Source organism: Camellia sinensis, chromosome 4, assembly GCF_055761805.1.
Source record: "Camellia sinensis isolate YWXY chromosome 4, ASM5576180v1, whole genome shotgun sequence".
NCBI classification, from domain to species: domain Eukaryota; kingdom Viridiplantae; phylum Streptophyta; class Magnoliopsida; order Ericales; family Theaceae; genus Camellia; species Camellia sinensis.
Window position 1 is genome coordinate 108,075,573 of NC_138964.1, and position 72,089 is coordinate 108,147,661.

At 35.5% G+C, this 72,089-nt stretch overlaps 3 protein-coding genes across 3 annotated transcripts in view; 2 read left to right on the forward strand and 1 right to left on the reverse strand.

Annotated features, from left to right (window-relative positions):
• Positions 1 to 8,535, forward strand: part of GL2 (HD-ZIP IV family of homeobox-leucine zipper protein with lipid-binding START domain-containing protein) — an 8,894-nt gene extending 359 nt beyond the window's left edge. The window contains exons 2-11 of the mRNA XM_028199095.2: positions 92 to 396; positions 3,653 to 3,770; positions 3,963 to 4,157; positions 5,736 to 6,119; positions 6,293 to 6,394; positions 6,908 to 7,117; positions 7,246 to 7,420; positions 7,502 to 7,773; positions 7,862 to 7,948; positions 8,057 to 8,535. Coding sequence (XP_028054896.2) covers positions 92 to 396; positions 3,653 to 3,770; positions 3,963 to 4,157; positions 5,736 to 6,119; positions 6,293 to 6,394; positions 6,908 to 7,117; positions 7,246 to 7,420; positions 7,502 to 7,773; positions 7,862 to 7,948; positions 8,057 to 8,437 — 2,229 coding nt within the window. The 3' untranslated portion in view covers positions 8,438 to 8,535. The remainder of the gene's footprint in view (positions 1 to 91; positions 397 to 3,652; positions 3,771 to 3,962; positions 4,158 to 5,735; positions 6,120 to 6,292; positions 6,395 to 6,907; positions 7,118 to 7,245; positions 7,421 to 7,501; positions 7,774 to 7,861; positions 7,949 to 8,056) is intronic.
• Positions 8,536 to 29,336: 20,801 nt separating this feature from the next.
• On the forward strand, positions 29,337 to 43,393 carry LOC114259090 (photosystem I reaction center subunit VI, chloroplastic). Its single transcript, XM_028199093.2, has 3 exons — positions 29,337 to 29,567; positions 29,972 to 30,098; positions 43,033 to 43,393. The coding sequence occupies exons 1-3, from the start codon at positions 29,440 to 29,442 to the stop codon at positions 43,210 to 43,212; spliced, it is 435 nt and encodes a 144-aa protein (XP_028054894.1). The 5' UTR covers positions 29,337 to 29,439; the 3' UTR covers positions 43,213 to 43,393.
• Positions 43,394 to 44,085: 692 nt separating this feature from the next.
• Positions 44,086 to 47,547, reverse strand: LOC114259089 (rop guanine nucleotide exchange factor 12). The gene is made up of 7 exons (XM_028199092.2): positions 47,208 to 47,547; positions 46,907 to 47,023; positions 46,307 to 46,461; positions 46,153 to 46,227; positions 45,784 to 46,053; positions 45,350 to 45,673; positions 44,086 to 45,125 (listed from the first exon to the last, which is right to left on the reverse strand). Exons 1-7 carry the CDS (start codon positions 47,317 to 47,319, stop codon positions 44,691 to 44,693), a joined length of 1,488 nt encoding a protein of 495 aa, XP_028054893.2. The 5' UTR covers positions 47,320 to 47,547; the 3' UTR covers positions 44,086 to 44,690.
• Between the last annotated feature and the right edge of the window lie 24,542 nt (positions 47,548 to 72,089).

Consider the following 72,089-nt stretch of genomic DNA (forward strand, 5'->3'; position numbering starts at 1 on the left):
TCTCTCTCTCTCTCTTTCTCTTCTACTTATTCATTTAACAATTCTGTTTATTTGTTTTTATTTCACAATTTTTTTGTTTTTGGGTGAAAAGGCTGGGATTTTTCGAGATGGGGCGGCGGCGGCAGCGGCGGCGAATATGGAGGTGGACGAGGGAGAAGAGGGAAGTGTAGGAGGCGGCGGCGGAGCAAGAGGGAGGAGAGAGGATACGGTGGAGATTAGCAGTGAGAATTCGGGACATGCAAGGTCACGCTCCGATGAAGATTTCGACGGCGACGGTGACCATGACGACGACGGCGACGGCGGCGACGGCGACGGAGACGGCGGCGATGGGAACAAGAAAAAGAAGAGAAAGAAGTATCATAGGCACACCGCCGAGCAAATCAGAGAAATGGAAGCGTGAGTTCTCTCTTTTTCTTTTTTCTTTTCTTTTCTTTTGATTAATTACATTAAGACCCTTAACTATTAGTAAATATCATCATATTGACCCTCAACTAAAAAAATCTTATACATACACTGCTTTTGAATTGGTACAGAGGGTGAAAATGATATATTTTTACAATTAAATAATCAAAATGTATCAATTCATAAATAATTGTGGGGGTTAGTGTAATTAACTTTTTTTTTTTTACGCATTGGTTAGAAAAATGTTGGTAGTTGGGTACAGTGGGTCGACTCAGAACCACGCCGAGTTGGCTCGTTCCAAATGAGGCGTGAACTCAGTAAACTGGGGTTCTGATTCTGGGTTTTGAGGATTTAGGTCTCTTTGGGTGTGAACTAATCCATGACATTCATCACTAACTCGGAGAATGAACTCAGTTAGACTCATCTGACAGCTAGCCTTAAAAAAAAACAAACCAAACCCTTTATCTTATATGTACGTATAATAAAGCACCGACTGAAAAAGATTTATTGGCTTTTTAGTCAAAAAGTTACTAAATTAGTCAAAAAGTCAATAATTCATATCAAAAAGTCAAAGATTTTCTTTTCTCTTTACTTTTTACACATCTTTCATAAAAAGTCAAAAACTCATCTCAAACATACTAATTTTTTTTAGCTCATATTTTAGCCAAATAATCAAAAAATTACTAAATTAGCCTGTTCTCAAACGAGTCTTAGTGGTAAATGAGTCAGCTTCAGAGTCCAGACACAGAGATTAGAAAGTAAAGCTATATCTTAAAAAGTTGTTTTCTTTTAAAAATGTATTTAGAATATGCTAAGATGGTGATAGAGCAGTAAAATATAGAGAGGAAGCTTTACTCAATTCATACATAAATTATTTGTTCTTCACCTGCTTTGTTTAACATTTCATTTGTCGTCTCATTATGAATTGAAACTTTTTTTGTGGTCCCATTAATTCAAAGGGTGATTTGTTACAACATTTAGGCTTGTTGTTTGGCCGTGTTAACTAAAAAACAATTCGTTTGACAAGCGATTTTTTTAGTCAAAAAGTTACTAAAAAATTAAAAAACCAACAACCTATACTAAAAAGTCAAAAGATTCTCTTTTCTCTATACTTTTTGCATATCTTTTCGTAAAAGCTAAAAAATCATCTCAAATATTCTAATTTTTTTTACATCATATTTTAACCAAAAAGTCAAAAAGTTACTAAAAACGTATGTTCCCAAACGAGGAAAGGCGATTTGGTACAACAATAGGGCTTGTTAGTGGCGGTAGACTCTGCCAATTCAATAAATGAAAATAGCATCTCTAAAAGTGGGAGTTTGGGAGATTTGTCTCTCAACTTGAATTCTATGGTAATGTGTTTGGATTGGATAACGAGTTATCAAAAAATAATTTACTCTTTCATACATAATATGTGTTCTTCACTTGCTTTGTTTGACATTTCACTTGTCGTCTCATTATGAATTGAAACCCTATTAATTAAAAAGGTGATTTGGTACAAAAATAAGGCTTGTCGTTTGCCCATGTTAATTAAAAGGTGATTCTCCATATTAATTGAAAAGGGTTTGGTACACCAATAAGGCTCGTCGGTGGTGGTAGACTCAGCCAATTCAATAAATGAAAATAGTATCTCTAAAAGTGGGAGTAAGGTTTGTTGAGTAGTATGGATTCTGATAAGTATTGAACACTAATCACTCAATTGCAAATCCAATTTCATGGTAAGTTGGCAGGGGTTGCACTGCCCCTCTTGCCCAAGGTGGGGGTTTGGGCGGTTTGCCCCTCGACTAGAATTCTATAGTAATAGTATTTTAATAGTTCCATACTTGTGACTTATAATCCTAATGATGGTTTTAAATAATAGTATAGTAATACGTATCAGTATTGGTGATGCAGTCATATATATCAGCCAGTATCAGACAACATCAATTGATATATCAGTGAATAATGTTGGCAAAAAGCTAAAATCCTGTTATGTAACAACCGATATTTAAAATCCTGGTCTTAATACTATGTATATGTGGCTGGGGCATATGCAATTTTTTTTTTTATTTTTTTATTTTTTTTTTATCATAGTAGAACTGTAGTGACCGTGGATGTAGGTGATTTACTTAAATCTTGCATTTTTGTATATGATGCAATTTACAATTTCTTTGTTATTGTTTTTCTTTGTAATTTACAATTTGTTTGTCATTCAAGTCTCATTGATCTTGGTTAGGTGTTTAGAAAATCCTAAAACATTAGAGAAAGTTTTACCCTTTCATACATGAATTGTGTTTTTCAGCACTTGCTTAACATTTCACTTGTTGTCATTATGAAATGAACCTTTTTCTGGCCATATTAATTATAAAGGATGATTTGGCCCAATTGTAAATCTTGTCATTACTGCATCAAGTTGCGTGATTCAAGTTATAGAAACGGTTATGTAAAAATGAGAGTAAGGTTTGTTGATTAATATGGATCTTAATAAGTATTGAATGCTAATCGCTTGACCATGAATCCAACTTCACGGTAAATTGTACATTTAGTTTGAGTGAAGTTTCACTTTGGTTATCGTAGTTTCAATTTGAACCCTACCCTTTCAAATTTGTTGCAATGTGGTCCCTCCATCATGCGTCAACATTTTGAAAAAAAAAAAAAAAATACATACAAAACTAGAGAGATGAAAGTGAAATTCAACAGAATTTATAAGGATGTTGTCCCTCTAATTTTGTAGATGGTCTTTTTTGGTTTAAAATTCTAACAGTAAGTGATAGAGTGATAACGTTGTAACAAAAAAATAAAATAAAATTGAACATGTAGTGTTTAAATGGAAATTACAAGAACTAAAGTTATACTTTGTTTAAATTACAAGGACTAATAGTGCAATTTACCCTTTGGTATTTTTGCCCTTGTGACTTGTAGTCCTAATATTATCTATATGTAATTGGGATGGCGGCTGTCTAAATCTCGTTTGTTACTTTTTATGATTATGGTGGAAGTATAACCACACTGAGAGCATGGGCATAATCTTTAGCATTGGTTCAAACCTCATAAATCTTGTGTACTTATGTATGCATGTGATTTACAATTCCTGTTTATTGTTTTCTTTGTTTTTTTTTATGTTTCACATATCGTTGTTAGGTGTTCAACAATTCGTAACAAGATAATGTACATCTTTTCCTTCTAGACTCCAATTTAGCGTAAGTTTCATGCCTTGAGTCAAATCTTTTTGAATGTTCTTCTTACATGAATATGGATAAATTTATGGCAGGTTGTTTAAAGAATCACCACACCCTGATGAGAAACAAAGGCAACAACTGAGCAAGCAATTAGGCCTTGCCCCTAGACAAGTCAAATTCTGGTTTCAAAATCGTCGAACACAAATCAAGGTATCATAAAATTCCAAAGTAATTAATTATTAGCTCTAAGTTTTGATAAGTATTCTTCAGATCATTGGATTGTTTTTAGTTTTTGAAGAAACAGTAGTTGTTTTTTTTGGGTAGGTCAACAGTAGTTGTTTGTGTTGAATTTCACATATAATTGCACTTTTAAGTGGCTGGAAATGGGGATGGGTATGGCAGGCTATACAAGAACGCCATGAGAATTCGTTGTTGAAAACAGAAATGGAGAAACTCCGCGATGAAACTAAGAGCTTGAGGGAAACAATTAAGAAGGCTGCTTGTTCTAATTGTGGGTTTGCTACCTCTAGCAAAGATGCATCTGTAGCAACTGAGGAACAACAACTAAGAATTGAAAATGCCAGACTCAAGGCCGAGGTAATTAACTTGAAAAAAACTCACTCTAGAACAATAAACATATATATATATATATATATTTTTGTGGCTTTTGCAAAAGTAAAAACGAATAACATATTTGGTACCCACTTGTTTTCATAATAAATGAAAACAAAAGCAAGAAAACATATTTAGTATGTTGTTGGAGGAGACAATGGTCAAGGTTTGCTAGGTGCAGGGGCAGAACTACAAATTATGTGACTTATGATTTATGAAGAGCAAAATGTAATTTCTAAAATTTTGAACTATTAATGAAATCATTTCGTTGGTTGATAATATCTAGAAAACAAAAAAGTATACATACCTCTTTGATTTTAAAAATAAAAAGATAAAAATACGTGGTATGCACATCTTATATAAATAAATCAATTAGATTCTATTGATATTAATTAGCATGCAAAACAGTTAAAAATCATCTCATTATATATTAGAAAAATTATTTTAAAAAATTTAGGAGGCAATCCCTCGTCCATTACAGGAGGGCGGAGTCAGGGACAGAGCCACTGGCACCCCTCAACTTTCTGATGACCACTATTGATATCTTTGTGTCTCACACAAAAATCCTTTATCTAGTTGTAATCAAGTATAGTTAATTGTGAATTATGAGGGAAAAAAAAGCATACATATTTGAATATTTTTTGATCATTTGATTTTTTTCAAAGAGGTAAATCTCAGGGTTATTTGATTTCATTTGGGGTTCATAAGAAGGAGATGAAGTAGAATATATAGTAGATTTGGTGCGGGTTCATTTTTTCAGTCTGATTTTTTTTGTTGCAATTCTAGAGCGTAGCTTTGTTAGATATTTTGTGAATTGTTTATCGTGTAAAAACCAGTCATCCAACATTTTTGTTCACCAATTGAACACGGTTGGGCTGTTGGCTAAAGATTACACTCTTTTTTCTTTATTAACCGCCACCTTCGTTGACCATTTTATACACATTGCAATTTTTTTTTTTTTTCTTTTTCAAAATTTGAATATGTTTGATGGAATTGAGTTGACATTATTAAATTGTTAATTGTCTGTAGAAATTGATCAATGATCGTTGCTTATTTGTTAAAATTGATCCTTTTGAATATTTTTACTAAGATTGAATTGTAATTGTGGGATTATGTAGCCAAATAGAACTAAAATTAATTTTTTTTGTTGTTGAAAAAATTCATCAAGAATGGTGTTGTAGTATATTATATACTACAGTACTATAGAATCCAGCCCATATGCGAACCATTGAAGGGGATGAAGAGAAAGGAATGCAAGAGGGAATACCAACTTGGCATCCCATTGGATGAAATCCTAGTTTCGCCATTGGGGAAAAGTTTCCAGGAGGGAATGAAATATATTTTCATAAGTGGAAAAAATATATTTTTTTAATGAATTTTGAAAATTTCAATCCCATTTTTTGACAATGAAAACAATTAAACCTAGTTTACAACTGTCAAAAAATTAAAAACAAAAAATAGAAAACATGAAACAAAAACATTATCAGGCAAACTTGAAGGTATTGTTTAAGTTTTGGCTAATATGTTCTCATACCTTGAAACTTTTGGCCTGGTGATATGTAGATTGAAAAACTTCGAGTAGCTGTGGGAAAATGCCCTCCTGGAACATCACCATCGAACTCCTCTTGTTCTGCATCCGGAAATGACCAAGAGAACAGAAGCTCTTTAGACTTTTACTCTGGTATTTTTGGGCTTGAGAAGTCGAGAATTATGGAGATTGTCAATCAAGCCATGGAAGAGCTTAAAAAGATGGCCTCTGCTGGGGACCCGCTTTGGATTCGTAGTGTTGAGACTGGTCGTGAGATACTTAATTATGATGAATACATGAGAGAGTTTTCTGTTGATAATTCTAGCAATGGGCGCCCAAAAAGGTCTATTGAGGCCTCGAGAGAGACTAGTATTGTGTTTGTGGATCTTCCCCGGCTTGTTCAGAGTTTCATGGATGTGGTAAGATAAAAGGAACTACGAATTTTGCCCGTTTATACTGTATTTGAGTGACAGAAGAAGGCAAATTGTATGAATCAACTCCTTTATAACATACAAAAAAAATATTTAATGTTTTTTTTTCCTTTCTTTTTTCTTTTTCTTTTTCTTTTTTTTTTTTTTTTTTTTGGTTGCAGAATCAATGGAAGGAGATGTTTCCATGCATGATATCGAAAGCAGCTACTGTCGATGTTATCTCCAATGGAGAAGGTCCCAACAAGAGTGGCGTTGTTCAATTGGTGAGTAACTTTCACAATCTTTCTTATTGTCTCTAATATGCATTGTCCATCTGTGAGAGAGAGAGAAAGAGAGCCAATAATTGTGTGATTTTCACTTCCGAAAATTATAAATCTTACAAAATATATAATATATATATATATACCCAAAAATGATGAGATAACAACATTTTTTGAAGTTAAAAATCAATCTTGATGGGTGTTTTGTGTTAAAATGAAATGTCCAACTCAGTCATATCATTCTGTATAGTTTTAGTGATAGAATTTTGGTTGGCCATACAGTCAGTATATGTGGTACCATCATGGTCAAATGTATGAGTTTTTAGCAGTATCAAATCACCTTGATGAGCTTAAAAGATCTTAAAATTCTCCCTGGAATGAGGAGTTAAAAAATAACAATAAGAGACGGCAAAAAATGTAGTTTGAAATTTTGAGATGGCTCAAGATTAAAAATAAGAATCCATTTGAGAGGGCTGTGAGTTGTATATTAGGTTCTCACCTTTGTATTGGTTGCAGATGTTTGCAGAGCTGCAAATGCTCACACCAATGGTGCCAACCAGAGAAGTTTATTTTGTCCGATTTTGCAAGCAACTGAGTGCTGATCAGTGGGCAATTGTTGACGTATCTGTTGACAAAGTTGAAGACAACATTGATGCATCCCTTGTAAAATGCAGAAAACGTCCTTCTGGTTGCATCATTGAGGATAAATCAAACGGCCACTGTAAGGTAAACCATATGTTCATAAATTCAATATACAATTAATTTCTCTTTTGAAATTTCTGATGCGATTTTCCTTATGTTCATAAAATTTTTCACACATATGAGCCTGAGCAAACAACGTTAATGGTCCTCAGGTGGTTTGGGTAGAACATTTGGAATGTCAGAGAAGTATTGTTCCAACCATGTACCGTTCGATAGTTAATAGTGGTATAGCCTTTGGTGCAAGGCATTGGATTGCAACATTACAGCAGCAATGTGAGCGGCTTGTGTTTTCCATGGCTACAAATGTTCCAACTAAAGATTCAAATGGTAAGCCCACAAAACGTCTTTGTTCAAAAAAACAATCATATTTAATAACACATGTAATTCATTATCACTACTGAACTTTAGGTGTAGCAACATTGGCGGGGAGGAAAAGCATTTTGAAGTTGGCACAAAGAATGACATGGAGCTTTTGTCGTGCTATTGGAGCCTCAAGCTACCATACATGGACCAAGGTATCGACTAAAACAGGTGACGACATAAGGGTGGCTTCTAGGAAGAACTTAAATGACCCGGGAGAACCCCTTGGGGTGATCATGTGTGCAGTTTCATCCGTATGGTTGCCCGTGTCTCACCATGTTCTGTTCGATTTCATCAGAGACGAAGCCCGTCGAAACGAGGTTTGACTACTTTATCTTCTATAGACACAAAATACCTATTAACGATGGCTAAATATAGTTTTGATGAGTTTGGTTGTGTGTATTTTAGTGGGATATCATGTCAAATGGAGGTCCAGTACAATCCATTGCGAACTTGGCCAAAGGACAGGATCGAGGCAATGCAGTCACTGTCCAAGTGAGTACTCTGTCAATACGACAAATGAAGCATAAACTACCTCATCCATGTATGGTTCTATTGTTCCAAACTAAAATTCTAACTTAAATTGGCTTTTAATTATTTCAGACGATGAAGTCGAAAGAGAACAGTATGTGGATACTACAAGATAGCTGTACCAATGCCTATGAATCTATGGTGGTCTACGCTCCAGTGGACATCACCGGAATGCAGTCGGTGATGACAGGTTGTGATGCCAGCAACATTGCCGTATTGCCTTCGGGTTTCTCAATTCTTCCAGACGGGTTGGAATCAAGGCCTATGGTGATCACTTCTCGACCAGAGGAGAAAAGCACAGAGGGAGGATCATTGCTTACCATAGCATTCCAAATCCTCATCAATACCTCTCCCACAGCCAAAATAACTATGGAGTCTGTGGAGTCTGTCAACACTCTAATATCATGCACTGTGCGAAACATAAAGACAAGCTTGCAGTGTGAAGATGGTTGATTGTCGTTAGTTTTTTTAGAGATTGATAGGGAGACTAACTAATTGTAAAGTTCATAGATTTAAGGTTTTCTTAATTAATTTTTTATTTCCCGAGCAATGTTTTTTTTGGATCTTCTTTTTGTTTTATTTTCAGTTGTTTTGGGAATCATATTTGGAGATTAAAATTTTTAAAAAAGAAAAAGAAAAGATTTTTATTGATAAATCTCATTTAGAAGTGTTCTAACCCATGAAGTCTATGAAAGAATTTTTTAACCTTCTTAGTTCATGTATTTATATTTTTATTCTATAAAGTCTTTTTTCTTAATTTACACTATTTTCTTAAACTCTTATACCCTTATATTTAATATTGATATTTAATGTCGGGGGAGGAGAGAGAAGGGAAAGGACCAAGGCATAGGAAATTTCATACACAAATTAAACAATATCGATGTTATTATTTTATATTATTATATAATGTGAGTATATTTTAATTGACAACAAATTAAAAATAATGTGAACATTCTCTCTCATCTGATGTGAATATATTTTTAATTGACAATACATTAAAAATAATGTGAACATTCTCTCTTATTTGATGTGAATGTTCACAACACCTTTCAAAAAAATTCTCTCTTATTTATTGTAGTGATGTGAACGTTCACAATATGTGAACATTCTCTCTCATCTAATGTAGTGATGTGAATGTTCACATCCGTTGTTTTAGTTTGAATATTCACATCATGTAATTGACAACACAATGACAAAAATTCATTTCAAATTAATATAAATATAGTGATATGAATATTCACATTATGTAATTGACAACACAATGATAAAAAATTATTTCAAATTAATATGAATATAATGACAGTCAACATCCTGATGTATGGAAACTACCAAAACATAATGACAATCAACATTAAATATCAACATTAATAGGGGTCAGGAGAGATTGAGAGTGTTTTGGTATTCTTACCTCAAATAAAATTTAATAGAATAGTTAAAAAGAATATGAGTTTGATGGAATAAAACTCTTAAAAAGATGATTTATCAAAAAAGCTCAAAATAAACTTCTTTACAACAAAACATGTGAAAAACAAGAAGAGTTTCTTATTTTATTCCATTCATCAACAAAGTATATATATACAACTGTATGGTAATAGATTGCATATGGTAAACTTATTCACAGCCAATTACACTATAATTACAGGAAACTAAGGTAGGCAAAACTAGGTCCTAATTACATAATTATCGCAACACTTCCCCTCAAGTTGGTGCATAATATCACATATGCCCAACTTGCCAACAAACTTTGAAAACAACTTATTTGATACCACTTTGGTAAGGACATCCGCCAGTTTATCCTCTGATTGAATCTTCGGCAATTCTATAATCTTTGGTTCCAACTTTTCCTTTATAAAAAATATGTCCACCTTTACATGCTTTGTTCTGTCATGTTAAACTGGATTGTGGGCGATATCGCATGTGGCCTTGTTGTCACAATACAGTTGAATCGCTCATCTCAACGGATATCCTAAATCATGTAAGAGGTATTTTAACCATAATACCTCACAAATCCCAAGTGCCATACCACGATACTTGACTTTTGCGCTTAAGCGCACAACAACATTCTGCTTTTTACTTTTCTAAGTAACAAGATTACTACCCACAAAGGTGAAATAACATGAGGTGGATCGCCTGTCATCTATTGACCCAGCCCAATCAGCATCATTATATGCTTCAACCTTTTGATGATCAATATTCTTGGAAAACAAGATTCCTTTTCTAGGAGCAGACTTCAAATACTTCAAAATTCGCATTACTGCACTCATATGTTGTTCTCTATGATTATGTATGAATTGGCTAACAATGCTTAGGGCATAGATAAGGTTTAGTCTTGTGTGTGCCAGGTACATCAATCTTCCTACAAGTCGCTGGTATCTCCTTTTATCAGCCGATACTTGATTCGAATCAATACACAACTTCAACCCTTTCTCTATTGGAGTATCTATTGGTTGACATGCTGACATCCCAGTTTCCCTCAACAAGTCTAGGATATTGTAACAACCCCGACCATTGAACCAAAAGATTTGTGAAAGATTTTTCAAAACTAGCCATGCCATTGACACAGTTGACACAAAAAAATGTACCATTTGATTGGAATGACCAACGAAAGACAGCCTTCCAAGAACTGAAAATAAGACTTGTAACGGCACCAATCTTGACCTTGCCTAACGGAACCGATGGGTTTCAAATTTACAGTGATGCATCTTATAAGGGTTTAGATTGTGTGCTAATGCAAAATAGGAAGGTGATTGCTTATGCGTCTCGGCAACTTCGTCTTCATGAAAAGAATTACCCGACTCATGATCTTGAACTGGCAGCCGTGGTGTTTGCTTTAAAAATTTGGCGGCATTATCTGTATAGTGTGACTTGCGAGGTGTACACCAATCATAAAAGTTTGAAATATTTCTTTACCCAAAAAGAACAAAACATGAGACAAAGAAGATGGCTGGAATTAATCAAAGATTGTGATCTACGGATTTTATATCATCCAGGAAAAGCTAACACTGTAGCAGATGCCTTAAGCCGAAAATCAATGAGAAATTTGTCATGTTTGCTCACTGGTCAAGAAGAATTGCTATGTGATTTGGAAAAGAATGAGATTGAAGTTGTATTGCGAGAACAAGGTGGAACCTTAGCTGCTATCTCTGCCCAACCTACAATCATTGAAGAAATCAACGAGAAGTAACTTGAAGATGAGTTCCTGAAAAAGATTGTAGATGAAATTGACTTAAAACCAAGGCCCGGGTTTATACTTGAGAGCAATGTACTGAAATTTCAGAATCACCTTTGTGTACCAGATTGTTGTGACTTGAGAAAACGTGTTATGTCTGAAGCTCACAATACTAAGTTTGCTATGCATCCAGGGAACACAAAGATGTATCATGACTTGAAACAAAATTTCTGGTGGCCTGGAATGAAAAGTGTATTGCAGATTTTGTGGCTAGATGTTTACATTGCCAACAAGTTAACCCGAACATCAACGACCCGCTGGTTTATTACAGCCACTTCCAATACCGGAGTGGAAATAGGAGCACATTACCATGGACTTCATCGTGGGATTGCCTCGCTCTTCTCGAGGTATGGATTTTATCTGGGTTATAGTTAATCATTTGACTAAATCTGCCCATTTTCTACCTATTAAAACTATTTATAATGCGGACAAGTTAGCTAACATATATGTGAAGGAAATTGTGATATTACATGGTGTATCAGTATCTATTGTATCTAACAGAGATTCAAAGTTTACATCAAGATTCTAGCAAAGTTTGCAACAGGCTTTGGGAACCGAATTACGATTGAGTAGCGCCTACCATCCATAGATAGACGGTCAATCTGAAAGAACTAATCAGACTTTGGAAGATATGCTACGGATGTGTGTGTTGGACTTCCAAGGGAATTGGGAGACCTACCTTCCTTTAGCCGAGTTTGTGTACAATAATAGCTACCATTCAAGTATTGGGATGGCTCCTTATGAAGCTCTCTATGGAAGAAAATGTCGTTCTCCTATCTGTTGGGCAGAAGTAGGTGACAGGCCATTGTTGGGCCCAGAACTTGTGCAAGAAACGACTGAGAAAGTGAATCTGATTCAACAACGTTTGAAAACTACACAGGGCTGCCAAAAGAGTTATGCCAATGTCCGAAGAAGAGACAGGGAATATGAAGTTGGGGATCATGTGTTTATCAATGTAACTCCGATGAAGAGCCAAACACGGTTTGGAGTGAAAGGCAAGTTAGCACCAAGATATGTTGGACCATATAAAGTGCTACAGAAAATCAATTCAGTAACATATCGGGTAGCCTTGCCCCCAATCATGGAAAATATGCACAATGTTTTTCACGTATCTATGCTTCGAGAGTATTTAAGAGATCCATTCCATGCCGTTGAACCAACACATGTACTTTTGAAAGATGACTACACCTATGAGGAGAGGCCAATACAGATTGTTAATCGTAGAATCAAAAGACTAGGGAACAAAGAAATCCCATTGGTAAAGGTTAATTGGCAGAATCATGGAGGAACTTATGCAACCTGAGAGACGGAAGAAGACATGATGAGAAGATATCCTAGTTGTTCCCTTTGAATCCGATGTTCTTCCAGAATGAAAATAACTAGAGTTTGGAGGACCAAACTCTTTAAGGGGGGAAGACTGTAACAATCCCGACCCATAATTAACGTTAATCCATACTTAATTATGCTTAACAAGAAATTAAGAAGAAATCCTGAGTTAATTACATGTGCATTGCATTATTTTGTGTTTATATCTATTTAACATAGATAGATTTGTTCATGCTTTTATTTCGGTCTGCGAATTAAAGGCCTTATCGGCATCCGATTCAAAAATTGACTTGATTTATGCGTTAACTGAAATTTTAGAATTTTATGGTGAGTTTAATTGAAATTCAATTTGGAGCAATTAAATTAGAGTAATTAGTGCTCAATTAAGACTAATTAATGAATTCCTTGAATCCAAGCCTAAGGCATTAGTGGATTCTTATAAGCACCCATACACTCTTATTTCATTCTTTTTGAGCTACAAACATGAGGAAAATGAGAGAGACCAAAGGTGGGAGTGGGTTCAACAAGGGAGAAGGGGTGACTTGCTAGGAATTGTTGGAAACTTGAGGAGAGTTTAGAATTGAACCTCTACACTTGTGAATCCAAACTATAAGGTAAGAATTCAAGCCTTAGGTCTTGCTTTGAGTTGGTAAGTTCATAAACACAAGAGAATTATGTTGATTAATGTAAGAATTCAAGAGAATTAGAAGTTTAAGCATGAGAATCAAGCTAAAATTTGAGAATTGTAACTCATATCATGCATGCATGCATATTTTTTCATGTTTTGAGTCTAATTTCCAAGAATTCCCTCATGCATGTCTTGAATTCACCTTAATTTTGGGAAATCATCAAGTTTCATGTTGTTTTGTAGCATTTGATCATGTTTTGAGCAGATTGAGTTTAAAGGAATTCATGCATGTCATGTTCATGGAACATTCATAAACTTCAAGTTGAATTTTGCACAATTGGCAAGCTATTGGGCCATGATTTCTTGAAATGATCCTAAATTCATGATGTTTTATGAGTTTCTAAGTGTTTCCTCAAGTTTTGGCCCAGAAAAACCAAGTTTTGAAGCTTTAAGTTTAAGTTTTGAACTTTGGAAGCAAATCTAGAAATTCTAGAATTTTGCCTCTAAGCTCGAGCGTAGGAATCCACGCTCGAGCGACCACTCTGAGTGCGTGCACTTCCGCTCGAGCGACCTAAAATATGCCTGAGCGTGAAATGCAAGCCCCCAGAAGTTCTTATGTTTTGCAGCACGCTCAAGCGACAAAAGTCATGCTCGAGCGAGGGTCTGAGTCTCACGTTCGAGCGGGGATCGAGCATCTGTCAAGCATGAAAAACAAACAACCAGTACTTTTTCAAAGTTTGTAGACCGCTCGAGCGAATGAAGTTACGCTTGAGCGAACCCTCACAATTTGCATGTCTGCTCGAGCAAGGAAAGCCACGCTTGAGCGTGGACCCTATTTTCAACAAGTTTTGAAACATGTTTTCAAGTACATTTTTGCATTTTCATTCCATCTTAGGCATTCCTAAGCCATGATTAAGACACCATAATGAGGTTAATGAAGTAGAAACCCATCAAACAAGAAGGGACTAAGTTATCATTTCCGGGTGTGTGATTCAGTATATGTTCGTTCTGTAACCGTGTAGGTCACGTGCCACAAGGAAGTTGAATTGCCTACTCTGTTTGTCTACTTGCAGCATCTGTTATCCGTGAGTAATAACTTAGTAAAGCTATGTTCAAGTTAAATTATTTTCTGCAAATGAAATAAGATCTATTCTATTAAATGTTATGTTTTGTACTATGAATGATTATCCAACTTTGGCAAATATTTGTAACATTAATGCTATGATTTAAGTATGCTATCTGTACCTGGACCAGAGGTTTCTTATGGAACTGACAAGTTATCTGCACTCGGCTGAAGGTTCTTTTAACAAGTTATCCGTTCCCAGTTCCCAGTTTGGAGGTTTCTTTATGGAACTGGCAAGTTATCCGTACTCGGCCGGAGGTTCCCTTATGGAACTAACAAGTATGATCTATGATGCTCTGTATATGATTTGTCAGCGCTAACGGATGCACCATATAAGATGAAACATGAACTTTGATTTTTATACACATGTTCAGAATGAGAATACGAATGTGAACTTTGGTTTCAGACATGGTTATGGGTCGTCATTCATTTACCCCTTTACTTTGTTATTATTCACTGGGCCTCCGCTCACTAGTTATTTATTATGTATGTAGGTGAGGAGGCTCGTGATCAGGCTTAAGATGATGCCTGAAGCATTTTTGTGTTTGTTAGCCACCCTTTTTGCGCCTCACGAGGAGGTTTCAGATCGAGTCATGTTTTGTGGCTGTGTTAATATGGATGTATAAGACTGTTCCTTTTGCTCCATGGACAAGTTTTTCTTTTATATGTATAGGAAGTGACGTGTAAATACTGTACCTTTTGATGTCACTCGTATGTTAATAAAAGTTTAAGATTGTCAATCTCATGTATGTCTGTACAGCTCGATGGACTATGTATATTTCTTTTATGTAATTACTTCCGCAGCCCCTAATTACAAGTCTAATTGTTAAGAGGCCTTCAGTAATCCAAGGATTACTGGCCCGTTACGACGCTAAACCTATAGAAGCGGGTTTGGGTCGTGACAGATATACTTTCTCTTAGACAGGAAAATTCCTTTAGCAGATTGAGATACTTCCATCCCAAGAAAATATTTCAATGAACCAAGATCTTTCATTTCAAATTCTTTGGATAAGTAACTCTGTAGCGCCTTTCTTTCTTCATGATCATTTCCTATAACCACCATAGCATCTATATATACAATAAGTCCAGCAATCTTACCTTGCTGTTGTTTCAAAAACAAAGTATGATATGCGTTGCTCTGTCTGTATCCAAAGTACCACATAGACTTTGTAAGTCTTCCAAACTAGACTCTCGGAGATTGTTTTAATCCATATAACGACTTCTTCGAATTACACACCTTTCTTTGATGTTTTCCCAATCTTGGTAGAAGGCATTCAAATGGGAAATCTATATAGATTTCTTCTGTCAAGTCACCATGCAGGAAGGCATTATTCACATTAGATATTTGTAATGGCCAATTCAGATTCACAGCTAAAGACAATAGAACTCGAACAGTATTGATTTTAGCCACAGGTGCAAAAGTCTCTATGTAGTCAATCTCATATGTTTGAGTATACCCCTTCGTCACCAGTCGAGCCTTGAATCGTTCGATGGTACCATCTCCTTTGTACTTTACGGTATAGACCCATCGATACCCAACTGGTTTCTTCCCTGATGGAAGATCAACAAGTTCCTAAGTTTTGTTCTTCTGCAAGGACTTCATTTCTTCATTCATCATTGCTTTCCACCTTGGGTTGGCTAAAGCTTCCCGTACATTATTAGGAATAGATACAATAGATGATTGATTCACAAATGACTTATTTGATTCAGACAAGCGATGGTTTGACACATAATGACTCATGGGATACTTAGTCTTGCTAGTAAGATTAGGTTCATACATAGGTTTAGGCATACCTCTATTACTATGAGGAGGATTATGCCTTCTGGGAGAGTTTAGTATTGACTCAGGAGCATCCTCAACGAGCGATTGGTTAGGTGTGTCAGGTTTCAGTGAGAAGGATTCAGACAGTGGTTCTGTTTCAATATCATGCGAATTTTCATCATAACTTGTATCCAACCCATTCTCAGGACTGTGTGAATGTTCATTTGCACTTAAATCCAAGTTGTTCATAATCTGGTCCATAGGTTCATTCTGGTCCACAGGTTCATTCTGGTCCACAGGTTCATTCTGGTCCACAGGTGCAGATATTCCACTATAATCATAGTGCCAAACTTCATAATCATAAGCCTGAGTTTGAACTTCCTCTTGGTGGAACTCCCCCCGAAGTGCAGACTTAGACGAGAAATACATATAATCTTCATGAAAAACAACATCTAGTGTAATATGCATGGCCCTCGTGGGAGGATGACAACAACAGTAACCTTTTGGATGTGATGCATATCCTAAGAAAACACAACGTAATGCTCTAGGCTCCAATTTACTCCATTGATGTTTATGAAGATGTACAAACGCCACACACCCGAAAACACGAGATTATAGATTAGAAACGATGGGAGTGTTGGTAACATCTTGGAGAGCTTGAAATGGTGTTTAAAACTTGACAGTGTTGAAGGGGACACGATTAATGAGGTATGCAGCTAAGGCAAGAGCATTACCCCAATATGATACAAGTATATGAGAGTCAATGAGGAAAGCACAAACAACTTCCAGTAAGTGTCTATTCTTCCTTTCTGTCACCCCATTTTGTTATGGTGTAGTAGGACGCGCGGTTTGATGAACAGTGCCCTGTGTAGTCAAATAGTGTTGAAGTTCAAAATTCATATATTCTCCGCCATTATCACTATGAAGAACCTGAACCTATGCTTTGTATTGAGTCTGAAGCATTGTATGAAATGTGAGAAACAAAGAATTCACTTAACTTTTGAACTTCATTATGTATACCCTGGTCATCCTGGTATAATCATCAATGAATGTGATAAACCAATGTGATCCACCCAAGGTAGTAACCGGAGATGGACCCCAGACATTAGAATGAATAAGTATTAAAGGAATTGAACTTTTATTCAGAGTTGATTTAAAAGAGACGCGATGACTTTTTGCAAGTGCACAAACATCACAATGAAATCCAGAAACATCAACTTTTGAAAATAAATTAGGAAATAATTTATGTAGATAACCAAATGAAGCATGTCCTAGACGGTGATGCCATAGCCAAATTTTAAAATTTTCCATCTCCCCCTCAGAACTATCCACTGTCAAGGCCTTATGTAGCTTGTCGGAACTCTTCGACACCAAATCCACAGCCTTTCTCGCCTAACACCACAACCAATCGTTTGTCTCGTTTGGATGTCCTTAAACATACAAAAATCAGGCCAAAAAATTATAATGCAATGTAAAGCCAAGGTTATTTGAGAGACCGACAATAAATTGTAATCCAAGGATGGGATAATTAGAATATAGTCCAAGTTTATGTCATCTGTAAGAGACACAACACCCTCTCCAATAACCAGAGTTGAGGTACCATTAGTAGTGGACACATTTTTTGGGAGATGGTTTTAAGGATGGGACTTGTCTAGAATCAAATGTCATATGGTCGGTGGCCCCTTAATCAATTATCCATGTATTATTCAAAACAGGTGCAAAAATATTTAAAGCCTTACCACTATTGTTACCTGCTATTTCTACCAATGTAGAGGCTTGTTCGGCAACTTCACCATCTCCATCTGTCGTACCATCAGCAAGAGCAATAGTAGAGTTTCTACCAGAACTCCTCTTCCTTGAATCACGGTTGTGATCCCACCATTCTGGATATCCGATGAGTTCGTAGCAATGATTTTTGGTGTGACTTGTTTGGTCACAATGAGTACATTTGTAGGATGGCTTGCTGGTATTTTGGGATCGATCATGTGAACAAGATTGATCCTGAGATTGCTTATGTGGGTGTTCCTGCTGAGTCTATTGGGAACAGAATCGATCCTGTGGTTTTGAACTTAGGCGATTACGAGCCAACATAACCGAGTTCTCCAATTTTTCTGATTCTCCATTCAAGGTTGCACGACGTATGGCCTCACGTCACACCAACACATAGCATTTTTCCAAATCTGGGACAGGTTCCTTGCAAACAACCTCTCTACGAACCTGTTCAAATTCAGCATCCAATCTGGCGAGGAATATGTGTACCCTTTGCCGTTGAATAGATTTCTTATACGTTGCAATACCCTCAGTGTGCTCCATGACCACTTTATCATGATGGTCCAATTCACGAAAAATTTCTCACAACCCTCCATAATATACAAAGAGAGATTTTCCACCTTGTTTGGCCTTAAAGGCCTTTTGATTCAAGGAAAATACTTGCAGTTTATCGCTACCATCATAGAAGGCCTTTGATAGGGCACTCCAAATTTCACGAGTAGTAGGTATGCATAAATAACGCTTCATGATTTCTGGGGTCATGGATATCAACAACCATCTCATTACCTTTTGATTTTCCACGTACCATTTTTTATACCCAACTTCAGATTTTGCTGGTGGCTTGGTTTTTCCATCAATATAGAAGAGTTTCTCCTTCTCAGCAATATGCATCTCCATCAATTGGGACCTCATAGTTTGATTCGATAAGAAAGATTCCAGTGTTAAAAAGTCCTTTAGATTGAACAAAAACAGGGACTGTTTTTGATATAGAGGATTCAACTTCCTTCTCGCTCATGATGAATAAAAAGAACAACAACTATAGTGGAAAAATTTGTGCAACTTTGATACCATGAAAAACAAGAAGAGTTTCTTATTTTATTCCATTCATCAACAAGGTATATATATACAACCATATGGTGATAGACTAGATATGGTAAATGAGAGGGGAGATTTGCGCCGTTAGTACGGCCGAGCTAAGATAGGGCGGGTCGTGACAGACCTCACGGCGCCGTGCTGTTTCCTCTATCGAGGGGGTCGGTGGGTCTGTTTTGCTCGGTCGAAAAGATCGGCTGATCGGGCGTGAACTAAGCCTGGCCGAGCTGCGACTAGCAAACCTTCGACAGGGCACACAGCCAAGTGGCGAGCCCGGGCTACGGGTAGCTCGGGCTAAACTATAGACAAGTGAGGGATGGCACGTCTCTGACCGGATAGCCGAGATGGGCAGATTCTAGATAACCTCGGATGAAGGTAGAACGGACGGAGGCCAGCATGCCTCGCGACTAGTATGCCACGATAAACCGATCAATATCAGCTCGGCCCATAAGCATCATCCCTCTGCCCATTTGCTAAGGGGCAGTCCGGTGGGGCATAGCGCGGTTGAGTGCCTATAGTGATAGTTCTTCGCGGGAGTTAGGCCGGTCGTGGTACTGCGGTCAGGTGTGCCACCTGGGCCAATGGCATGAGGGAGAGGACATCTGCTCCACGCATGCTTCAATACCGTTAGACAGTTTTGCGTGTACTGATGGGAGGACTAAGCCTGTACACGCGTAAGGTGGTGAAAGGCGAGAACTGCCACCTGTCTTGGGAAGGATAGCAGAGGTAGTGCACGCAGAATCTTGAGGCTGCATGGCCAGTCTTAAAATAGGGAGGAGGACGAACGTTAGAGGTATGTAACTTCTTCCCCAAAGAAAACACTCTCTCTCTCTATCTGTCTTCTCCTTCCTCAAGTGGACTGACTTGATCGTCGAAGGGCCTTTCCGGCACACCACCGTCGGGTAGCTCACCTTTTCTATGTTACCAGGTAGACGCCGCCAAGAAAAGCTTGGAGTACAAGGAGTACGGAAAGCAGAGGATATTTCGCTCCTGTACAGTAAACTCATTCACAGCCAATTACACCCTAATTATAGGAAACTAAATAAGGTAGGCAAAATTAGGTCCTAATTATATAATTATGCAACAACATGCACATTGCTTTGTTCTTCTTCCCTGCTTTTCTTCCATCCAGGATGTAGGCGGGATTACATCAAAACTGTGATTAGATTATCAAGAAATTTTACCAAGATTGTTAGCACCTTCAAACTATTAGGTAGTGTGGCACCTGATTAGTATTGTACATTGAGTCATGGGTTCCCAGATCCAACTTTGGAGCTTTGATATTTTCTCACATTTGTAATTAGTGATTTTAGCTATATATATTGATGTGTTTCCAAATCCAACTTTGATACTATGGTATTTTCTAACTCTTTCAACTTGCGACCCTAGCTATATATATTCATATTCATGTGTTCCCAAATCCAACTTTGGTACTTTTGTTTTCTCTCACAGTTATAACGTGTGACCTTATATATGCTATAACAATTGAACTCTTTTCCTATATTGTAACTCTCATTCTTCTTCATAGTAAACAATCATACCGACTATATCGGACATAGCCTAATTTTGGGTGAATAACATAAATTTTGTCTTTCTACCATCATTGACTTTTTATACCATTATTTTTTGCACTTTTATATCCACCTAAGAAGTATACACATGAAACGATATGAACATGATAAAAGACATGTCGACATATAAATTTGTAAAAAAAAATTGCAAAATACAACACATGAAGGACACAAAACAAATGGTTATGTATATTTATACGTCATATTTAAGAATAAACACGTATTATACATCATGTATACATATAATGCTATTTAATTCTAAAATAATAATGAAATATCATTAAACACTAGTTTCTAAACTCTAAAATAGGTATCATTTGATTTCAAGTTATTGTATTCAAATTTGTTTATAGTTATCATTTGATTTTAAGTTATTGTATTCAAATTTGTAGTGTAATGTACATGCGTTCTCCAAGTGTTAAAGCGTGTTCGAGTCTAGAATTTTTTTAAAAATATTGAAATATATTTGGAGATATGCTTGATAAAGGTTGAGAAGTGTCCAATGAGTATCATGTTATGTCAATATACAACACAGTATCCCACACAACACATTACCTTTAAAAGTGTATGTGTTTCTTAGATATCCACTAAAATATGGCTGCATTTGGGAAGGTAATGTTTTAACCAAAAAATCAAAAGGCCTCTAAAAAGTCAAAAAATTAAAAAATCAAAAAGTCATATAAAAAAAAGGGACAAATTACAAACACCCTCTCGAGGTTTGGTAAAAATACAGATTTCCCCCTGAGGTTTGAGAAATTACATCCCGCCCTCTGAGGTTTATATTTTCATAACCAATTGCCCCCTGAGGTTTTTATTTTCATACAGATTCCCCCCTAATTTTTCCTAATTTGTTATGAAAATTTGACCCTCAGGGGGCAATTTGTAATTTCTCAAATCTCAGGGGGAAATTTGTATTTTTACCAAACCTCGAGGGGAGTGTTTGTAATTTGCCCTAAAAAAAAAAAATCAAAGGTTCCTTTTCTTTTTCTCTACTTTTTATGTGATTTTTCGTAAAAAAAAAAAAACTAAAAGGACATTCCTAAACACTTTGTATACTTTCACCTCATATTTTAATCAAAAAATAAAAAAAAAAACTAAAAAATCACTTTCCAAACTAACCCTATGCGTGAAGGTTTCACAATTACTAGACAAATCAAGATGTCACATTGATCCCGATGAATAGGTTGATATGAGGAACCATTCTAGAAAACTCCTAATGATGCCTAAATTAAGCTCTATGCCTAGGGTAAAATGACCAAATTTACTTAATGATATCTAGCCTAAATTGAGCTCAATGCCTAGGGTAAGACAAGGACTTAGAATAATACTATTTTGGGAAGTAGGAAAAAGACAATTTTTAATTTTTTTTTTGACTTTTTTTTATAAAAAAAAAAAATATGTAAAAAAATAAAGAGGTGATATGATTCACATAAGCCAATAAACTAATTTTTTTTTTCCTAATTATCAAAATAGGCCTAAAATGATCAAATTTATTTAATGCTATGGTACTTTACATCATAACTATATATTGTAAGACAATAACTTAAGGGCCTGTTTGTTTTCAGAGATAAGTTTGGTGAGATTGTTAGTGAGATGATTGTTAGTAAGGGAACTGCTAGTGAGGAAACTAAGAAAAATTGTGTTTATTTGATAATCAGTAGACTAGCAATAGTTCCTGTTTGTTTTGAGAGATAAGAGTAAGATTAACCATATAAAATTCCAAAAATACTCTTGTTACATTACTATCAAATTTGGGCTTATACCAACTAATAAATGCATTACATATTTTAATATTAAAAAATATATTTTATAAATATTAAAATTATATTTCATAACGATAGTTTTTTTGGTATAAATATTATTATACTATTATATTTTTATATTAAAAATTATTTTATAGTAAATTCTTTTTATGGTGGAGTAAAACTTGGTGGAATAATTAAAAAATGATAGGGAAAAGACCATACTAATCAAGTAGAGTAGGTAAATTAGGTAACCATAATAGAGGGAAAAATAGTAAGTCCCACTCTAAACCTAAGGGTTTTTTTTTTCTTTTTTTTTTTTCCTAATACCATCTCCCATGGGAGACTATTAATTCCATCCATGGAGGCCTATCATAGTATCAAGGTATTGTGAATCTTCTTCCTCATTTTGCAAACAAACACAATATTAATAAATCTCACATCCATTCCAATCTAATCCCAACCCCTATAACCTAAAACAAATGGACTGTAAGCTCAATACCAATCATCAAATTTACTTAATGATATCCACTCCTCGTGAATTACATTTTGGATCACACGTTTTGAAACATGGTATTTTTTTTTTTCTAAAACGATAAATTTGATGATCCAATGCAATCCCAAAAGTTTGTTCCAAAATATTTCCTTAAAGTTTCCTTAGGAATAAAAAAATCCAAATATAATGAACTAAAATCTAAGATGAATGAAATTTTAACATGACAAAATATAAAAAATGAGTCATAATATTCATAAAAATGTGTTGCCATATGATTAGTTTGGAGAAAAACCTACATTTTATTGGATATCTAATCGTTAAATTTTTTTTTCTTACCTAAAGTAACTTAAATTCTTATAGTATAAACTATATAAGCCTACCACTATCGTACCATAATTTAGAGAATGTGGCGTATTACATTCCCGTTCCAAATACAAGAACGATCCACATTCTTGGTAACATAGTATCTAATGCTTGAAAGGTGTGAGATTTGTTGCACTAATTAATATTAATTACCCAATTTTTTCTCAAGGGCAAATTCACGAACATTTAGATTGTAGTTTAACAACAAAATTTCCCACAAGCACAATGGGTGTCTAATTCAACCACTACAATCATTGAGAGACTTGTATTTGTAAGTGAGGGTTCGAGAGCATCGCCGGAAATATCGAAGACCGCTGGAAGAGTTGTCGGAATCGTTGAGGGCTCGCCGGGAACTTCAAATGTCCTAGAAATGAGTGGTAAGGTTAAGATTCTTCAATGGCCACAACTATTGGAAGCTCACATAGAGAAGAGATGATGACAAGAAAAGGTTGGGTGAAGAAGAAGGCAAAGTAGCTAAAGAGAGATAATCATGGCATACTCTCATAAATCCCACATTCACTCTTAAGAAAGGAAGATGAGAACTCCAAAGGCTCTTTTTCTCCCTCTAAAAAATCTTCCTCCTTAAAGCTATGAAGGGTGCTCTATTTATAGGCAACTCAAGTGGTAGAGTCCCATGAAGGAATGGTGTGGTGAGGTTGAGAGATTTGAATTGGGAGAGTGGGAATTGCAAGAGAGAAAAGGGAGTTAGGAAATTTTTAATTTTTTTAATTTTAAACTGTAAATTTTATTTATTTTCGATTTAAATTATTTGTCTATTTTTATTAAGCAAAATCAATAGAAAAAATATTATTTTAGTCATTAAACTCAATAAAAAATAATATTTTAGACATTATATATATATTGAGTTTACTGACTAAATTATTCATTTTCTATCGATTTTACTTAATAAATCAAAATATTAGCATTTAAATTGATAAAATTAAAAATTCAAGGTTTAATTTGTTACAAGTCTCAAAACCATAGCAATTTTATTTTATTTTTTAGTAATTGTCCATTTTTTGAGAGGGGGGCAATTGCAACAAAAATGGTATGAACTCAAAATAATTGCAAAGAGATAGAAGTATAAGATTTAGTTGCACAATCTAATTCATAAATTGTGTATGCTTTCATGTCATTGCAATTGTTTTGTGGAAAGATAATTTTTTTGCAACTCTCTCTCTCTCCTTCCCCCTTTTTTTTTTACACTCACTTTATTTTAAGTTTGAAAAAGCTACTATTAGTCTTACATTTTTATATAATTACATTAGTTTTCTTGAATTTTAACTTACATAGTAGTCAAATCATTTTTCTTCAGTAATTTGTTAGTTGTATAATAAAAAATGAGTTAATTACCTAAATGTCCTATTTATAAATGTCATAGTAAGTCAGGTCCTATCTAAGTTTTTTGAGCCAATAAATCTTATTTAGTAAAACTAAGAATGTTATCAGTGTTTTCTAATTTTAAAAAATAGCAATGTTATCAATTTTACATAGTAATATTTCAAATAATTGTTTTACTATGTAACACCCCAAAAACAATTACAATAATCTAACTCCAAAACACCACTACAAAGTGATATAGGTACAATAAGAAGTTTTCATTAATCAGAGTTAATATACAAAATATGACAAATACGATATATATTCATAAATCCTTCATCTTGAATCTACAGCATGTGTTACATGATGTAATAAAGAATGAAAGCTATACAAATATTCATATGCCCTAAAGGCTGACATCTTTCTAAGACCGTGCTTGGTTACAACAAAATGAGTCATAAGCTCAATACAAATAAAGCCCTAGGCTCAAAAGTAAATACAAAATAAACAGAAATTGAGCCTTCAGCTCCACAGTCCTCTCAAGCTAAGTCCTTGGCAGAGGCATATCACCAGCACCTGAAAATGATTTTTTTTTTTTTTCAAGTAGGGTGAGCCAAAACCCAATAGAAACAATCTAACACAATATATGAATCTTAATAAAGATATAAGTGTGATGTACATATACAATGCTTATGGTAAAGTCATTTATATTTTACAAGTTCATAATATGTCAAGTTTTATATCTCAATCTATTTTATCTTAATTCATTTCAAGTCAATTCATTTCACTTCAATCCATGAGTCAAATTCATTGTTATCTAGACAACACAACTGAGGCTACAACTCAATGGTTCTCTAATTAATACAACCATTACACAAACACTTCAATTTGCCATTTTATAGAAATTTTGTCCTCGAAAACTAACATCCATGTGTACGCGTGGTTTTCGAGACTTTCACCCTGGACACACTGGCCAACTTAATTCAATGGAGTTCATCACCTTTCTTCTCCCAAACATGGTGTACATCCTCTTTCTTCTCCTGAATATCATACATATACAATGTATTAAAACACAGTCATATTCAATGACAACAATTAAGAGATTAGTTTCAATTCACCTAATATTCATGCAATTTTTACAACAATTATGGCAATTCTCTACCGATAGCCCAAAACAGATATTTCTAAACAAATATACAATCTCCAAAACAGATAAATTATCCAAATTTCCATAGGTAAGAGATAATACACATCCGACTCTACGATTTATATAAACATTCATCTAATTTCATATTCCCAATACCAATTCATTATTTATACAAAATAATTATTTGAAACATTTTTTTATTTTAGGGTAATGCTTCATTCTCTCCCAAATCCAACCCATGTATCAAAATCAACAAGTTTAACACAACTCAACCTTATATCTATACACAACCATTTTCAATACCTTCATTTGAAAATCCCTTTAAATTTTAAACCAAAACCCTAGGTTTGTCTAAAATTCTCCAAATCCCAACATTATTTACACAATAATAAATAATTAAATTAAAAATCATTGGAGAGTGTAAAAAGTTTCTACCTCAAAGCTAGAAGGCGAGCAAAGCAAAGAGGAAACTTCAAAGATGCTTAAACACAACTCTGCTCGGATAGAAATGTAGCCCTTGAGACGCTCTACCTTTTTATTAAAGGGAGTAGAGTAGAGAAACCACTAAATCTAGGTGCAAATATAGAGAAAATGTGAGTTTTAGAGAGAGAAGCTCAAGATCTAGGGTTTTGAAATATTTTAGAGAGAGAAAGAGATGAAAAAGTTATGTAAAAAGTGCTTGTTACGAACTGATATACACACAGTTCGCTTGAGCGTCAGACATAATAAGTCGTTTTGTTTGTGCACAATAAACGACACTCGAGCTAAGCCCGCTCGAATGCAAGAAAGAACCGCTCGAGCGTAGTTTTGCAAACAACAGACCAACACTCGAGCGCAAGAAAGGTCGCTCGAGCTGAGCCTGCTCAAGTGCAGAAAGAACTGCTCAAGTGTAGTTTTGCAAACAACAGACCAACGCTCGAGCGCAAGAAAGGTCGCTCGAGCTGAGCCTGCTCAAGTGCAGAAAAAACCGCTTGAGTGTAGAATACACTCTCCTAGTAGTTTTGTAGACCTACAAAAATCCTAAGAGTTCTCAAATCCCACTCGAGTGCAAGAAGTGCCGCTCGAGCGGAGGAGAAAAATTCTGGGCAACAAGAGTTTGAAAACTAAGGAACTAACCTATTCCAAAGACAACCACAACAATCCAATGGTCAAATTTAAGGAAGTATAAGGGAAACAAGACATGAACAACAATACGAAACCATGAAATCCAAGTCCGAAATACAATATGGGTTGGGCCTAAACCAGAATCACTATACACTAACTGATGAAAAAAAAAAACAGAGCATGAGATTATACGTTTTTACCCTTCTACTTATTGGTTTGATTCAACATTATCCAATAAAACTAAGAACATTATCAGTTTTTTCATTTTAATATTAATTTTTTTTGTAAGTTTTGCACATTATAGATAAAAAATTTCAGTTTTGCACAAAAAAAAAAAAATCCAATTTTTCATTTTTTTTCCAAAAAAAAAAAAACATTATTTATTTATTTATTTTTTGCACATATATATATATATTTTTAAAGTTTTTGTCAATTTGAAAGTTGATGTTTTAAAGTTTTGAAAATCAAAATAAATGTCAAATCATCTTGTTCCTTTATAGATAATCATAAATGATGAACAATCATTGTTTGAAGGGTAATTTAAACTATTTAAAATTTAATAGGACTTGAAGGTTCAAAAAATCTTAGTTAAAACTTAATGGAGTATAAGTCCATAAATTAGGACTTGTGTGTAAATGCCCCATAAAAAGATGTTATCATCAATTTTCTATTAAAATATATATTTATCTTTATTTCAGCGTCTATGTACTATTTACGTTAGTTTTGATTATTTTAAATTTATTAAATGAGTGATCAATGTAATTATGTCAAAAATATAAAATAGTTATATTTTTGGGTAAAGGGTTTGGTTACTTTCTAGTTCACATTAGTTAACTAGATAGTCGAGTTCAATCCATTAGGCCTGCCACAAGTCCACCGTCAACTATTTATTCTATTTAGTTTTTTGGTTCCTTTGTGTAGATAATTCATGTAAAGACTTAGATTAATCTAATAATTTTATCATTTTTATTTTCAAAATAATGGATGACAAATATAATTTTGAAGAGAGATAATTAATTTATATTTTTTGAATATTAAGATAATAAAATCAAGTGGTGATAGTTCTCGAATCAACGTGATTTTTCACATTGATAATCTATACACGGGGACTCAAAAAATAAACAGGTCAATAGGCTGAACTACAATAGAGTGAAACTAGCTTTGATAAATTATTACATATTTTAAGTTTATAAAATATAAGTTTAGAGTGTATTACTCTGAAATAACCTAAAATATATAGGGTTGTGCAATGGGACAATGCCCTATTTCAATCAATAGTCTTAATAACACATAAATCCAACACAGATATAAAGATATGCAGATGTTGTTGTGAGTTCTTTGGGAGGCTCATTCTGAGTCTTTTTCAATAGTTCAAATCATTCATATTGTAGAATTTATTGAGTAGATCATCCATATAAAAAACCAAATTAATTAGACATCTACAGCCTCATAACAAGAGCATTTTTTTTAAAAAATAAATAAATAAATAAACTATTAACATAACTTTGATAATTTTTTTTAAAATAATGACATGATCTTGGGTCTAGAAATGGTTGACTAAACTTTTTGTATAGATGATATGCTCAATAACCACTATACTATGAACAGTTCATATTATAAGAACAAGTCCGGTGTCAACTCCCATGAAGAATCGCAACTACAATTCCATGTTCATTAAATAATGGGCCCATTTGCTTTTAGAGTTAGGTTTGGTGGAATTGTTTCATAATGAGTCCTACATCTATCTTAATTCAATCACCTCCTTTATCCCCAAAAACAAACGGACCCAATGAATAAGTCTCACATGTGAGTATCATATTATGAGGATCATATTCTTTGTGAGACATCTATATCCCATTCTGAGTTTGGGCTCTATGTATTTAAATTTGTTGCAGCATCAATCAGAATAGCTCCTCTAAGAATAAACATTAGATGTAGCAGTGATATCATGGGGTGATATTACCATATAATGAATATAATTAATTTGCAGTAAGAACCACACAATTGCTGAGTTATTAAGAGATAAGAATTGATCACTTAATATATTTGTAACTTTTAATTGATTATTAACACTATTTTACATGTTGTTACCGTTACACTAAATAATTTCTAATCTTCATAATTCACCAATAATCTTAAGGATCTAGATTGCCTCTAGTACATGTGGATTGACCAAATTGTTTGGGTTTGTGGAGCTTATCACAGGTCCAATTTCGATGATCTAAATCGTCAATATGTAAAATTTGTCGAGTATTTCATCTCTACAAAAAATTATATTGATCGGATATCAATAGCCACTTGATCAGAATAAGTTTTTGTCAATATTTTATTTTTAAAATTATATTTACTATTGACAAAAATATGTTATAATCAAGTAGTTATCGATATCTGATCAACATGATTTTTTACAAAGATGAAATACACGACAGACCCTACATATTAACGGTTTGAATCATCAAAATTAGATCTATGATAGACCCTATGAGCTCAACAGTACATTCTAGCCGGGTTACGAACAGGAGACAACCCTGATCCTAATCTTAAAAGGGATAGGGTTATCCAGCTCTTATTCACGTGGCACCTCATAAGAGGCAGATGTATTGCATATATCTGTCAGGATTACCCAGTTCGCCACGTGGCACGTCAATATCCATGGAAAAGTATCAAAAAAACCCAAACATATCTCCCTCACATCACACACACACACAATCAATTTGCCAACTGAGAAACAAGTAGTAGTCGTAGTGGTAGTTTGGTTGGCAATTTTCAGGAGAAAAAGGCCATGGCATCTCTAGCAACCTTCGCCGCCGTGCAACCCACCGCTGTCAAGAGCGTTTCTGGAAGCTCCATCGCCGGCACTAAGCTCCACCTCAAGCCATCTCGCCAGCCCATGAGATCCACCAGCTACAGGTAACAAAACAAAAAAAAAAAAAAAAAAAAACCCATCAGACATTTATAGAGAAATTTTATAACTTTATCATAAAATCTCATAAAATCAACTACAAAATGCAATAAAATTCATACAGAGATTAAAATGAAACAAAATATCATATTTTAAAAACCACAATGCTAAAAAAGGTTGTCTTTAAGACCGTGTGTTTATTTTGTTGAGGCATCATGTAAAATTACAAAAATATGCCTCTTCCTATTACTGATTTTGAATCGTGCTGAAATCAAGTAGTAAAGTGTAAAAGATCACACATTTTATAGATCAAAGTGAAACAATTAAAAGATTTAGAATTAATGTGTAACACAAATATGCTAATAATCAATCTTTGTGTAAACTTACCACTGTTGTGTTGTGTGATATATAGAGCTGGTGCTGTGGTGGCCAAATATGGGGATAAGAGTGTGTACTTTGATTTGGAGGATCTGGGCAACACAACTGGCCAGTGGGACTTGTATGGGTCAGATGCACCTTCACCATACAACCCCCTTCAGGTAATGTTTGATTGATTAATTGGTTACCTTTTCATTTTGCAAATTATATATAGTTGCCATGTTAAACTCAAAATCCTATGCTTGAGTCTTTTTGTTAACTCAAAATCCTATACTTGAGAATGTTGTTTTCACTAGTAGTCAAAGTGGGGTTTTGGTATAGACTATCTTCTTTTTGATCGAAATATAGACTATCTTCTTAATTGTTGAAACACACCTCTCATGTGTTGGTAAGAAGTTGGGGGTTGATATATATATACCTTTCTTGGCCAAAGAAACTAGATATTGAGAGATGTTTATGGCTGTAATAACTATCCATTATCATTGATAGGAAGGGTTTCGTGGGTTGATCATTGACAAAAGATATAGTAGTATCATTAAATTAGAGGAGAAAGAAACATGGAGAATCGAATGAGCAAGAAGGAGAAGAAAAACAGTCAAAACAAGAGTAATTAACAAACTTTCCTGTGGAAAAAAAAAAAAAATAATTCCAAACTTTGTGTTTGGAGACTATAACAAATTGATCTTTGATGCTTTTAGTTTATATACAGAAATTTACTATCATAGTCGGCCCAACCAATGATACAAGACATGGGTATATTAGGTATGGGAGATAATATAGAGCAATGTCAGGAATTCCAAAAATATTATCAAAAGTTTTATACGATACTCACATGCGTGTGGAACTAACACCATATGAGATCCACATTCGTGAGAGTATTGTATAAATATTTGATAACTTTTTGGGGGTCTCTAGCATTTGTGCATAATTTAGGAATTAATTGCTCATGTTTCATGATACTTGGGTCTTTTGAGGTATTGGTCAAGTAAGATGAGCTAGCACCATGTCACGAGTTCAAGCCATAGACGGGCGACCAATGGCATTGAGTTAGTGTCAATAGAGTGGCTGTCATGGAGATTGGGCTTGAAAGACTTGGTGTTGGTATGAAATGAAATATAGGAATTGATCTTATAAGTTGCATAAGACTTGACTCTTTTGGTGTATTGATCAAGCTCCTAACTAGGGTTGTCAATGGATAGGATTTAATCCAAATCGGACCTAAATCTAATATGAAAATCTGAATTCATTTACAAAAAATTCGATCTAGTAATCCGATAATCCGAATCCGTTTATTAAACGGATTGAATATGCAAAAATCTGATCCGATCCAATAATCCAATCCGATTATTCTCAATTTGAATGAAGAAAACACAAATGAAAAAAAAAAAATCAAATTATATAAAATTGCAACTCAATAAATAAATAAATTGATCGGATCGGATTATCGAATCAGGTATCCGAAATCATCGGATTTGGATTTGCATATCTATAATCACATATGGGTTGAACGGATTCGGATTGGATTCGGGTTTGCCTTAATCGGACCGGATTCAGATTTTGATAGATGCGATTTGAATCCGATCCATTTATAGGCCTACTCCCAACTGGAGCTTTCTAGCTTTTATACAAAGATTTGAAACACGGCCTTATCCAATAGTTACTTAATCCTACTTAGCATCTAGTCTTTTAGGTAACTTTAACAGCGGGCTTTGTGGTGTTTGAGTTCTAAGTTCAAGTTTGACCTCAGCTTATCAAAGATTTGAGAAACTCAAGTTTGGCTTGAGTCGACTGGATTACATAAACGACTCAAGCTTGAGATTAAGTACAAAAAAAATAAACTTAAAAGCACATTAATAAGAAAAATAAAAGTTTATCAGCAAAATATCAACGAATGCTTATATTATCAATAAATTTTATCAATTAAATATGCAAAATTGCATAAACACCATAAAAAACAGAGAATAAAATAAATTAAAGAAACTATATTTGGTATATTACTAAAAATAAATATTAATTAATATATTATTGTATTCATGAGCCTATTCAAACTGAGTTTAGCTTTACTCGAGCTCAACTCAAGTATTGAACCAGCTTAAAAATTTAGCTCAACCTCGTTCATTTAGTAAAAGGGCTGAGCTCAAAGCGTGAAACAAGTTGTTTATGAATAGCATAGTCTGTTTGTAACTCTACTTTCAAGTAACTTCAAGAATAACTTTACCATGACTTTCTATACTTTAGATAATAGATAACTTCATTGCAGCTTCCAAGTTTATTTGCATAATAAGCATGTAAATTTATGCATCAAAATTAGTTATTTGTTTTGAGACCTAAATTTTTGGAAGCTTCAATAAAGTTACCTGAAAGACAAAAAATCTAAAGCGAAGTTACTTACAGTGAAGTTTGAAGTTACCTCAAAGACACAAAAGTAACAGTGTGTTGAAGCTACCTAAAAGACAAAAAACTATAGTAAGTTACAGTTAAACAAGGATGTGTTTCAAATCTTTGTATAAAAACCCCAAACCTCCATAGACTAAAAGTATCAAGGATCAATTTGTTTATAGTCTTTTAATACAAAATTTGAAATTTAAAAAAAAAAAAAAAAAAAAAAACGTTGTTGACCCTTTTCTTCTTACTCGCTCAATGCTCCGGTCTCTTTCAAGTTTTTATCTATTGCCATTCCGTCCCCCAAATCTGATGATACTCTCATGTCTTTGGCCAAAGATCAACCCATGATGGCAGACGGTTGTTGTTGCCATCAAAATCTTCTAATATATATTTTGTTTCTCTAACCACAAAAGTTGATGTTAAAATCCACCTACTCTCCACCTACTTCACCCACTTAAACCTACTCCACTAAACCTAACCCACTATACCACTACCACCTCACCTACTCCACTAAACCTAACCCACTACACCACTACCACCTCCACTTCACCTACTCCTTACCTACTACACACTCACCCTCTTCTATATATAGGAATCATGAATCATTGTAATAGAAATCAATATAGATCAATCAATAATACTACAATTTTAATAAGTTTTCAATTGAATTTTCATACAGGAAAAAAAAAATTTAATTGATCTATATTGATTTCTATTACAATGATTCATGATTCCTATATATAGAAGAGGGTGAGTGTGTAGTAGGTAAGGAGTAGGTGAAGTGGAGGTGGTAGTGGTGCAGTGGGTTAGGTTTAGTGGAGTAGGTGAGGTGGTAGTGGTGTAGTGGGTTAGGTTTAGTGGAGTAGGTTTAAGTGGGTGAAGTAGGTGGAGAGTAGGTGGAGAGTAGGTGGATTTTAACAGCCCCCGCAAACTCAAGGGGGATAGGAACTAACCAACTTGAGTTTGGAGAGAGTAACAAAACAAGAAAATACATAAAAATAAAAGAGGATAAAAGACACTGTATGGTCGTGTCAGACCATTGGTGAAGACACTGGATGGTGGTGTCATAACGTTGTAGAGGACACTGTATGGGGGTGTCATAACCATGTAGAGGACACTGTATGGTGGTGTCATAACGGTGTAGAGGACACTGGATGGCGGTGTCAGACCGATGTAGAAGACAGTTTATGGGGTCATGTCGGACCGTTGTAGCAGACACTGTGTGGTCGTGTCAGACCGATGTAGAAGACAGTTTATGGGGTCATGTCGGACCGATTGTAGCAGACACTGTGTGATCGTGTCAGACTGATGTAGAAGACAGTTTATAGGGTCATGTCGGACCGATGTAGAAGACAGTTTACTGGGTCATGTCGGACCGTTGTAACAGACACTGTTGTGATAGTTGTTGTGACAGTTTACGGAGTCTTGCTGGACCCTTGTAGAAACTAACCGGAATCAATGTCGGGACAGTTTACAGAGTCTTGTCGGACCCTTTGAAGGAGCGAACCGGAATCAATGTCGGGACAGTTTACTGAGTCTTGTCGGACCCTTGAAGGAGCTAACCGGAATCAATGTTGGGACAGTTTACAGAGTCTTGTCGGACCCCTGAAGGAGCTAACCGGAATCAGTGTCGGGACAGTTTACAGAGTCTTGTCGGACCCTTAAAAAGTCGCACCCTCAAAAGGTGTACCCAATCTTTCAAAAGGCGTGCCATCAAAAGGCGTGCCCAATCCATAAAAAGGCGTGCCAGATATGATGGCGGCGCGCCCGTTTGTCGTCTGGCGTCAAGTGGCGCGCGATACGCGTGGCTGCCTCGGCTATTTAACCAAGACGGAGGCTGAGGCTGAGGTAGAAGCTGAGACAGAAAAACTGAGAGAAACCTCTGAAAAATTCTTCCGTTGCTGAGAGAGAAACTCTGTAATACGCTGTAACACTCTGTTGCCCAGAAAATGGCTTCGTCTTCCCGTGGGCTGCTCACTCTCTTTCCCGACCTCAATGAGTCAACAAGAGAGAGAACTGGTGCGGTGGCCAGTGAACCTCAACCAAACACCTCTGTGTTTGCTCCGTTGAACTTTCCGATGCGGTCGGTGGAGCAAAAAATGGCGGTGCAAACTGATATTGAGGCCAATCAGTATACTCTGAAGTCATGTGTGGAAACCATGACTGCGGTCACAAACTTGTCGCACCGGCTGCAGAGCAGGACAAATGAGGTGCAACAGTTAAATTCCCAGCTGGCTCTGCTCCAACGCATGTATAAAGATGCGCGAGCAGAGATAATTGTGCTGAAGGCGGAAAATAAGGAGCTGAAGCGGAAGGCCACCGTGATGTTCCGATTTGGAGGGTCGCCATATGCTGCAGTGGAGGAGCAGGGAGTAGTGATCATGCCCAGTGGAGTGGGAAACACGGAGGCAACACCGGCAAGGGCCGCCCAAGATGGAGGCAAGAAGAAAAGACCGGCGGCAGAGTAGAGAAGAAAAAATTCCGCCTGTGGATGTGGTTGTTTTCGTTTTTTTTTTTTTTTTTTTTTTTGTGTGTAAAAGTATGATCGGGGTTGATCCCTGAAATGAATAAAGCAAGTGTGTTTGGCAAACGCGAATGGTAGGTGTGGTAATGCAGAAAAATCAACTGGAATGATTTTTTTTTTTTGTTTTTTTTTTTTTTTTGTTTTGAAAATAATAATAATAATAATAATAATAATAATAATAATAATAATAATAATAATATGGGTAGAATAAAAAAGAGAGATATAGATATAGATATAAAATAAAGAAAGTGGGGTAGTGAAGACATAATTATCATGATCAAAATAGGATGAGGGGGTAAAATAAAATAAAATAAAATGATGATAGGTGTGCAAACTGTCGGTGGCTTTGCAAAAGAGGGATTAAAACAAATATAAAAAAAATAATAGTGGAATGGGGAACAGGAGTGCATGGATTATGTGATATAATAATAATAGTAATAAAAAAATAAAAAGTTAGACCATCAATGAGAGAAACAGGGTGTGTGTATAGGAATCACATATATGCCTCTGTGGAAGTTCTGTGGAAGCCGAGGATTGTGAAGCGAGGTGTGTGGCCTCCTCTGCAGATCTCGGCGAAGGTGGGTGGAGTCTTGGAGTGAAGGAGCTGGAAGATGAGGCAACGGCGTCCGACGCAGAGTTGAAGAGTGGCTGCGGGACTGGGTCGGTAGCCTGGGAGCCATTGAACGCCGAGGCCGACGACGAGATGGTGGAGGATGCGGCGGCGATGGCAGAGAGTGGTTCGGAGCCATTTGCGGACGACGGGGGGAGTGGAGGTGACGGTGCCGGCGGCGGAGAAGTCGGAGTCCCCAAAGGCGTGCTCGAGCGGGAACTGGACTTTGGAGTCCGGAGCCGATGATTTGGTTCGGGCCGGGCTAGTTGGCTGTGAACGAGTAACAGGAGGAGATCGGCCCCTTCGAGCCCGAACTCTTCGTCGTCTAGCAAAAGTTCGTCGGATTGAAAAGCCAACGAAGACGATGATAAACACATTGATATCACTACTATCGTTGTTATTAAGAACCAGTAGTGTCCATTCTTTATTCTCGTCATCGTCCCAGAAAGTGGCAGGAGAGAGAGAATTGTATGTGTCTATGTGTGCTGTCTGTGGTGCACTTAGCAGGTTGAAGAAAGGAAATTTCAAGGTATGTGTAGAAAATTTTAGCAGACTAGGGTGAGGTCCGGCGGGCAGCTAAGATGAGGTTGCCGCCCTCCGGGGAAGCGAAAATATTAGGTTCTAAACCTGCTCTGATACCATATTAAAATTGTAGTATTATTGATTGATCTATATTGATTTCTATTACAATGATTCATGATTCCTATATATAGAAGAGGGTGAGTGTGTAGTAGGTAAGGAGTAGGTGAAGTGGAGGTGGTAGTGGTGTAGTGGGTTAGGTTTAGTGGAGTAGGTGAGGTGGTAGTGGTTTAGTGGGTTAGGTTTAGTGGAGTAGGTTTAAGTGGGTGAAGTAGGTGGAGAGTAGGTAGATTTTAACAGTTGATATCAACAACACCCTGCTTACCAACATGTATAATAGGGTTAGACTAATGTGACAGAGCTTCAATCTTAGTTATGAGTATTTTAATCTATTTTACTTGAAATTTTGTTATTTATTTGAGCAACTGAATAAGCATTGGGTCTGTAGTCAACTTGTTGCCCTTTCGAAATTTTTAGCTTCATCAAAGAAAACTTGAAACCGGGAATTGAAGGGTACATTTCCTGTACGTAGAACTAAAGCAGGGTGTATAATGGTGTGATAAATGAATTTGTATCTTTTGCTAAGAATGAAAGTTTTATATAATTATAATAAATCTATTTATCCTTTGTGGTAAAAACAATAGGCATGCATCAAGCAGGCTTATAAAGTGAGGATACTTCTAATTAAAAAATAAAAAATAAATAAATGAAAGCCAATTGGAGAGAAGACTATAATTGCTGGCAGTTATATTTATGGTCCCCAATGTAGAGGATTCAAGCACTAATGTGATCTAGATAAGCATATCCGAAATTGGATTAAGGGCATGAATGAAAAGACAATCATCCAATGTGATAATAGAATCAATTAAATTATTCCTCTCAAGGCAAATTAGGAATTCGTTGTGCCCCTTTAGGAACAACTTTTAAAATTGCGAAGTATTTATAAATCTAGAAATGCATGAAATAGTATGAAGGTCAAACTGTTGAAGTAGGACACCTATTGGGGACAAGAATGACAATCATAGAGAGAGGGTACCCATTTCCTTCCCAGTGCACGTTAGTCTCTATTTGCATCAAGCTTTTGAGGGGGCTCAGGTTTATTTATTTATTTATTATTTATTATTTTTTTTCATTTTAAGGAATTAGTTAGCCAATGAAAGAAAGAGAACAAACAAGAAAAATAATTGTAATCATGGGTTGCTCCTCTACTTTCTACCCCACCAAACAACATGGATCATCCAATCCCTTCCATCCTCCCCTCCCTTCACTTCCCTCTCACTTTTCATCCTACATACAAAACATAGCATAAAATGAATTCGGAGAAGGTGTTAGTGTCCACTGCCCATTCAAATGAAGAAACCACTATGGATAGTGGCTCTCCCACTCTTCCACTCCACCAACCCCATTAGCTAGTGGAAAGGGTTGGTGGCAACCAATAAGATAAGAGATTACAGTGTGTGTAATCTGAGAGATTGTGAGAAGTGAGAGTGCTATAGTGTGTAAGTGAGGTGTGAGTGTGTAAACTCCCTCCAGGAAAATTCTATAGCGGATAGCTTTCCGTGGATGTAGGCAATTGCTGAACCACGTAAATATTCTTGTGTTATTGTGTGTGATTGATTTCTGTTGTCTCACAGTCCCAACAAGTTGTATCATAGCCAAATCGGTTGCGTTTCGGAAAAACAGAGTGCATTTTTTCGAAACAGTTAGAAATCAAGTTGCTCAAAATCAGGTTTTGAGTATACTAGGAGCAAGGTCTCGTCAAGAGGAGTCTAAAAGTGCAAAACAGAGCTCCAGAATCCTTGCCACGCATCCACACGCGCCCCCCAAAAAAAGTGCATGACTCCTAGTCTCACCACGCGCCGTTGAACTAGTCGGCGCGTCTGCTCACTCTCAACACACGGCTCACACGTGTCTGAAGGTAGAAGACGAGCCATGTGGCAGCCACATCAACGCCACCTCAGCACACGTCAGCACCACGTGTCAGAACACGTCATCGCCCATGTGTTAGAGTTGATTGAGCCATTGACCGAGCCGACAAGCCGAGCTGGAGCCGAGTCGCCGCTCCAGAGCCGCGCCTCATTGACCAGCTGTTGACCTAGCTACTAAGCTGTTGACCGCGCTGAACCGGAGAAATCATCTGGTGCTTCTCAGCCTCATCCGATTTTGCAAATCAGAACCGTCAAAACTATTTTGACTCGATCTGAGTCATTTTAAGTCCGTTTTTTGACAATCCAGTAGTGCTTTCCAACTATTTGGAGTATTCCGGACACATCTGTACTGTCAAATTTTGCAAATCCTATTTCAAAAATTTTCAGTTTGTATTTGGACAATCCGAAGTGCTTTTCTGGCTAATTTGAACTAGTCCAGACTCAACAGCAAAGTTTATTTTTCAAACAAAGATCATTTTCTGTATAGACAAGTGTTAATGGAGGAATCAACGTCGACATCGGGATCTATGTTCAAGTTGACTCTTTCTAATTATGCAATTTGGAAGTCACGGATGGAAGACACCCTATATTATAAAGACTTGTTTGACCCTATTTTTATAAAAGGGGTTAAAACAGAAGCAGTGAAGAATGATGACTGGATAAAGATAAACCACAAGACTATCGGTTGTATCAGACAATGGATAAACCACGGTGTGTACCATCATGTTGCCGAGAAAATAGATGCCTATTCTCTATGGACAATGTTAGACGACATGTACCGGTCAAAGACCGCTCGGAACAAAGCCTTGGTGATGAGAAGGCTTGTCAATTTGAAATTGAAGAATGGTGTGTCTGTCGCCGAGCACACTAGTGAATTCAAAAGTCTGGTGAATGAGCTTGCAACCGTCAAGATGCGCTTAGACGATGAAATGCAAGCCGTCCTACTGCTCAGTTCTTTACCGGATAGTTGGGAGACATTGGTGGTTTCTCTCAGCAACTCTGCACCAAAAGGGAAGCTGACCATGAGCATGGTCACAGACGCCATGTATAATGAAGAGACAAGGCGAAAAGACTTGTGTGGAGATCAATCCCATGCCCTCGTCACAGAAAATAAAGGTAAAGGTAGAGACAGAGGAAGAAGCAAAAGTAGAGGACGCAGCAGAAGAAGATTTCAAGACAGAAAGAAATCCAAAGAAGGCACGAGCCGGCCGAAGTTCAATTGTTATCATTGTGGCCAAGAGGGTCACATAAAGAAATATTGCTATGCCTTGAAGGGAGAACAAAAACAAGGCAATAGACAGCCAAAGACTAAAGATGAGAACACTACAGTTAATGTCTCAGAGGATATTGCATTATTCTCTGTTAAAGAAGAAGAATGCCTCCATATGTTAGACAACGACACCGGGTGGGTGGTAGATACAACAGCTTCCTACCACGCCACACCCCCAGAAGGAGTTTTTCAGTACGTACCAAGTTGGAGATTTTGGTACAGTGAAGATGGGCAACTCCAGTTTTTCAAAGATTGTAGGAATCGATGATGTTTGTATCCAAACCAAAGTTGGGTGCACGATGGTGATGAAAGATGTCAGGCATGTTCCCTGATTTACGCCTGAATCTTATCTCAGGGATAGCCTTAGATTGACAAGGCTATGAGAACTACTTCGGCAAAGGCATATGGAAGTTGAAAAATGGATCTCTGGTAGCCAGAGGACAGACAAGTGGCACGTTGTACAAGACTCATGTGGATGTGCATTCAGATAGCCTTAATGCAGCAGAAGATGAGGCATCACCAAATTTATGGCACAAAAGGCTGGGTCACATGAGTGAGAAAGGGTTGCAGATTCTGACAAAGAAGTCGCTTATTTCCTTTGCCAAAGGTGTGAAATTGAACCCTTGTGACAACAGCTTGTTTGGGAAGCAACATAGAGTCGTTTTTCATTCATCATCCAGAAGACAATCAGAGTTGTTGAGCAGAGTATACTCTGATGTATACGGTCCCATAGAAGTGGAATCTTTGGGTGGTAGAAAATACTTCCTGACATTTATTGATGACGCATCACGGAAAATATGGGTTTATGTCCTAAGAACCATAGCTGAAGTGTTCTAGCATTTTCAAACATTTCATGCTATGGTGGAAAGAGAGACCAGAAAGAAGCTGAAGTGTCTTCGAACAGACAATGGAGGCGAGTACACGTCAAAGGAGTTTGAAGCCTACTGTGCTACTCACGACATTCGACATGAGAAGACTGTTCCTGGAACCCAACAACACAATGGTGTAGCTGAAAGAATGAACCGGACCATTGTGGAAAAGGTTAGATGTATGCTCAAAATAGCAAAGCTGCCAAAGCCATTTTGGGGAGAAGCAGTTCGTGTTGCTTGCTATATGATCAACAGATCGCCATCAGTTCCACTGAATTTTGAAATTCCAGAGAGAGTATGGTCTGGAAGGGAGATTTCTTACTCTCACTTGAGAGTTTTTGGGTGCAAAGCATTTGTACATGTATCCAAAGAGCACAGATAGAAGCTGGATAATAAAGCTACTCCATGCATCTTTATTGGCTATGGAGATGAAGAATTTGGATACAGATTACGGGATCCGAAAAACAAAAAGGTCATTCGAAGTTGAGATGTGGTATTTCAAGAAGGCCTGACCTTAGAAGACTTTGGGTAACCAGTTAAACCCAAAGTTAATGATGTTTTAGAAATTGTTCCCAATCCTGCACCATCACAGCATGCCACTGATGAAGAAGAGCTACCGCAACATCAACCAATGATGTAGAGTTGCAGGATGAATTGCCAGAAGAAGAAGATCTAGAAGAAGAAGGTGTGGAGCAGGGGGAGCCACAACCCCCTCCGCTAGAGATTGTTGGTCCACAGTTGCAAAGATCAACAAGAGAGTCTAAGCCGTCATCAAAATACCCTACTTCTGATTATATTTTGCTAACTGATGAGGGGGAGCCAGAAAGTTTTCAAGAAGCTCAGAATCATAAGGAGAAGCGTAGCTGGCATCAAGCTATGCAAGAAGAGATACAGTCCTTGCAGAAGAATCAGACTTATGATTTGGTAAAACTTTCCCAGGGTCGAAAACCATTGCAGAACAAATGGGTGTTCAAGTTGAAGAAAGATGACAGCGGAAAGATAGTCAAGTATAAGGTTCGATTGGTTGTCAAAGGTTTCAGGCAGAAGAAAGGTATTGATTTTGATGAAATCTTCTCGCCAGTTGTGAAAATGACATCCATTAGAGTAGTTTTGGGACTAGCGGCCAGCTTGAATTTGGAACCTGAACAGATGGATGTGAAGACGACATTTCTCCATGGTGATCTGAAGGAAGAAATTTACATGGAACAGCTATAAGGTTTTGAAGTAAAAAGGAAAGAAAACTTAGTCTGCAGATTGAAGAAGAGTCTTTACGGCCTCAAACAAGCGTCGAGACAGTGGTACGAAAAGTTTGACTCATTCATGGTGGGTCATGAGTACAAGAAAACTGCTGCAGATCAGTGTGTCTATGTCAGGAAATTTCCCGATGGAAACTTCATCATACTCATGGTCTATGTTGATGACATGCTAATTGTTGGACAGGATGCCACAGCAATCAGATCACTGAAGAAGAAGTTATCACAGTCCTTTGACATGAAGGACCTAGGCCCTGCACTGCAAATGTTGGGCATGCAAATTGTGTGTGACAGGAAAGCCAAGAAATTATGGTTGTCACAGGAGAAGTACATTGAACGTGTGATTGCAAAGTTTAATATGAAAGATTCCAAGCCAGTCAATACTCCGCTGGCTAATCATTTCAAGCTGAGCAAGAGTTCTTGTCCCTCATCTACTAAAGAAACAGAAGAGATTGAGGCTATTCCCTACTCATCCGCCGTAGGGAATTTGATGTATGCAATGGTGTCTACTCGACCAGATATTGCTCATGCTGTTACAGTAGTAAGTAGATTCCTTTCCAATCCAGGAAAAGAGCATTGGGAAACAGTCAAGTGGATTCTAAGATACCTCAAGGGTACGACAAAAATGTGTTTGTGCTTTAGAGATGCTAAACCAGTCTTGGAAGGTTATACGGATTCCGATATGACGGGAGATCTTGATGGTAGAAAATCTACATCAGGATTTCTGTTCACTTTCGCAGGGGAAGCTGTGTCTTGGCAGTCCAAGTTGCAAAAGTGTGTTGCTTTATCCACAACCGAGGCAGAATATATTGCCGCAGCGGAAGCTGGGAAAGAGATGTTGTGGTTGCAGCGGTTTCTCCAAGAGTTAGGATTCAAGCAAGAGAAGTTCACGGTACATTGTGATAGCCAGAGTACCATAGACCTGAGCAAAAATTCGATGTACCATTCTCGCACAAAGCACATTGATATTCGGTATCATTAGATACACAAAGTGATGGAAAAGCAGTTATTGGAATTGATCAAGATCCATACAGATAAGAATCCAGCTGACATACTTACAAAGGCGGTCTCGAGAGACAAACTCGAAATCTGCAGAGACATTGCCGGGATGGACTTCAGATGAGAAGTCAATTCTCCATATGGGCGTGAAGGGAGAGAATTGTTAGTGTCCACTGCCCATTCAAATGGAGAAACCACTATGAATAGTGGCTCTCCCACTCTTCCACTCTACCAACCCCATTAGCTAGTGGAAGGGGTTGGTGGCAACCAATAAGAGCCTCCCTCAATTGTGTATAAATTGAGGTGAGGAGGAGGGGTTTGGAATAAGAGATTACAATGTGTGTAATATGAGAGATTGTGAGAAGTGAGAGTGCTATAGTGTGTAAGTGAGGTGTGAGTGTGTAAACTCCCTCTGGGAAAATTCTATAGTGGATAGCTCTCTGTAGACGTAGGCAATTGCCGAACCACGTAAATATTCTTGTGTTATTGTGTGTGATTGATTTCTGGTGTCTCATAGTCCCAACAGAAGGCTAGCTTACTTTTGTGGAGTTCATTTTGTAGTTGTGATGTTGCTCTTGTATTTGAAATTTCAGTTTTCAAAGACTTGCTATACTTTTTTAAATGTTGGGTGAACATGAATGAGGTTTTTAATATCCCAAAATTTGTGTGGAATTGCAGAGTAAATTCTTCGAGACATTTGCAGCTCCTTTCACAAAGAGAGGATTATTGCTCAAATTCTTGATATTGGGAGGAGGTTCTACCCTTGCTTATGTCAGCACCACTGCCTCGCCAGATCTCTTACCTATTAAAAAGGGTCCCCAACTTCCACCCAAGCTTGGACCGCGTGGCAAAATCTAATTCTCCTGTAACCTCTATGTTCTTCTTCAACCTTTCTATTGTGTTTTGGTGTATCATTTTTACAAATGTAAGTATGCCAACCGTCTAGCTAATGACCTCTATTAATTATTTGAAAACACTTGTTTTGATTCTGATTGGGGAATTGCTTTCTGACTTAATGGATTGCTCTTCGAATTTGATATTTTGGTCATCTGTGATGATGTTTATTCACTAAGTTTTATTTTGTTTGTAACTTTAATGACCAAATAATGTTGAAGGCTCAAGCATACGCCTTCAAAATAAAAAATAAAAAATAAATTAAATCTTATAATTTTTAGCTTTGAAATGCTTGTATAAATTAGCATGTTGTTGCCCCTTGAAAAATCCTCAACCAAATGGAAGATAAAATGTACTTTTTTCAATCTAAAACATTAGTACTCCAAACATAAATCATTAGTTTCTTTTTCGTTTTCTATTTTTTTTTTTTTTTGGTATCATTTTTTTTTCCTGTTAATTATGCAAATAATTTTTGTCTTACCAAACAGACATATTATTTAGCTGTCATTACAATCTATGTATATATGACATATGACTTTGTTTTGGGAACTCCAATATATTTCTTTATGATCTTACATTGCCTACAGATGACGATTATTCGTAAAGTTTTATTTTGGGGTATATTTTGTTTATAACTTTAATGACCAAATAATGTCGAAGGCTCAAGCATACCCCTTCAAAATAAAATTAAAAAAAAAATAAATTAAATTAAAATCTTAGAATTTTTTACTTTAAAATGCAGGTATAAATTAGCATGTTGCCTCTTGAAAAATCTTTAACCAAATGGAAGATAAAATGTACTTTTTTCAATCTAAAACATATTAGAACTCCAAAAAATAAACCAATAGTTTCTTTTTCTTTTTCTTTTTCTTTTTCTTTTTCTTTTTTTCTTTGTATTCTCTTACCAAACAGATATTATTTATCTGTCATTACAATCTATGTATATATGACATATGACTTTGGGATCTCCAATATTTCTTTATGATCTTACATTGCCTACATTCTTTCTTAACAAGTCCTATATTATATACATGTAACTTTTTAAACCTCTAACATCAATGAAAAGTATTTCAGTTGCAGCTAATTTCCTTTTTGATACAACAAGTTTTTCATCCGCAATAAATTATTTCATTTGTTAATTTTTGTTCAAAACAAGCGTTTCAACATTTCTCGGCTCTTCCCAAAAGAAAATTTCTGATTCCGCTCCTGAACTTCTCTTGGTGTTGTCTCTGTGAGGCCAAAGTCTGTTAGGATATGTATTGGTAAACACTCTTCCCATCTTGATGCCAACAAATGACATTTCACTACAAAGTAGTGATTTATCATCCCCTCTCTATAGTCTCGGTTTCTTTAATATAATCACTATGTTTGTGGGCAGAACTGCTTGATCAGTTTCTCAGAAGAAAATAGTATTTTCTTTTTTGTGTCCACACTAATTTTCATCACTGGCGCGATGCTGGACTTCTTAAACCACCCAAGGTCTCGAGCTTCTCAATGTAGGAAAATTTGCTGCTGGTCATAACGCTAAGCAGTTTGTTTGGGGGCTTTGCATTGTTTTCTTTGACCAAATCATCTGATGAATCTTTCTTCATTTCAGTCTCTGTTGCATTTGAAGTCCAACCCATGAACTCTGATAGAGTTGTTGAAGTGGGTGTCTCTGTCAAGTTCAGCTCCTCTATCTCCTCTTCTACATTTGGAAACTTACCCGATCTCATAACTGTCGTGGAATCTCTTAGAGGGTGCTTTTTTTCTTCTCCGAGTGATGGACTTCGTGCAAGAGAATCGGCATGGAGAACATCTTCTATTCTTGACATGACTGTGAAGGCCAAACTTTCTAATATTCGTGAATAGCTCTCCAGAACCGCTTGTCCAATATCCTATCGATCCAAGAAGAGAAAATTTATTAATTAGGGTAAGAGAAATGAAGAAAAAAAAAAAATACGAAGCAAAACATGCTTGTACATCACACAAATTTGGGAGAACCTTCCAAAAGCGAACTTCAAGGTAAATTTGTGAAAAGATTAGTGAATCCTTGGTGTCTATGGGAGCACTAACGAACATCATAGGATAGAATTGGAAATAAAAGCTAGCTTTGACCTACCCTGTTGTATTGGATTTTGCTGATGTCTAGTGCAGATTGAGGAATTCCAGGAAACTGATGTTTAATAATGAGTAAGACGGTTTGTGCTCTCTCTTCAAATAGTTCTCTCTTCTCCAAGCTCACGGCTGAAGCCCAAGCAGACTTTCCATCTTTGGCATTCATTTTCCTCTTCCATATCACAACCGATGCCTCAATCCTGTTCTTTAGGTCAAGAATTTTATGCTCCGATGATAGGTTCATCATTGAAAGAAAATGACCAGGATCAAAGTAGTCGTCAACTGTGATACTTCTATAGATCGAGTCCCCAAGGCTAGCCCGCCCATTCTATAAAAAATAATAAGAATAAGAATCAGTCGATGTACTTGCTACTCTTTGTGTAAAAATTCAAATGGAATTAATTCTATCATTTGTTCTTCTTCGTTCTTTTCTTTTACCTTGGGGAGAGAGTCAATGTAGTTGTCAGGGATCGCCATTTCTGTTATAACTTGAGCATTAATGGCCATAGCAGCTTTTAGTACTTGGTTCACAGAGTCCTTCTGGAATTGAATCCATTTCCTCGTGGTATCAGATAAACCGTTTTGGGGAACTTTAGGTGTCGGTATCCACCATTTATCATCATCCCTCTTGTTTTTCCCCGCCTCTGATCCATCGTCTTTTGAAACATACCAGAATTCATTCTGGTCTTTGAAGTTATCAAGGCAGTCCTGTTCAAGTGTAAACAAAATCCACCATTGTGAATAGAACATGAAGTTTTATTTATTTTTATATGACTTGAAAATATTCAGATTATTAGGCATTCTTACCATAAGCATTGCATCAAGCTTGCGCAGGGCGGGGATGTTCATGTGGAGATCAGTCCGTTGCCTTGTTGTCATTATCTGATGAATAAAAGATCGTAAGTTCTTGTAAATTCATAATAGTATGTATGTATGAGAGAGAGAGAGAGAGAGAGAGAACCTCCATGTTAGTTCCATCTTTTGAAACTTGTTTGGAAGGAGCAAATTCCACAATGTGATCAGTCACTGATAAGAGCCAGTTAATTTCTTTTCTCCACCTTGCTTTCCTCTCTGGTGCCATAGGCTCTAACCGCTTTTGTTCGCCAAAAACAGAGGCTGGTTGTTTATGGAAGAGAAATAAAATATTAAAGAAAGTCCAAGAACATTATGCAATTAATGGTAATCTATGTCATTTGATCTATCCAATTCAAGAAAATCATTATTTTCTATTTTCTTGAAAAGAAAAGAAAGAATCATGATCTAAAATTGCAGAAATTAATAAACAACCAATTCAATCTAGAACTATGCAAAACCAGAATGGGGGTTTAGTTTCCATTGATGTTAGCTCCAACTCCTCAAACTATCCATTGACAAAGTTGTAATGGAGGAGATTAAGTTTGTTTTTTCTTTTCACTCATGAGGCTATATATAGGTTTTGTCTCATATATACGAGGTAATTATTGGGCCTAGGCCTTGAAGGCAGCCTCAATAGAGGACGGAAAATGATACTTTTAACCATTTATTCACTCTTTTAAGGTTTGAACCCATGACTTTTCAATACCTGCAAGGTTTGTGATGGCATTGGAGAGTGCCAAAGCTGATGAAACACCCTTTCCCCCACCAGACATATCCTCTCCTAGAAGCAACTTGGCAAACCTTTCCTTCATCAGATCCATATCTGCAACAAAAACCCCATATAAAATTAGTAAAACCCAATAAAAGAAAATGAAAATAATTTCCTGAAAATATGTTCAAGCAAACTAGTTTTTAACCAATTTCACATCCTATGTTTCCCTTTTATAAAGAAGTTTCAAACCCCAATTCATAAAAAATAAAATAAAATAAAATAAATCTGGGCTTGCCTGAAGGTAGCTGCTTCTCCACGGGCTCAATTCTGATAGATTTGGATGCCAGACTTCTTAAGGTTGTTCTATCTTCCACCGGTGAGAGCGGTGCATTGCTTTTGATGATCATACTTGTGCACTGGATACTTGTTCTTCTTGATACTATCCTTCAAAATGAAGAACAGGTAATGAAAATTCTGAGGAATTGTTTTTGTTTTTGTGAGTTTGACAATCTTCAAATTTGGCTAGTTTTTTGTGTTTTTGTGTGTTATTGTTGGTAGGAGGTGGGTTGCATGTATGTTTAAGAAAGAAAGAGTGAGATATGGTAAGAGGAATTAACAAGGTCAACATTTATAATCTTTTTTTGTTTGTTGTCTTTTTTTAATTTTTGAATGGTTGTGTTTGAGTTTTGAAGGTCAAGGCTGGCAAAATGGGCAGTGAAAATCTCTAATGGATCACTTATAGCTAAAATTGGAGGGTACAGAGATTGCTTACTTGATATGTTCAAGACTTCTCTCTAATTAACAGAGAAGATATGATTATGATTTTTCTTATTTTTGTCTCTTTTTGTTTTTGTCTATGTATATATGTATATATATATTCTTACCATTTGGCAAAACTTACTATTCTTTGATATATGCCAACTGTCTTTCTTTGAACAGGTTTTAATTTTGAGTTCTTCTGTTTGGAAACTTTTAGGAGAGAAAAGATATATTTAAAAAAAAAAAAAAATTATGTTAAAAAAAGATTATGATTTTTGTTCCTCTCGTTAGGATAAATATATAGAAAAGAAAAGAAAATATAATAATTTCTCCCCTATCTTATTTGATTACATTACATAAAAGATTTTTTTTTTTTTTTTTTTAAAAAAGGATTTGTTTCATGCTATATTATCAAAATAACTTTTATAGATTTCAATTTATATATATATATATTTATATATATTTAAAAGAGCAATTTTAGTATTATAAAAAGGACCTGGAGCCCCTCTAGTCCTTGATCTGGACTGGAGGATATTCAAGCTCGTGGGACTCACAATAGTCCCGTTTTAATGATCTGAATCGTTTATTTTGTCGGTTACGTCGTGTATATCAATCTAAAAAAAAAAAAAGTCGATCCGATAATCGTAACCTATTCAAATTATCGTATTTGTCACCAAAAAAATTAAATAGTCTATTTTAGTGACAAACGTGATAAATTGAATAGGTTATGAATCTTGGTTTGATCTAATTTTTTTTTGTGATTGATATACACAAAGTATTTGACAAAATGAATGGTTCGAATTATCAAAATATGACTCATAATAGATCCCACGGGCTCAAACAACACCCTCCAATCCTAATGGACTGAAAAATCCACTTCGTTATAGAAAATAGTAATTATTTGGTGTTTTTCTCTTCCAATGTCTTTACTTTTTGAAAAGATTCAAAATGAAAATTATAAAAGAAGTGAGCTTCTTTCCACTTCTTCCCATTTTATCTTATTTGTCTCCTCTTTTCTTATTCAAACAAGTTATTCTCTCTAAACTGGTTGTTAATGTAAATTTTGTGATTAAATGGTTGATTAGACCTTTTTGTCCATATTTGCAAACCAAAACATAGATATTTTTGGCAAAACAAATTAACACAGCAGCGAGATAAAATTTAAGGATAACAATTAGTGAGATCTCAATGTTTCCTTGACCAAAATGTCCTGATTTCCGTCAAATCAATTTTAGATTTTTTTTTTTTTTTTTTTGGGATGGGGAAAGCCATTTTAGACTACTTTAGTGATGGAGATGATTTATCCAAATTTCATACATGATAGACTTAATTGATATAATTAAAATAATACAAATAGTATATTTGGGGAGTGATAAAGTATTATCCGTATTATTGATAGTAACAAAATTTATCTGTGAAATATTATTAGTACTTTTTATTATTATTTAGAATTTGTATTGATTTTGTTTTGTTTTGTTTTGTTTTTTGTTTTTTTCATTTGCATATTAGGGTTGGCACCTGTGTCATAATTATATCATCTAATACATACTCATTATGAAACATATAAGAATATAAATCCTTACACTATCACAAGCAGTATGCACTCAAATATATATATATATATATATATATATATATATATTAAAATATGTCAATATTTTTTTTATTTGAAAATATGTCAAGAATTTAAAATATATAAATCAGACTTATATGAAGATTAGATTTATTATAAGTATAGCCTATATTATATTAAATTTAAATTTGCGCAATAAATTCAAATTCTAAACATTTAACTGACTTTTTTTAGCACATAATATCTTAAGTAAATTACACTAATTTTTTTATTTTATTTTATAAACGTCAAGCTCCACAAGTTTACCTTAATATTTTTGTTAAACTAGTTGCATGAACTCTCATTACATAGGATCAATACCGCCTGACCTATAATGACGCAAATAATTTTTTGTATTGTTTTGTTTTGTTACATGATATATAATTAGTAGTGGTTGGTTAGAGGAATGGACAATACAAAGGTCATGTTTGTTTTGATTGAGATGGTTTTGGAATTGAATTAATAATTCAACAAAATATATAATTTGATGTTTATCTAAAAAAATTAAGATTTGGATTACTAGTTCCTTTGGACATGGTATCCCCCATACGGGGCTATTGAATCCCAAAAGGAGATGAGATACAAAATGAAAAATTAAGGTAAAGTTCACACTAATTAGTTAAATTACAAAATTAATATGATCTTTTCTCATAATCTTAATTGGCATAAGATACACAATTGAAATTCATCCAAACTAACATAACCAAAAAGTTTCAAATTTTTCTCCATATCATTTGAAAGAACAACTTCACACCACTATGAGTAACTCCAACTGTGTTGGGCAAAATGCCTAATAAAAATACACAAAAAAACTGCTCTATTCATTTTTCCTAACTAGTTTAATTAATTTGTACTCCAATAATACTTTTTATTTTACTTATTGTTGATGTGGTTGCTAATGTGACTTTTTTTAATAATATTTTTATATGATCATATTCTTATATATATGTATATATGTATATATATATATATATATATATATAGAGAGAGAGAGAGAGAGAGAGAGAGTCATACTTGATCTTTAAAGGACTAATCATTGGAAGGATGGATAATAAATTTGGTAGGGAGAAAGTTTTGCCTAACTTCCAACACTAGATATAAGTAAAGAGAGAAGAAAAAAAACAAAAAAAAACAAAAAAACACAAAAATAAATAAATAAATAAAGAAAAAATGCCTATTGCTTTTCAAAGTTGTTGGGAGGCTATAAATTGCAACTTCGATAGGTAGAATGCCTTAATTACCAAATTTGTCTAATCCCTTGAGCATCTCTAACTCTCTAAAATAACTTCTATTAGTTATAATACCTAGTATAACTTATTCTTTCTCATCTTCAATGCACTATTTTGATGTCCATCTCGATATAAACACAAGCATATTTACCTCTTGCTGTCATGACTGTGTTTATATCAATCTTCAGGGATTTGTGGTTAGGCATTTTGCCTCAACTCATATTTATTATCTAAATGTAACTAGCCTTCAAAGGTTAAGGTAAATGTATTTGACCTTTATGATTACTTCCCTTCATTTTTGTTGTTGATATGACATTTCATAAAGTTAGTAGTAGTTGGATAAATACCTAAAAAAAAAAAAAAAACACAAGGTTGGGGTAGAAATATAAAAATAAAATAAAAAAAATAAAATGTATGCATAAAATGTCTAATAGCATAAAAATGTGTAAGTGATACTACCTCCGTCTCAAATTGTTCGTCTAGCACGGAAAATAATAATTTAAAAATAATATATACATGTGTCAAAAATTTTAATTTTTTTTATACATAAATTAAAGTACTTGATGAAAATTTTCAATTAGTGAATTTTTTTAAAATATTTTAATATAAAAACAATTTATTTTTAAGTTTTCATTTTTTATGTTAAAGAAACAATTTCAGACATAACTCCTAGCTGATATCAAAGCTTGAAAAGAGTTTAATTATCACAAATAGCATAACTTAATACTATAAGAATTATAACTAAAAATAAAAATTAGGGCAAAATTTATTTTATCCCCTTATGGTTTTGCCTCGGAACACTTTACACTCCTATGATTCAAATATAGGCAAAAAACTCCCTTATGGTTTTAGACTAAAGTCTTACAGTTTGTTTTTCTGTTAAAGATAACGGAAAGTGTGCCATACTCTCTCAAATTGAGATTGAGCAAAGAAAGAGCGTTAAGTCAAAGTCAAAAATTAAATCAAATGTCAACATTACCCTCATATTATTCCCAACCAAACCCTAACCCTAATTAAATCTTGATCCTAACCAAACCCTAACCTTAATTGTTATCTTTTATTAAAAATTTAATTTAATTTAATTTAAAATTTTATTAAATGAGAAATTGAGTTAAAAATTAAATAGTAGATTAAGGTAATTTTATGATTTAATTTGTTAAATATATATTTATATGTTTAATTTAAAATATTATTAAACAAAATAATTTTAATAAATTAGGGTGTTTATTTAATTTGTGATTTATTACCTGCAACTTCTTTCTTTTTCTTATGCAAATGTTGGTTTTAAGAATGAGTGATTGTCCTTCTCCGACCCTTACTGCCCAACCTGAGAGTGGACAACTAATGCGTTGCGTTCCACTTATTGAGCAAGGTTCTATGGTCGGTCCGTGACCCCTAGATGCCGATACCATCGGGTGTTTCGTTTACTATGATTTTTATTTGTTAAATATGTGATTAAGATAGGAAATTATATGTATATATATATATATATATATTAGAGAAAAAAACAAAAAAAGAATATATCACAAGGGTATTTAGATAATTTTGCTCTTACTTTTAACAGAGTTAGTTTTGTATTTTAGTTCAAAATCATAAGGGAATTTTTTGCCTATAGTTGAACAATAGGATAAAGTGCTCCAAGACTGAACAATAGGATAAAGTGCTCCACGACAAACCATAAGGGGATAAAGTCAATTTTGTCCTTAAAATTAAGTTATAACCAAATATCATATGAGATTTAACCAATTGGATCATAATCAAAATAATGTTATAATTAATATCACAATATGTTATAACTAACAATACAATAAATAATAACCAACTATATAAAAATTATAATCAACGGTGAATATTATACACACCCAAAAATGTGTACCATTAAATTTCCCCTATAATTGATGTCTACACAAACAATTGATTGCCATATCATCTATATAAAGTAGTAGATAAACTTTGGTGGTTAGCACTTTAAAGGATTCATACTCTCCAGCATTTTTTTTTTTTTTTCCGATTATCATTCAGTAATTGATTTAACCCTGGTTTGACATGCGAAATTTAAGGATTAAAAGGTTAAAATAGTTATAAAAATAATAAATTAAAAAATTAATAAGATAAAATATCATATTCAAATCATAATTATTTTACTTTTTCTTTCATAAAAGTTAAAAAAGTCAAAAAAATAACCTAAACGAGACTTTTTAAGCTAAATTAAGCCAAAAATTCAACTCACTTTCCAAACAAGCCTTAAAAGTCATAATTCAACTACTAATTATTATTGAATTTTATAATTATTACATAAAGTATTGAATAATAGCTGAAAAAAGAAAATGAGAAGGATGATCCTCACTCCCAAAAAAAGAAAAATAAATAAAAATTGATGATTCCTCTTTCACTACTCAAAAAAAGGGTTTGTTTGGGAAGTTAGTTATTTTAATTGGGTGTTTGACTTTTTAATTATTTTAGTTTGGATAAAAAAAAGTTATATTTGAGAAGTTGGTGAATTTTTTTTTTTTAATTGATTTGATGATTATGAGAGAATAAAACTAAAATAATTGTGGGTTAAATGTAACATTTTGTTTTATTGTCTATTTTAATTTATTTTATCCTTTAATTGGCTATTTTAACTCAACCCTCTTCCAAAAGGCCTATTTTGAAAACTCGATTAAAAGCTAATTTTTTGACTTTTTGACTTTTTTACATCACATTATTTTTCTATTTTTTACACTTTTTTTTAACATATTTCTCAAAACAAGTCAAAAAGAGACACAAATGTAGGTGAGAGAACTCAAGGAATATGTCATAAATAATATTATTTCCTGTAATGAGGTCCATCGACGACCTAACATTCTCTTCCTATTTTTAACTAGTTGCCCATCCAACCTTCCTTTGCATGTTCGTACATACATCTCACAAGCTGATCAAGGACAAAACTAGTCCTGTGGTGGTTAGCTCAAAATCTCATCAACAATAATGTATGGCGACTCATCCTCCTATGATTCCGTCTTTAAATGTGGTCCTTTAATCATTATAGTTTAGTTATTGTAATAGACTACATATTATTAAGAATATTTACAGTTGAAGAGCTTTAAAAAAATCTTTTAAACAGTATGTGTATAGATAAGTAAAATAAAAAATAGTATTGAAGTACATAGATTAAAAAAAATAATAATTTAAGTAAAATAAAAAAAATTTTTTTTTTTTTATAGTTTAGCTAGTGAAAAATAATTAGTATGGTTAAAATTTTTATCAAGAAAATTTATTTGGTGGTCATGGAACAAGTTAACGTGATGTCCCAACTTCATATTTATTGGTTAAAACAGTATAACTCTATAATTTATTATTGAATTTTATAGAGATATCTTGAGAGCGTCTAGCAATAAATAAATAGTATGGAATATTATTCCAAATAACCCCTCCCTAGTCAAAGGTTGGAATGATGAAAATTCTTGCAATTATAATAGAGAATTAAATTGTTAGCCCTTCGTCAAAGGTTGCAATGATAAAAATTCTAGTCATCATGGAAGAGAATCAAATTGTTTGGCGTTCTCGTAAAAATAATTAATTAAGTTAGAAAGAATTAATTACTATTATTAGAAAATTAAAGAAATAATTATTTTTAATTTTTACTTTCTCATTATCAAATTTCCAACTTGCAAGAAACTATGCTATACAAGCCCAATGTAGCTTCTACACCAATTGCCAATTACCAATTTTCCCTGTTTGGTTTTCAATTTTCAAATTTTATTTATTTATTTATTTGAGTTTTGAGTTTATATTTTTTAAATTTTTAATGATTTTAAAAAATTTTAGATTCACTTAATTTCAGAAGGTGTTTGACATGTGCTAAATTAGTATATTTTTTGACTTTTTACAAAAAAAAAAAAAAAAAAAAAAAAAAAAAAAAAGAGTGAAATATGGGTTGGGTTTGAAGTGATGTGAGAGAAATGTGATGTGACTCAAATGAGATGATTGTGGCCTAAATAAGATAATGTGGTAAAATAGCATGTATTATTTTAGCACATGTCAAATAGTGCCTTAATATACTTAAAAAGTAAAAAATTTGTACAAAAAATCTTTAAAAAAAATCATTGAATACAACAAAATACGAAAATATATTAGATTTTTGGATTTTTTAAAATTTTGCATTTGATGAATTTTTTAAAGTTTTTTTTTTTCCAAAAATATTATACTTTTTAAACATGTTTAGATTATGTGTATTTAAAAAATAAAAAATTTGTGTAAAATATTAAAAATTTCACTAAGAACAAAAAATAAAATAAAAATACGGGAAACAAAATATCAATTTTCTGAAACCAAACATGTTAATTTTCAAATTAAATGTTCTACATCAACAATAATTGCAAGTATCGTAAAATTGTAAGACACTCCTAGTTGACTAGTGCAATGTATGGAATAAAATAATTTATTTTAAAAATAATATTTCAAAAAATTTGAATAAACTATTTATGTGTGGTAAACAAATTAGAGTCTCCACGCACAACATAAGAGAGATAAATAAATTATAAGTAAACATTTTTTATTGTCACATATTTTTTTTTTTTTTAAATCTCTTTTAGTAGCCTCAAGAGAAGCAACTAACAGGCAAAAAGAAAAATATATATATATGATATTGCATAATTATTATGTTAGTAGCCTCAAGTCGGATTTAGGATCATATTTTGCATGTTTAGAAATGCATTCGATCATATTTAGAGGGTGCTTGCGGTGCACTACAAAGGTGCACTGATTTATCTTTTAATCTTTTTTGACTCACATAATTTCTTTATATTTTTGCACATTTTTTCGTAAAAAATAAAAAAAATACATTTATTTAGATCATCCCAAATAACTCATTAATTTTTACACTGGATGTAAGATGCATGAGTGGGCATCTAGGTAAGTTTTCTTCACTTTCTTGGCATGTATGCTATTTGTTTTGTCTTTTAAATAATGCAAGTCTATGCTTTTTAGGTGTAAAATTGTGTGTTTTGTATGTTTTCATGAATATTATGTATTTTAATTTATGTTTAAGGCCATAGATTATCAAAAATTCACTTTTAATGAAAAAAATCACTTTTTATGAAATATATGACTTTATTCATTCAATTTAAAATAGATTATATTCATTTTTACTCAAATCACATAGTTTTTAGGTTAGTTAAAGGTTTTAGGGCTTAAAATGAATTTATATGAATAATTAACCACTAAAATCATAAAATAGAAAGTGAGTAGAGGTTAATCTTCGGATTGGACAAAGGGGGGTGCTTCCATTCAATGACCTTTTCCTTTTGTATCTAAGCTCCCAAGCCTATAATTTTTTGGTTATGATGGATCAAGTCCTTAACTTAACTTTCATTGTTAAAGATTTCTTAATTCCCCTTTAAAAAGTGACTCTTTGTTGGTCAAGCAAGTCAGTGTGGAAAGCATGCCTACGAAGCATGTCATAGTGTTTGAGAATGGAATTGTAGTAGATACAACCAAGGTAAAGGCAGTCTTGGATTGGAAACAACCAAGGACCGTATTTGAAATCTGTACCTTCTTAAGATTGGCTGGTTACTATTGTAGGTTCATTCAAGATTTCTCTAAACTAGCCAAGCCAATGACTCTTTTGACGCAAAAGAGAGTAAAGTACGAATGGGATGAAGCTTGCAAGAAGTCCTTCCACGAGCTAAAGACGAGATTAACTAGTGCGCCAATACTAATCATTCCATAATGGGATGTAGGGTATACCGTGTATTGTGATGCATCTAAAAAAGGATTAGGTTGTGTACTCATGCAGAACGGAAAGTTAGTGGCATATGGTTCCAGACAGTTGAAGCCGTATAAGCGAAACTATCCAATGCATGATTTGGAATTAGTTGCCATGGCCTTTGCTCTAAAGCATTGGCGTCATTATTTGTACGGAGAATAGTTTGAGATTTTTACAGATCACAAGAGTTTAAAATATTTGTTTACGTAGAAGGACCTAAGCTTGAGGCAGACACGGTGGATGGAGTATCTCGAATACTATCAGTATAATCTTTCGTATCATCCTGGTAAAGCCAATGTGGTAACAGACGCATTAAGTTGCAAACATAGGGGAATGGTAGCTAGATTGGCCATAAAGGAGTGTAATATGATTGAAACACTCAACGAATTCAGAGTTCAAATGAAGGTTCAAGACGGGAAAGCCTACCTTGGAGCACAGAATAATATGCCTAAGCTAATAAGTGAGGTCATGGAAGCCTAGAAGCACGATCAAGAAGTAGCTTTCGTCAAGGCATGCCAAGGCACATCTAGAATCAAGAGAACTAGTGCCCGACTGGGCAATTCATTCAGATGGAAGTTTGAGGTACCAAAGCTGGTTGTTCATAGGTACTAAAAGAATTTCATCACTCCGAGAGGGACTAAAATGTACCAAGATTTGAAGCGATAGTATTGGTGGAGTGGGATGAAGAAAGACGAGACTTAATTTGTGGCAAGACGCCTTACGTGCCAACAAGTAAAGATAGAACATCAGAAACTAGGAAGGATGTTGCAACCTCTCCCGATAACTGAATGGAAATGGGAGCACGTGACAATGGATTTTGTAACCAGATTACCCAAATCCCTAAAGGGCCGTGATGCCATCTTGGTTATAGTAGATCGTTTGACAAAAACCGAACACTTCTTGCCCCACAAGATAACTGACACTTTGGAGTCTATAGGCAACCTCTACATATGAGAAATCATTCGACTACATAGAATTCCTATATCTATTGTGTCAGACTGGGACCCGCATTTTACCTCTCGATTCTGGGAAAGTCTGTATGAAGCCTTGGGTACTGAGTTGTGTTTTAGCACCACTTTTCACCCACAAACTGATGGACAATCTGAATGCACCATCCAAACACTCGAAGACATGTTGAAAGCCTGCGTAATGGATTTCCAAGGAAGTTGGGAATGACATCTGACTTTGATTGAATTCTCTTACAACAATAGTTTCCAAGCAAACATAGGTGTTAGACCTTTTGTATTTTGATTATTGTTTTTGTTTATGTTTTAACTTTGTTTTGATTTATTTGAAAGAAAAAATTGACTGAATTAGTATAATTTATTCCATGATATTTTGACCCTTGCATATATATTAATCATGCCCTTCTTGAGTACAAAATGAGGCTAAAATAGGTACCAAACCAGTACAACGGAACAGCAGAAGCACACTCGGCCACATTACGGCACCACCTAGCTGTGGGTTTTGAGACCCAGCCAAATTTCATTTTGAACTCCGGGGGGACAATCGGCCGGACAGCTAGCCGGACGACCGGCCATGGCATTTTGGCCCAGTTTCACTCTAGTTCAATTTTGCTTCGCACCGGCTGTCAAACCAGCAGTATACTCGACAACCACGACAATCATCCTTAACGATCAGGACTTGACCGAACATCCGGGAGGACATCTGGGTAGACATCTGGGCGGATGACCACCAAGAACAAAATTTCATCTGGGAATCCGAGTGGACGACCACTTTGTGCTGCAACGACTCTTTTTCAAAATACTTGTCAACAATTAGACCCATCTTTCAACTCATTGTTCAATGTCTAAGTTTGGGAAATCTAAGATTGAGTAGAGTAGATTTAACCAAAATCTCACTCAATCTTCTTAATACACGCAACATACAACGGTCGATGAATTTCTTCTTAAATAAAAATGTTCCTGCTTAACAAAAAGAAAAGCAACAACACAAGCAAGAAAATATTTTTCATCTTTAATCACTCTCATCTTTCATCTATTCTCTGAGACGTGTTCTTCATTTTGGTTTACATATTTCCCTTAGAAAATACAATGAGCTTTAGCCTTAAGCATATCTTTCCTGTAAGAAGTTATACAAAAAACACTGAGCTTCACCTTTGTATATCTATCTTTGAGAGATTTTATTTGTAGCTTTCTTTGAAAGCAAATCAATTTCATTTCAATGCTGTAAGAGTGTAGTACACTCAGGTTTCTTGACTATTTGAGTGTGATTGAAAATCAGCTAAAGAGGGTAAGGGTTTGGACTTGGAAAGTTTGTGTAAAATCTATGGAGGATTGCTCCATTTGTGGAAAGGTTGCTAGCATTCCTGTGAAGCTAGAAGATAGTGGAAAATCTTAAGTAAAGCTTGAGGAGTGGATGTAGGCTTGGTTGAAGCTAAACTACTATAAATTTGTTTTCCTCCATCTCCCTTATCTCTTTATTTTCCTCACTGCAGTAGCTATATCTGTCATATTCTTTGTGCTAATTTTTCTCATTGCTATCTCTGGTTGAGTATTTGTTGTTCTTGTGCTAAACACCTAAATCTCTTTAACTAATATACCTATTTGTTATTTTTGTGAACAATTTCACTTCATTGAACAAAATCTTTGTGCTAACTATACCTCACTTATATAGTCATTATAACACTTGTTATTTGTGTGTGATCACTTTAATTACCTTATATAGATATCTATCACCATCTTCCATTGAGTGTGAGTTACTTATTTATCTATATCAGAATTTGTTAAGGCAGAAAATCAGCCACTGCATTTTTGCTTAGCTATTTCACTATTAAAGTCTTCATTATATTAGCGCTATCATTTATTTGTTAATCTTGTGCTATACTAGTTATAATTTTTATTGGAGTATTATTAATTGTAATATTTGTAAAAATCTAATTCACCCCCTCTTAGGTTGCTTTTTAGGTAACCTATCTTTTTCTTTTCTCTACTAAATACATTACAATTTACATTATATCCTTAGAATATTGTTTTTATATGTTAATGTATAGGGTTCTTGTGTTTGAATAAAAGAAGTTAAGTTTTGATTGCTTCCTTACTTGTATTCTCTCTTTGTTGAAGAAAAGTCACTTATTTCTACCTATATCTTACATTATTTTTAATGGCACACCTTCAAACTAAAAATATGAATTATTGTTATATTATTTGACATATATTTATCATAAGGAAAGTGTAAAATTACCCATGGTTGCCTCATTTTCTTACAACTCTTTATGTTTCAAGTTTTGTGCACCAATAACCGGTATTTTCAGTCAATTTTCAAAAATTCTAAAAAAATGCGTAAAAAAACTCTTGAGCTCAATTTCACATCAAAACCTTCCTTAAAATTTTTAATTTCAATAAAAATTGATTTTATTAAAAATAAGTGAGTGGTTTGAGAGAAAAATCAATTTTCGTAACAACCGACGAATCTAGACAGAGCTAGAGTATTCCATTAATAACTAAAAATCTAGAAAAACTATCCCACTTCCGAAAATTGATTTTGAAACTAGACAAAATTTTCTAATAACCCTAAACAGATTAAGTTTGAAAAAAAAAAATCTAAAAATGCCATTTTGATAGTTATCTTTAAAGTAAATCAAATCTGAAAATCTGTAAATTTCAATAGTTTCATGCTCCTAGTTGTTTGGATGTGTCTCTTATTGTTTGTACAAGCTTTTGTATGCCATCTCTATATGTTTTTGATTGTATCTCTTTACATTTTTGTCTTAAAATGCCTGTACTTGTGTTGTAATCGTCATTTCAATAACTTGTTCTAACTTTGACTTAAAATACTTAACACAATGGGAAACCTAATAGGGGTGGTATTGGGTTTCCGATGACTTGAATAATTTTATGAGGTAATGTTGTGTTAACTTCAAGTATGGATTGATGAGGTGCATTCCCTAATTGAAAGTTAAGTCTTGCGCAAGTGATTGTTTCAGAACCTTTGATTAGAACGATTGTATTCGAACCCTAGGTGGTTATTAGTGTGATAAGGTTGGGGGAGGTTTTGGGTGTTGACCCTTGTTTTGCCGTCTCTTTTGAGGTTCTCAATTGGTGCTACGCAGTATGTAACCGTTGTAGGCATCCAGGGTAAAGTCTGCAAAGCAGCAAAAGAGGGGGGGAGGGGTACAAAATAATTCGAGTTCAATTCTTATGGTTGGGAGGATGAAATCTCTTTGTAGGATTTCTACATTATTAACATCTAACTTTGTAGCCCTTTAGTTGTTTACTTGATTATCATACTTTATTGTTATTGTAAATGTGATTGCGTATTGGTTTGGAAAAAAAGGGCGAAGCGTGTGTGAGTTTACTTGGCATTCCAATCTCATGGTATTTCATGTCAAGTGTTGAATACTTTTTATATGATCGAAGATGAAACTGAAACTGTAACAACCCTCATACTGTTTACTGATTAATGACCGATTGATCACCAGTTACTGTTAAACGGAACTGATAATGACTGATAACTGACCGATAATTGAACTGATTAAAAGTACTGAACTGACTGACTGAAACTGGAACTGAATTGACTGAGTATATGTTAGTTAATTTCATTCTATCTGTTTGATTGTCTGATTATCTGTTCATGTTGATATGTTTAAACTGCTAATTGAAGGCCTTATCGGCGGCCGAATTAGAAACCGATTGATGTTCCGTGACCCTCATAATTAATGTGATTTTATGGTATAAATATCTGAAAATTGATTAGGTATGATTAAATTAGATTAAATAAGCCAATTAAAGAGTTTGCCATATTTACCATTTTGCCACTATCTCATATACACACACTTGAGCCTTATGTGCACACTTGAAGAACATTTTGCTCAGCCATTTTGAGCACATCACCGACCTTGAGGGAGAGAGGGAGAGAATAGAAGTGTTCTTGTTGATTTAGCTTGTGAATCTTGAAGAATTGAAAGTGTATTTGCATGTTTGAGCTCCCTCACCTCTAATTCTACACCCAAGGTAGGACATCCATCTTCTTGTTGCTGTTCTTGAGTTCATTCTTGCACAATTCATGCCTCATTTGTAGAGCTAAGCCATGATTTGGTCCATTAATGATGGATTGAAGATCATTTCTTGCATGCATGTTGGTATTGTTGCATTTTGAGGTTGATTACATGGACATTGGTACATGCATGCTCATATTGTTGTTATAGACCATGTTTTCATCTGGTTTTGGAAAGAAATGAGCTCATTTGAGCAAGCCTTGGAGCTTCAATTTGGTTTAAAACTCATTCATGCATGTTTGAATGTTGTTCTTGAAAATGGGTTTGAATATGGTTCTAATTGACTCACCTTTGGGGCTTGAATTCATAAATTGAGCTTTGAAACTTGTTATACATTGAATTTAATGATGTTTTCCAGAATTTGGGCCCAAGAGGTCGAGTTTGGAGTGGTTGAATGCTTGGTTTGAGCTTGGGAGGCAAATCTGGAAATTCCAGATTTGGCTTCCTCGCTCGAGCGAAGGATTCCCCGCTCGAGCGAGCACCTTTGTCCAGGGCTCCGCTCGAGCGACCATCGAGCGACCATCGCGCGTAAAATTTCAGCATCCAGTACTTTTACTGTTTTGCAGACCGCTCGAGCGAAGGATTCCTCGCTCGAGCGAAGCCTTTGATTTTGGACTTACGCTCGAGCGTAGAAAGTCTCGCTCGAGCGAGGCTCCTATTTTCAGCAAACTTTGCGAAATATTTTCTAAGTGTATTTTTGCATCCTCATCCCATCCTAGGCATTCTTAGGCCTAGTTTAAGGCACCTTGATGAGGATATCATTGTAGAACACACCAAGGCAAATTAGGGATTAAGTTATGAGATTTCCCAACTGTGTAGCTTAGTGTGTTCAACCTGTTAACTGTGTAGGGTTGGCGACTGGAGAGACACGCTCTAGCATACTGTAGCCCAGAACTCTGTGAGTAACAATTGTGTAAAGATATGTTCAACTGATTATCTTCTGAATACTGAACTGAACTGTTTACTGAACTGGTATTATTTACTGAATGAATGTGTGTCCTTTATTTCTGAACTGTACTGTGGCATCCTTAGTATCTACGGTTTACTGTTACTGTTACTGTCACAGAGATCTCTGTCGGTTTCCTTGTGGAACCACTACTGTTTACTGACTGATGGCCATCATTACTGTTCGGTCTTTTAAGACCTACTGTTACTGTTATGCTAATGGATGTACCACATATGACTGTTTACTGTACTGAGCAACTGAATTACTGATTGAAATGAACTGTTTTCATTACTGTAAGGACATTCATTCTAAACCCCTTTACGCTTTATGTTATTCACTGGGCTTTAGCTCACTGCTCATATATATATGTAGGTGTACAGGCACCAGACCGCAGCTAGAGGCGTCAGGGTTACTCCAGTTTTGTCAAGCCAGCCTTTGTGCCTCACTGCGAGGTTCCGAGCCTACTGTTAAGGTTTAGGGGTGTTTTAGAATTTCCCCCTTTTTGTACTGTTTCACTGTTTTGTATAGACTGACTGTTTACTGTACTGTTATACAGGGATTAGGTCCCTGTACTGTGTGACTGTTAATTTTGTATACTGTGTTGTACAGACGGAATGTTTTCTGTACTGTTATGTGGGGTTGAGTCCCTAGTTAAGTGGATGTGAATATTGTGTATACTGTTCTGTACTGTTTTTGTATAATGTATGAATGCATGGAAAAAATCTTTTGCATACAGACTGTCACAGCTCAATGGACACTATTTATTTACTGTATTGGCTTCCGCCAGGCCCTGTACTCTGTCTTACTGTATTACTGTTCCGCAGGCCTTTGGTAATCTCGGATTACTGGCCGGTTACGGTGCTAAACCCATAGGGCCGGGTTTGGGTCGTGACAGAGTGGTATCAGAGCGATACTTAACCACGAGTTATACCGCACACACGTGTCCAAATGAGCTATAGGGTGTCCTAGAAAGTGATTAGGGCATCTCATGAGCATGTTAAGTGTGTGATTACGTTACGACTGAATATCTGCTAATGTGTTAAACTGGTAAGCAAATGACTGCTTATGTTTAAAACTGTTATAACTGCTTATAGTGAAATGGACAATGCAAATGAACCTGAATCCTCGTCTACCGAGGCAAGAATGGAAAGAATGGAAAGAATGATAGAACTGATAACTGCTAGACTTGAACAACAACAGAACCAACAACCTCCTCCTCCTCCGGTACAGCCGGAACTTAATGCGAATGCGAATGATGGGGACATAATTGCTTTGACCCAGAAGTTCAGCAAAATGAAACCGCCATCCTTTCAGGGAGGCCTTGAACCGCTAAAAGCTGAAGCTTGGGTTCTGGAAACAGAGAAATTATTTGAAGTGTTTCCGTGCTCGGAAGCAAACAAGGTATTGTTAGCTACCTTCACCCTACAAGAAGAGGCTAGAAGGTGGTGGATGTTGATCCGTGAAACAAACACTGTTATAACTTGGGCTCAGTTCAAGGAGTCCTTCTTTGAAAAGTACTTCCCTCAGTGTGTCAGGGATAGGAAAGTGACTGAATTTGAGCAACTGAAACAGGGCACCACGTCAGTTGCCGAATATGAAACGAAATTTACTGAACTTGCCCGTTATGCACCGCACATGGTGGATACTGAATATAAGAAGGCCAGAAAATTTGAAGGTGGCCTTAATGTGGCAATACTTGACCGGATAAATGTTTTGAAGTTACCGACTTTTGTGGGTGTTCTCGACCGGGCATTGATGGCCGAGTCGAACATTGCAGCAGTGAAACAATCTGAAACACCAACAACTGAATGGCATGGTAAAAGGCAGGGTTTCAAATTCAAGAAAGGCAAGCACAACCCAGCCAATAAGAAACAGAACACGGGATCAATGACTAGCCCCAGTCAAGGGAGTGGATTCATACCACCCTGTTCTGAATGTGGCAAGAAGCACAAAGGGGTTTGCTACAGAATATCTGGAGCCTGTTACAGGTGTGGCAAGGTGGGCCACCTGGTTAAAGACTGCCCCTCTGCTCCACAAGCCAGTGGTAAAGCTGCACCAAGCGCAGCAGTATCAAATGCTCCACCAAAGCCTAACCCTAAAGCTACCGGGAAAGAGCCTATGAGGCAAGGCCGAGTGTTCGCACTAGTACCGGGAGATGTGCAGAATACCGAGACCGTTGTGTCAGGTATTCTCTCTATCTGTACTCAAAATGCATATGTACTGATTGATTCGGGGTCTACGCATTCTTATGTATCGCATGCTTTCTCACGGAAATTGAATAGACCCTTAGAACCCATGAACTATCTGCTAGCCGTATCATCACCCGTAGGGGGATCCATGACATGTGCTTATATGTACCCCGCATGTGAAATTATTGTTGGGGATATGCATCTGTTTATTGATTTACTGCCATTGAACATTGATCATTTTGACGTAATATTGGGGATGGATTGGTTACAAAAATATCATGCCACTATTGACTGTGTGACCAAGCAAGTTGTTTTCCGTCCACCTGGTTTGCCTGAATTTGTGTTTAATGGGAGTGGAGTAGTACCTCCTCCGTATTTGATTTCGTCAGTAAAAGCTGTTAAATTAATTAGAAAGGGGTGTAAAGGATATCTGTGTTCTGTACTGACTGTGTCTACTGATGATAGTGTTAAAACTGATGTGAATTGTATTCCTATAGTCAGGGAATTTCCAGATGTTTTTCCAGATAATCTTCCAGGAGATTTGACTGATAGGGAGATTGAATTTACCGTTGATGTGATTCCCGGAACACAACCAGTTTCTAAAGCTCCCTACCGAATGGCTCCAACTGAACTGAAAGAACTGAAAGTGCAACTGCAAGAACTGTTAGACAAAAAGTTTATCAGACCTAGCACTTCGCCATGGGGTGCTCCTGTTTTGTTTGTCAAGAAGAAAGATGGCTCACTGAGACTGTGCATCGACTACCGTGAACTGAATAAGGTAACTGTAAAGAACAAATACCCTTTGCCACGCATTGATGATTTATTTGATCAGTTACAGGGTGCACAAGTGTTTTCTAAGATTGATCTCAGATCGGGGTATCATCAACTGAAGGTTAAACCGGAAGACATTGATAAAACTGCTTTTAGAACGAGGTATGGACATTACGAATTTTTAGTTATGCCTTTTGGAGTCACGAATGCACCAGCTGCATTTATGGACCTCATGAACAGAATCTTTAAACCATACCTTGACAACTTTATTGTTGTATTTATCGATGACATATTGATTTACTCCAAAAGCATAGAACAGCATGAACATCATCTGAGACTTGCCCTACAAACTTTAAGAGAACAGAAACTGTATGCTAAACTGTCTAAATGTGAATTTTGGCTTGACCATGTTATGTTTTTGGGGCATGTTGTTAGCAAAGATGGAATTTCTGTTGATCCGCAGAAAATTGAAGCTGTAGTGAACTGGCCTAGACCAACAAATGTGACTGAAGTCCGAAGCTTTTTGGGATTGGCTGGATATTACAGAAGATTTGTCAAAGATTTCTCCAAAATTGCCCTACCACTGACACAGTTAACACAAAAGGGGACATCATTTGATTGGACTGACCAAAGGGAATCTGCCTTCCAGGAGTTGAAAACTCGATTAGTGACGGCACCAGTTCTTACCTTACCTTCAGGTACGAATGGTTATACTGTGTTTAGTGATGCTTCTCATAAGGGTTTGGGATGTGTTTTAATGCAGAATGGGAGAGTTATTGCTTATGCTTCCCGACAACTGAGACCACATGAAAAGAACTACCCGACCCATGATCTGGAACTTGCTGCAGTAGTATTTGCACTGAAAATCTGGCGTCACTACCTATACGGGGTAACATGTGAAGTATATACCGACCACAAGAGTTTGAAATATTTCTTCACACAGAAAGAACTGAACATGAGACAGCGGAGATGGCTAGAACTGATTAAAGACTATGACCTACAGATATTGTACCATCCGGGAAAAGCCAATACCGTTGCCGATGCATTGAGCCGGAAATCGATTGGAAACTTAGCCTGTTTGCTTACAGGACAGAAAGAGTTGCTTTGTGACCTTGAAAAATCTGAAGTTGAAATTGTTTTGAGAGAACAAGGTGGAACCTTAGCTGCTATTTCTGCCCAACCAGCACTGATTGAAGAGATTAAAGAGAAACAGCAACTGGATGACTTCTTGAAAAAGATCATCGAGGAAAGAGAATCTAAACCGAGACCCGGATTCAAATTTGAGAATAATGTACTGAAATTTCAAGAAAGACTGTGTGTACCAAATGACACTGAACTGAAAAGAAGAGTTCTGCAAGAAGGCCACAATTCGAAACTGTCTATCCATCCAGGGAACACGAAAATGTACCAAGATATGAAACAGAATTTCTGGTGGCCGGGAATGAAGAAAGAAATTGCTGATTTTGTATCCAAATGTCTTCATTGCCAACAGGTCAAAGCTGAACATCAACGACCTGCCGGATTATTGCAACCCTTACCCATACCAAAGTGGAAATGGGAGCATATCACGATGGATTTTATCGTTGGATTACCTCGCTCCAGAAAAGGTATGGACTCAATTTGGGTTATTGTTGATAGACTAACCAAATCTGCTCACTTCTTACCTGTCAAGACAATCTATAATGCGGACAAATTGGCTGTTATCTATATTGATGAAATTGTAAGACTGCATGGAGTGCCTGTGTCTATTGTTTCTGACAGGGATTCGAAGTTTACATCGAGGTTTTGGCAAAGTCTACAGACTGCATTGGGTACTGAATTAAGGCTGAGTAGTGCCTACCATCCTCAGACAGATGGACAGTCAGAAAGGACCATCCAAACTCTGGAGGATTTACTGAGAATGTGTGTCCTTGATTTTCAGGGAAACTGGGAAAGCCATTTGCCCTTAGCTGAATTTGCGTATAACAACAGCTACCATTCGAGTATTGGCATGGCGCCTTTTGAGGCATTGTATGGCAGAAAATGTAGATCTCCGATTTGCTGGGCAGAAGTTGGAGATGGGCCTTTGCTTGGGCCCGAGATTGTGTATGAAACAACTGAGAAAGTGAAACTGATACAGCAAAGACTGAAAACTGCACAGAGTAGACAGAAAAGTTATGCAGATGTCAGAAGACGGGACAGAGAGTATGAAGTGGGTGATCACGTTTTTGTGAAAGTGACACCAATGAAAGGCCAGACTCGTTTTGGAGTCAAAGGCAAGCTAGCACCGAGATACGTCGGACCATACGAGATTATTGAGAAAATCAATCCGGTGGCGTATCAAGTTGCGCTTCCTCCTGAAATGGAGCATATGCATAACGTCTTCCACATTTCTATGTTGAGAGACTATCTCCGGGATCCCTTCCATGTAATAGAGCCTACCCACGTAGTGTTGAGTGATGACTACACTTACGAGGAACGGCCTATACAGATTGTAAACCGACGGATCAAGAAACTGAGGAACAAAGAGATCCCGTTAGTGAAAGTTGACTGGCAGAACCATGGTGGCGTGTATGCCACTTGGGAAAGGGAAGATAACATGGCTAAACGATATCCTGAACTGTTTCCATTGAATCCTGTTTTCTTCCAGAATGAAGGTAACTCGAGTTTAGGGGACTAAACTCTTTTTAAGGAGGGGAGACTGTAACAACCCTCATACTGTTTACTGATTAATGACCGATTGATCACCAGTTACTGTTAAACGGAACTGATAATGACTGATAACTGACCGATAATTGAACTGATTAAAAGTACTGAACTGACTGACTGAAACTGGAACTGAATTGACTGAGTATATGTTAGTTAATTTCATTCTATCTGTTTGATTGTCTGATTATCTGTTCATGTTGATATGTTTAAACTGCTAATTGAAGGCCTTATCGGCGGCCGAATTAGAAACCGATTGATGTTCCGTGACCCTCATAATTAATGTGATTTTATGGTATAAATATCTGAAAATTGATTAGGTATGATTAAATTAGATTAAATAAGCCAATTAAAGAGTTTGCCATATTTACCATTTTGCCACTATCTCATATACACACACTTGAGCCTTATGTGCACACTTGAAGAACATTTTGCTCAGCCATTTTGAGCACATCACCGACCTTAAGGGAGAGAGGGAGAGAATAGAAGTGTTCTTGTTGATTTAGCTTGTGAATCTTGAAGAATTGAAAGTGTATTTGCATGTTTGAGCTCCCTCACCTCTAATTCTACACCCAAGGTAGGACATCCATCTTCTTGTTGCTGTTCTTGAGTTCATTCTTGCACAATTCATGCCTCATTTGTAGAGCTAAGCCATGATTTGGTCCATTAATGATGGATTGAAGATCATTTCTTGCATGCATGTTGGTATTGTTGCATTTTGAGGTTGATTACATGGACATTGGTACATGCATGCTCATATTGTTGTTATAGACCATGTTTTCATCTGGTTTTGGAAAGAAATGAGCTCATTTGAGCAAGCCTTGGAGCTTCAATTTGGTTTAAAACTCATTCATGCATGTTTGAATGTTGTTCTTGAAAATGGGTTTGAATATGGTTCTAATTGACTCACCTTTGGGGCTTGAATTCATAAATTGAGCTTTGAAACTTGTTATACATTGAATTTAATGATGTTTTCCAGAATTTGGGCCCAAGAGGTCGAGTTTGGAGTGGTTGAATGCTTGGTTTGAGCTTGGGAGGCAAATCTGGAAATTCCAGATTTGGCTTCCTCGCTCGAGCGAAGGATTCCCCGCTCGAGCGAGCACCTTTGTCCAGGGCTCCGCTCGAGCGACCATCGAGCGACCATCGCGCGTAAAATTTCAGCATCCAGTACTTTTACTGTTTTGCAGACCGCTCGAGCGAAGGATTCCTCGCTCGAGCGAAGCCTTTGATTTTGGACTTACGCTCGAGCGTAGAAAGTCTCGCTCGAGCGAGGCTCCTATTTTCAGCAAACTTTGCGAAATATTTTCTAAGTGTATTTTTGCATCCTCATCCCATCCTAGGCATTCTTAGGCCTAGTTTAAGGCACCTTGATGAGGATATCATTGTAGAACACACCAAGGCAAATTAGGGATTAAGTTATGAGATTTCCCAACTGTGTAGCTTAGTGTGTTCAACCTGTTAACTGTGTAGGGTTGGCGACTGGAGAGACACGCTCTAGCATACTGTAGCCCAGAACTCTGTGAGTAACAATTGTGTAAAGATATGTTCAACTGATTATCTTCTGAATACTGAACTGAACTGTTTACTGAACTGGTATTATTTACTGAATGAATGTGTGTCCTTTATTTCTGAACTGTACTGTGGCATCCTTAGTATCTACGGTTTACTGTTACTGTTACTGTCACAGAGATCTCTGTCGGTTTCCTTGTGGAACCACTACTGTTTACTGACTGATGGCCATCATTACTGTTCGGTCTTTTAAGACCTACTGTTACTGTTATGCTAATGGATGTACCACATATGACTGTTTACTGTACTGAGCAACTGAATTACTGATTGAAATGAACTGTTTTCATTACTGTAAGGACATTCATTCTAAACCCCTTTACGCTTTATGTTATTCACTGGGCTTTAGCTCACTGCTCATATATATATGTAGGTGTACAGGCACCAGACCGCAGCTAGAGGCGTCAGGGTTACTCCAGTTTTGTCAAGCCAGCCTTTGTGCCTCACTGCGAGGTTCCGAGCCTACTGTTAAGGTTTAGGGGTGTTTTAGAATTTCCCCCTTTTTGTACTGTTTCACTGTTTTGTATAGACTGACTGTTTACTGTACTGTTATACAGGGATTAGGTCCCTGTACTGTGTGACTGTTAATTTTGTATACTGTGTTGTACAGACGGAATGTTTTCTGTACTGTTATGTGGGGTTGAGTCCCTAGTTAAGTGGATGTGAATATTGTGTATACTGTTCTGTACTGTTTTTGTATAATGTATGAATGCATGGAAAAAATCTTTTGCATACAGACTGTCACAGCTCAATGGACACTATTTATTTACTGTATTGGCTTCCGCCAGGCCCTGTACTCTGTCTTACTGTATTACTGTTCCGCAGGCCTTTGGTAATCTCGGATTACTGGCCGGTTACGGTGCTAAACCCATAGGGCCGGGTTTGGGTCGTGACAGAAACATTTGAAGACGTTTGGTTATCATAGAAGAAGTTAGAAATTATTTTTGTTTGAATCCATCTGTAATCATATTTTTTTGGGACATGTAATATTGATGAAATTTCTTGTTTTGTAACTAACTTGCAATTTTGTAACTATTATTTTGCTTATACATATATATATATACACATTCTGTCAACTTGTGAAGACCTTGTGTTAATACCTTGTTAACATCTGTTAAAAAGATAACTTTGCTATCTAAGGATTTGTACGTAGAATGAAGGCTATATTGACTCATTTGATCTTTCTTGAGATCTCACTTAATTATTGACCGAATAACTTTTAGAGTAGAATTTAAGGCGTTACAAGGAAAGTGGACTTCTACTTTTAAAAATCCAAAGATGTCAACTATGAAATACTTTAGGTAGGACTTAAATTCATAGAAACTTATTATCATCGTATCGTTAATTTTTTTGATTAATTTTTTAAAAATTAATTTTTTAAAATAGTTTTTTGTGTTTAATGAATTTTTTAAATATTTTAAGTAAATGTTTTACTTTCTAAATGCACTTAAAAAGTAAAATATTTGTGAAAAATATTTTAAAAAATTCAATAAAAACACAAGAATATGAAAATATACTAAATTTTTGTATTTGATGAATTTTTTAAAGATTTTTTTCCATAGAAATTACACTTTTTAATTGTATCTAGGTTAGGTATATCTGAAAAATAAAAAAGATTCTCAAAATATTAAAATTTTTGAGTAAAAATATAAAAAAATATGGAAAATAAAAAATTTAATTTTTAAAAAAGTAGGCCCAATTTTCTAAAGCCGAACACGATTAGGCCTCGTTTGGGAACAAGCTAATTTAGTAACTTTTTGGCTATTTGGCTAAAAAGGTAGGTAAAAAAAACTTATATGTTTGGGATGACTTTTTGGCTAATTACGAAAAGATGTGCAAAAAGTAGAGAGAAAAGAGAATCTTTGACTTTTTGGTATGAGTTGTTGGCTTTTTGGCTAATTTAGTAACTTTTTGACTAATTGACTAAAAAAGTAAGTCCCCAAACGGGCCTAAGTAAAAATAATAGAAAGGAACATTTTGTTTTGTTTTTTAGATGAGGTAATAGAAAGGAACACTGAACAACCACTTTTGGGTAATACATTAGTACAACATCACCTAATAAATAAATTATGGATTATATTTTGATTGGTAAACTATTATTTTAATCCCTAGTGATGATTGACAGGCATAACAAGAATGTTCTGCTTCAAGGCGAGGATCTAAAACGTTCGTCTTGTAAAGTCTGCAAAAAATAATAATAATAATAATAAAATAATAATTATTCATTTAAAAATCAGATTAGATATTAATAAAAATATGATTTGATCATGTTTGACTTAAATGAAATACTAATTTATTTTAAAAATATATTTATCAACTATTTTCAAATACAAACATGATTTAATCATGTGATTATTAATATACAATCAATTCAATATTTTGTATTGATGATTTACTTAATGGACCTTCGAAAATAAATGATTGAATCTTGAGTGGGAATGGCTCCCTTCTTTAAAAACAAAATAAAAAATAAAAATTCCTTTCATACTCTTTTTCGTGAACCTTATCTCAGGCTCACAACAATGATTTGAATTATCATTTCATAGACTCAGCAGTAAAGTCGAATTGTGCAAAAAGTGATTTTCATCGGACATCACCAAACATATCAAAAAATCATATTTTGTTTTTCAAAATGATAGGCAACTATGTGATGG

What these genes read in the sequence shown, in the direction of transcription:
- LOC114259090 (XM_028199093.2), top strand. Translation starts at nt 29,440, where the DNA reads ATGGCATCTCTAGCAACCTTCGCCGCCGTGCAACCCACCGCTGTCAAG. An exon ending in ATGAGATCCACCAGCTACAG is followed by an intron (nt 29,568 to 29,971) that starts GTAACAAAACAA and finishes TGTGATATATAG; the next exon opens with AGCTGGTGCTGTGGTGGCCA. An exon ending in CACCATACAACCCCCTTCAG is followed by an intron (nt 30,099 to 43,032) that starts GTAATGTTTGAT and finishes GTGGAATTGCAG; the next exon opens with AGTAAATTCTTCGAGACATT.
- LOC114259089 (XM_028199092.2), bottom strand. Translation starts at nt 47,319, where the DNA reads ATGATCATCAAAAGCAATGCACCGCTCTCACCGGTGGAAGATAGAACA. An exon ending in AGCTTGATGCAATGCTTATG is followed by an intron (nt 46,054 to 46,152) that starts GTAAGAATGCCT and finishes ACACTTGAACAG; the next exon opens with GACTGCCTTGATAACTTCAA. An exon ending in GCAAAATCCAATACAACAGG is followed by an intron (nt 45,126 to 45,349) that starts GTAGGTCAAAGC and finishes TTGGATCGATAG; the next exon opens with GATATTGGACAAGCGGTTCT.